The 67,218-nt window shown below is 54.6% G+C and overlaps 4 protein-coding genes across 11 annotated transcripts; 3 read left to right on the top strand and 1 right to left on the bottom strand.

Moving 5' to 3' along the window:
• The first annotated feature begins 8,011 nt into the window (after positions 1-8,011).
• On the top strand, positions 8,012-15,170 carry LOC111140627 (junctophilin 4). Its single transcript, XM_022492824.1, has 5 exons — positions 8,012-8,390; positions 9,172-9,943; positions 12,919-13,037; positions 13,355-13,887; positions 14,811-15,170. Exons 1-5 carry the CDS (start codon positions 8,012-8,014, stop codon positions 14,892-14,894), a joined length of 1,887 nt encoding a protein of 628 aa, XP_022348532.1. The 3' UTR covers positions 14,895-15,170.
• A 1,321-nt stretch (positions 15,171-16,491) lies between these two features.
• Positions 16,492-25,273, top strand: LOC111138893 (adaptor related protein complex 1 gamma 2 subunit). Of its 3 annotated transcripts, none has more exons than XM_022490873.1 (21): positions 16,492-16,832; positions 17,272-17,476; positions 17,904-18,028; positions 18,168-18,309; positions 18,421-18,517; positions 18,886-18,981; positions 19,400-19,480; positions 19,783-19,881; positions 20,055-20,110; positions 20,281-20,394; positions 20,580-20,720; positions 20,805-20,859; positions 20,946-21,068; positions 21,768-21,857; positions 21,943-22,070; positions 22,308-22,412; positions 22,755-22,872; positions 22,954-23,077; positions 24,401-24,564; positions 24,779-24,877; positions 24,972-25,273. In XM_022490873.1, the coding sequence occupies exons 5-21, from the start codon at positions 18,503-18,505 to the stop codon at positions 25,071-25,073; spliced, it is 1,710 nt and encodes a 569-aa protein (XP_022346581.1). In that variant the 5' UTR covers positions 16,492-16,832; positions 17,272-17,476; positions 17,904-18,028; positions 18,168-18,309; positions 18,421-18,502; the 3' UTR covers positions 25,074-25,273. The 3 variants fall into 3 exon arrangements, with proteins under 3 accessions (XP_022346581.1, XP_022346571.1, XP_022346561.1); XM_022490863.1 differs by lacking the exon at positions 17,904-18,028 and adding an exon at positions 18,692-18,768 and having other exon boundaries at positions 16,783-16,832; XM_022490853.1 differs by lacking the exon at positions 16,492-16,832 and adding an exon at positions 18,692-18,768 and having other exon boundaries at positions 17,040-17,476.
• A 381-nt stretch (positions 25,274-25,654) lies between these two features.
• Positions 25,655-28,687, bottom strand: LOC111160872 (thiamine triphosphatase). 3 transcript variants are annotated; one of them, XM_022524278.1, is made up of 4 exons: positions 28,357-28,687; positions 28,034-28,218; positions 27,399-27,947; positions 25,655-26,324 (listed from the first exon to the last, which is right to left on the bottom strand). In XM_022524278.1, the coding sequence occupies exons 3-4, from the start codon at positions 27,940-27,942 to the stop codon at positions 26,179-26,181; spliced, it is 690 nt and encodes a 229-aa protein (XP_022379986.1). In that variant the 5' UTR covers positions 27,943-27,947; positions 28,034-28,218; positions 28,357-28,687; the 3' UTR covers positions 25,655-26,178. The 3 variants fall into 3 exon arrangements, with proteins under 3 accessions (XP_022379986.1, XP_022379978.1, XP_022379972.1); XM_022524270.1 differs by lacking the exon at positions 28,034-28,218; XM_022524264.1 differs by lacking the exons at positions 25,655-26,324; positions 28,034-28,218 and having other exon boundaries at positions 26,331-27,947.
• Positions 28,688-31,496: 2,809 nt separating this feature from the next.
• On the top strand, positions 31,497-61,066 carry LOC111140625 (zinc finger homeobox 2). Of its 4 annotated transcripts, none has more exons than XM_022492820.1 (11): positions 31,497-31,579; positions 45,348-45,474; positions 47,914-50,003; positions 50,198-50,715; positions 51,242-51,482; positions 52,745-52,819; positions 53,267-53,325; positions 54,954-55,154; positions 55,608-55,734; positions 55,909-59,379; positions 59,644-61,066. In XM_022492820.1, exons 3-11 carry the CDS (start codon positions 47,963-47,965, stop codon positions 60,621-60,623), a joined length of 7,713 nt encoding a protein of 2,570 aa, XP_022348528.1. In that variant the 5' UTR covers positions 31,497-31,579; positions 45,348-45,474; positions 47,914-47,962; the 3' UTR covers positions 60,624-61,066. The 4 variants fall into 4 exon arrangements, with proteins under 4 accessions (XP_022348528.1, XP_022348529.1, XP_022348527.1 ...); XM_022492819.1 differs by lacking the exon at positions 31,497-31,579 and adding an exon at positions 44,554-44,716 and having other exon boundaries at positions 45,307-45,474; XM_022492821.1 differs by lacking the exon at positions 45,348-45,474.
• Positions 61,067-67,218: the final 6,152 nt, after the last annotated feature.

Here is a 67,218-nt window from a genome sequence, read left to right as displayed (position 1 = left end):
GTTGGGGTGTTTGCAAAGTCTTCATGACTTACTAAATCAGCAAATGTGTATTCAGCCCCTCTTATGTGCAAGGGACTGCTCTAGGTGCTGGGGATACAGCAGTGAGTTTAAAAAAAAAAAAATCTATTCCTATTCCTCGGGGCGCCTGGCTGGCTCAGTCAGGAGAGTGTGCAACACCTGATCTTTTTTTTTTTTTTTTTAAGATTTTATGTATTTATTTGACAGAGAGAGAGACAGCGAGAGAGGAACAGAACACAAGCAGGGGGAGTGAGAGAGGAAGAAGCAGGCTTCCTGTTGAGCAAGAAGGCCCTAGCGGGGCTCTATCCCAGGACCCCAGGATCATGACCTGAGCTGATGGCAGACGCTTAACGACTGAGCCACACAGGTGCCCCACAACTCTTGATCTTGGGGTTTTAAGTTTGAACTCCAGGTTGGGTGTAGAGAGGACTAAAAAATAAAATATTTAAATAAGTTAAATTAAAAAGCCTATTCCTGCGGCATCTGGGTGCGTCAGTGATTGAGCATCTGCCTTTGGCTGGGGTCATGATCCCAAAGTCCCAGGGTTGAGCCTGGGACTAGGAGCTAGGAGCTAGGGTGTTTTCTGTAGATCAGGAAACAGCAAGGAGACCAGTGAAGCTGGAGTGGATAGCCCCATGGGAAGGATCGGAATGAAGTCAGGGAGGGTTTGGCTTCCCGGCCTCGATAAGGACTTCAGCGGTTGCTCTGAGTGGAGAGTTTGAGCAGGGCAGTGATACAACTAATACATGCTGTAAAAGGCTACCTGTGACTACAGTGGGGAGAAGACACTGAACAGGGTCAAGATGATCCCTCCATTCTCAGAACAATGTTGCTATAGATAGGAATACAAAATTAGCAATGAAAAGGGGGCGCCTGGGTGGCTTAAGGGGTTAAGCCCCATGTTGGGCTCCTTGCTGGGGCATGGAGCCTACTTAAGATTCTCTCTCTCCCTGCCCCCTAGCTCTGCTCATGCTCTGTCTCTCAAAAAAAAAAAAAAAAAAAAAAGTCAAAAACCAAAAATACAGGCGGGGGCTCAACTGGCTGTGTACCAACAATATTAGAAGAAAAGTTGTGGGTCAGCGTTGGCTACACCCTAAACACGAATTAGTAGTGTCATGCCATGTGGCAAGCCAAGTGATCCCGGAATATGTGACATCTGACCTACAAAGAGTAGGACACCGACAGTGACATGTTCAGGGCATACCGGGCCCCGTACCATACAGTTGCCTTGCCTTTGAATATATCTCCCCCTCCCACCCACCCTGCAGCCCAGGCTGCATACGGGCCTGGTCTCTCCAGATGTGCTTTCTAACCCTATCCCTCCCCACCAACCCCCAGCAACCCTCAGTTTGGTTTGTGATATTAAGAATCTCTAATGTTTTTTCTCCCTCCCGATCCCAACTTGTTTCATTTTTTCCTTCCCTACACCCCAAACCCCCCACCCTGTCTCTCAAATTCCTCATATCAGGGAGATCATAATTGTCTTTCTCTGACTGACTTATTTCACTCAGCATAATACACTCTAGTTCCATCCATGTAGTTGCAAATGGCAAGATTTCATTTCTTTTATGGCTGCATGGTATTCCATTGTATATATACACCACATCTTCTTTATCCAATTATCTGCTGATGGACATCTAGGTTCTTTCCATAGTTTGGCTATTGTGGACATTGCTGCTATAAACATTCGGGTGCACGTGCTCCTTCGGATCCCTACATTTCTATCTTTAGGGTAAATACCCAGTAGTAATTTGCTTTATCTTAATATACAAATAGAAAGCATTTTTATGAGATAAAATGGAATACTGACGTGGGATTTAGGAATGCTCACGGTTTTTCTTTCATGTCTGCTGTGTTGGGTGATTCTAGCCTTGACTCTCAGCCTTTCCAAGCCCCCAGCTTCTCTGGCTACCGCGGGGTCAGCCTGCACTGCTATGAGAATCCCAGGGGCCCTAACCCCACCTCCCAGATGTGCATGCGCAGCAGCTGTCACTTAGAGCAAGCTGTGGGGAAGTAAGATCAGAGCAGCGCCCTGGCAGAAAGTAACCTGACAGGTTTCCTCTACCTCTTGTGCATCTTGCCCCAGCCATCACCCATGGCTCAGAGGTCCGGGTTCCAAGACGACTGGCCTGGGACCAGCCTTCCTTCCCCTGATCCTCTGCTCCTTGTGCCAGTCATTTAAAGCACATAAACATGTGTACCTCAGTGTGAGGCAGGATACCTCAGTGTGTAGCCAGATCCAGGGCAGCCCAGCTGACAGCTCAGGTGGTTAGAGTATACAGCTCAGCAACCCTCCCCGATCCCATCCCACCATAGGGAAAATTCAGGCTCATTCTCTCAGCTCCATTGGATGACACAGAAGGTCCAAACCCTTAGCAAAACCCCAGAGACCATCTTTGCCTCCTACACTAAGCTGCTCCCTCACACCACCCACAGAAAGCAAATGGGCTTAGGAGGGATGAGGGGTATCAGAAAATGCTGGACTCGGAGGGGCATGGATCCCCCTTTAAAAATTTCACCAAAAATATTGTCCTCTCCCCAGGGGAAGGGTGGGGATATCCATGCCTCCACTTGGCCATTTTCTTTGGGTGCCTCAGTCCATGGACCCTGGGTTCAAAATTCCTGCTTCATACTGAACTCAGTCCCACAGAAGGTGTGGAGAAAGAAGCAGAACCTAGTTCTCAAACACCTTTCCCTTTTCAGCAAGCCAAACCTAGGAGCAGCGAAAGGTGGGAGTGATCAGGCAGGGGACAGCCATCCAGATGATTCTGGAATCACGACCTGAGCAGCAGAGGGGAGCTGTGTGTGCAGCCAGCAGTGGCCAGACAGAGGAAATGCAGGGTCTGGCTGCTGTCCATTCTTCCTTACCCTGGCTCCCACCATCAGGATCTCTGGCCCCATCCTGACCCCTGGTGGCTGCCCATGGGATGAGGCTGGCACTCTTCCCAAGTTCCACCCTGCCTGGTCCCAGCATAGCAGGGAAAAGGAATCTCCCACACCACAGGTCCTGGCTAGGGTCCCCAGGAAGTACTGGCATGTTTCCTAGGGGTCCCTCAAGAGGGTTTACTCCACTGCAGTCCCCAGGTGCCTTCTCAGTGTAAGTCCAGCAACCAAACAAACGTATATAAAGAAAGCACCATCACCTGTCAATTTGGCAAAAGGTGTGTGTGTGTGTGTGTGTGTGTGTGTGTGTGTGTGTGTGTGTGTTATAAATAGAGGTCATCACAGCTCAGGGTGCGAAAGACCAGCACTCTCATGCACAATGGGTGAGTGTACAAATTTGCACAACCCTTCTGCAAGTGATTTGAGCAAAAGAAATCCAAAACCTTACAAAGTGTTTCTACCCTCTGTATCAGTAGTTCTACTGTTAGGATCCCAACTTCAAAAAATCAATACTCAAATAACATGATACCCAGAATTGGAATTAAATGGGAGAGGAAAAGACAAGATGAGCGAAGCATGATCATCTCTGAGGCTTGGTGATGGGTACATTGGACTTCTTTATTCTATTTTTTGGTTGTTTTGTTGTTGTTGTTGTTGTTCTTTTTGTTTTGTTTTGGTCTACTTTGGTGTATGTTTGAAATTTGTGATGATAAAACATTTTCCAAAAAAAGCATCAGAGATGCAAAGATTTGTATAAAAGATGTTAATTTTTAGTAGCAAAAAACTGTGCAAACAGTATAAAAGTGCTGTGCCGGAATGGCTCAACAGATCATAATGTGCCCAAACAGTGGAATATTATGCAGCCACTAAAAATTCCAGGCTGGGGGCACCTGAGTGGATCAGTTGGTTAAGCAACTGCCTTCGCTCAGGTCCTGGAGTCCGGGTATCAAGTCCCGCATCGGGCTCTCAGCCCCACGGGGAGCCTGCTTCTCCTTCTGACCTTCTCCCCTCTCGTGCTCTCTCTCATTGTCTCTCTCTCAAACAAAATCTTGAAAAAAAAAAAAGCCCGGGCTGTTTCAGTGTCATGGAAAAATGCCTACCGTCTTATGCAAAGCAAGTAAGTAGGATATAAAATTGCATATGCTGTATTTAACTAATTATGTGAAATAAACAGTGCATAGAAGGAAAACTATATGAAAATATTCCAACATGCTACTTGTACAGTGAGACTAGGGGTGATTTCTATTCTTGATATTGTCCTTTATTTTCTTAGTTCAATAATAAGCATGTTTTATAACTAAGCCCCCAAATTGCCTTTGTTGAAGTGTACCAACTTGGGAGTCTGAGCTACATTCAACTCTAAGGACTCCCATATATTAGCTGTGCAACGTTGAGCAAATTAACATCTGGGTCCCAGATTCCTCACCTATAAAACTGGCATAATGCCAGCTTATTATTCAAGCCTCCATTTACCGGGTATTTACCATGAGTTGGGTACTATGCCCAGAGGGTCTTCCCCTATATATAATCCTGAACACTATTCATACATGATTATTTCAATCCTCACAGTAAGCTCTGGAGTCTTCCCCTCGTAGAGCTATGCATACTGCAGCTCAGGAAAGTTAGAGAATGTGCTCAGATTTACCCAGTTCAGAAGCAGTACAGTCGGGATGGAGAGAGGTCTGTCCATCTGTGAAAGCCCAGATCTCGGCCTCCAGCCTTGGCTGCTAATGGTTACGGGTTTGTGGGAGGACTGAATGTAGTGATGTGGTCCACGTGCCTCACACAGTGCCTGGCTCCGAGAGCAGAGCAGTTCCACTCCTTGCCGGTTCCCTTTTCTAGGACCCCAGCATAATGACAAATTGTGACAAAAACCAGTACAGCCTCCAAAAGTGTCTTTGCCTTAAAAGAAGGGATTATAGGACCTGTAGGGACAGAAACAGATTGGGGCTGGAGGGCTGCCTCACGCAGGGAGGTGGCTGGGACCATGTGCCCAAGTTCCAGGGTACTCTTGTCAGTGACTTCTTCAGCCCTACTTGTTGGTTTGCAGCCTAGAATTCAGTACAGAGTCACTCTACCAACAAGGCATCGCTCCCTGTCTTCCATTACCCCTCCCACCCTGTCTTCCCAAAGAACAGGGCACAGGTCTCACCAGACCTAAAGGTTGCTTTTCCTTTCTTGTCCCTCTTTCTTGGAGAAAAAGAAGGTCTGAATAGCTACGGATAAACAATGAGATGGAGATTGGCCTGCTCCAGAATCCCTTCTGGATTCATCATAAATGCCTCTTTCCCTAGGGAGCCAGCCCAAGTTTGTTTCCATCCCTTCTCCCTACTTCTACCCCTTCGAACCGGAACTGGAACTCCCGAGTCTGAGGGAGGTTCCTAAGTACGTGGAATTCTGGGAGGAATTACAGAGCTCAGAGGTCTCAAGTCTAGTGTTCTGGGGGTGCCTGGGTGGCTCAGGTGGTTGGGCATTTGCCTTTGGCTCAGGTCATGATTCCAGGGTCCTGGGATGGAACCCCTGCTCAGTGGAAAGTCTGCTTCTCCCTCCGGCCCTGTTCTGCTCTCTTGCTCATTCTCTCTCAAATAAATAAAATCTAAAAAAAAAAAAAAAAAAAAGTCTGGTGTCCTAGCTTTGCCACCTCTGCTGTGTGACTCTAGTGACTTTCCCTTCTGGGCCTCAGTTCTTTTTGTAAAATGGAGTGGATCAGACTGCACAAAAATGAAAGCAATTGAGTACATCTATTTACCCCATTGTATGTAACTGGACAGGTTCTTCCTTCCTAAATGCTTAGGAGTGGGATAGATGCATCATCTCAGCAAGTAAGCTGAGGGGCAGGGAAGACAGTATGTGCCTACTTCTGTCTGTAAACAATAAGGCCCAGGGTGTGCTGCCCCTCTCATGAGTAGTTGGAGGGTGGTAGGCTAAAGGGGGCTTTGCTACAATAAGGGTCCGCCCCAACATGTCTATGTGTCTTAGCTTCTAGGTTTGCAAAAGGCTCCAAAGTCCCAGAGTCTTCATGGCCCTACCAAGCATGACCCCCTATTCTCCATTCAGAAACAATACACCCTTCATGCCACCCCTTCCCCTTCAGAGGGACAACCCAGGGAGAAATAGTTGGTGGGGGTTCTAGATCAGCACTAGTGGGGCCAGGCTTCTTGTAGGGCCCCATTTCAAGGTTCCTCAGAAAGCACAAGTAAGGGAGGCTTCTGATCTCCCTGCAGTGGTTACTTAGGGAGGACAGAGGACTTGGTGGACAGGTGCCCAAAGGCTTCCTGGCTTCAGTCCAAGCAGCTGGCAGGTTCATCCTTCTCCCTGGAGCCCCACGAACACCACTTCCGGCCGTCCTGCCTCTGTTTAGGCTCTTCCTGCCTGGATTTCTATGCCCATGCCAGCCCTTCCCTGTGCAGTGCTTTTTCTCTCTCCCTTACAACCCGTATTCACTCCCACTCTATCTACTTCTTTCCCCCTCCCCTCCTCCCCTGCTTCTCTCCTCCTTGCCAACCCTCAGAAGCCCTAGAATGGGTCTCCCCGCTCCCTCCTTCTCCGGAGGCATCTCCCCCTCCTTAGGTCTCGCCCTGCACCTCTTTCTTTGTATTCCTCTCACCCTTTCCCGGCCTCGCCTGCATCTCTCCTCCCCCGCCAAGCTTCGGCCTCCCCCAGCCTCCCCATCTTCAGCTCAGTCTCCTCCCTCTCGCTCTGCTCCCCTCCCCTCTCTCCCCCCCACCCTCGGTCTCACCCCACTCCCCGCCGGCATCCCAGGATTTCTTTCCACCCTGGGGGTCTCTGTGCTTCTCATTCTCCCCTATACCTGCCTCCTCCCTCACCTCAGATTTAGCCGGCACCCATCTTTTCCAGCCTGGGCACCCCCCCCCCAACTGCTAACATCGCCACTGTATCATCTTCCTCTCCTCCTCTCTCCACCCTCTCCTCCTCTCTCTTCTCCCTGCCCCTTTAAATCTGCCTGGCCCAGCCTCCCCCGTGATGCTGGGATGGAGCAAACATTGATTTGTGCTGGGATGGAATCGGAATTTTGATTTTTTTTTTCCTCTCCCAACCATAAGGAGGAAAAAAATAATAAAACACCCCCTTTTCATAGCCCCCTCTCCCTTCCCATCCAGTTCCCAGCTCCTCATCCCTTTCTCCATCCAAGGCAGATTTTTTCCCCTCCACTATTCTCATTCCCCCCCCACCCCTGCCACTACCTCGCCCCCCACCCCCACCGCCTGCTCCTCCAGCTGGGGAGAGAGGGGACTCGCGGCTCTCCCACCTTCGCTCCCTGGGTAGGAGCAGTCTCTCCGGAAGGGGAGGGGGCTTTGGCTTGTCGGGACGAGGTGGGAGTGGAGGTACCCGGCCATGGATGCTGTGCCTGGGAGGCAGCCTGAGCCCCAGCCCACATGGTGAGTAACCTGCCCCCTCCCTTCCGCCTGTCTGCCCATCCCCACCCTCGCCTTTTCCCTGCAGAGCCTCCTCCATCCCCATCCTTTCCCCCACCAAACCCACTGCCCACCTTGCTCCGATCCCCCCTTACATTTTCAACCCCCACCCCCTTGCCCGGGGTGAACCGGGCAGACAGGTCCTGACAGCAGCCAGAGGAACGGGTGGCCTACGACTCTGCCCAGCCCCCTCTCAGGACACCCCCCCCCGTGCTCCCCCACCCCGCGCCAGCAACTGCCATCCACACTCGACACTTTGGGGTTCTATGCTGGAGAAGCGGGACTACCGCTTGGGGTTGGGGACCCAAGTCCTGGGAGGGGCCCTCTACAAAGACGGAGGGGTGGGGGAGCCCCCATGCCTACAAAGCTTAGGAGCTGCTGGAAGACGCTGCCGAAGGGTGGGGGGTTGGGGGGCGGTGCTGATGCCCCAGAGCCACTGGGCCAGGGAGCGGCGGGCAAAGAGGAGGGGCATCGCTCGCCACTTCCCCCCTCTTTCTCTGCAGCCACTCAGGATGAGGGTCCGGCCCTGCCAGCCCGCGCTGGGGCCCCCCCGCCCGGCCCCGGTCTAACTGCCCCCGCCCCCAGGCCTCGCCCGGCTTGCAGGCCCCCAGCCGGCTCTCCAGCCCCAGGATGCGCTGAGCCGCCGGGGGGCTGAGGCCGCGCCAACTACATGCATGTCCCCCGGGGGCAAGTTCGACTTTGACGACGGGGGCTGCTACGTGGGGGGCTGGGAGGCGGGGCGGGCACATGGCTACGGCGTGTGCACGGGGCCCGGCGCCCAGGGCGAGTACAGCGGCTGCTGGGCGCACGGCTTCGAGTCACTGGGCGTCTTCACGGGGCCCGGCGGACACAGCTACCAGGGCCACTGGCAGCAGGGCAAGCGCGAAGGGCTGGGCGTGGAGCGCAAGAGCCGCTGGACGTACCGCGGCGAGTGGCTGGGCGGGCTGAAGGGGCGCAGCGGCGTGTGGGAGAGCGTGTCGGGCCTGCGCTACGCCGGGCTCTGGAAGGACGGCTTCCAGGACGGCTACGGCACCGAGACCTACTCCGACGGAGGTGCGCGGCCCGGCCCACTACTGTCTGTCTGCCTGCTCGTCCGCGTGCGCCTCCCCGTCCGCCTGTCCCGCGTCCGCCTTCCCGGCCATCTGCCCCTTTCCGCCTGCCCCGCTGTTCTGTACGCCTTCCCCCACCCATATGCGCCCCCTGCGCCCATCCTGCCGCCCTCTCCTCCCTTCGCACACGCCTTCCTCAGCGCTCTGGCCCCTGCCCGCTTCTCCCTCTCCCGGGTCTGCAGTCGGCCTGCCCTCATCCCCTCCCTATCTGCCTGTCCCTTACAACCCCCGTCTACCTGACGCTCACCCCCACATCTGCTTGTCCGTTCCACCCCTCCTCTCTGTCTGTCCCACACCACCCCTCTCCCCCCATCCGCCTGTCCCTAACACCTTTGCTTTGCTGTCGCCTCACATTTCCTCAGTCAGCTTGCCCCTCATCGCCCTGATTGTCACATGACTATCTTAAACACCCCGTCAGCCTGTCCCTCACACCCTCTGGACTATCTGTCCTTTACACACCCCAGCCTGCCTGTCCCTCCCCCTTTCCCTTGTCTACCTGCACGCCCCAAACCCACAGATCTCCTGCTATCTGTCGGCCTTCACTCCGCCCTTCCACATCTTCTGACCCAACCTGGCCCGTCCCGGCTCCTAGTGCTCTTCCTCAACCTCCACGCTAACTGCCCCACCTCTCCCTCCCGACACGTAGGCCTCCAGGGGTGCTTGGGGCCGAGGGTGCAGGAAGCAGCGGGTCCTGACCCTTTCTCCCCGTCCTACCCCGCCCGCAGGCACCTACCAGGGCCAGTGGCAGGCCGGGAAGCGCCACGGCTACGGGGTGCGCCAGAGTGTGCCCTACCATCAGGCCGCGCTGCTGCGCTCTCCCCGCCGCACCTCCCTGGACTCTGGCCACAGCGACCCCCCGACACCTCCCCCGCCCCTGCCCCTGCCGGGCGACGAGGGAGGCAGTCCGGCCTCGGGCTCCCGGGGAGGCTTCGTGCTGGCCGGGCCGGGGGACGCTGACGGCGCGTCCTCCCGAAAGCGCACCCCCGCGGCCGGCGGGTTCTTCCGCCGCTCGCTGCTGCTCAGCGGGCTCCGGGCGGGCGGGCGCCGCAGCTCCTTGGGCAGCAAGCGAGGCTCCCTGCGCAGCGAGGTGAGCAGCGAGGTGGGCAGCACAGGACCCCCGGGCTCCGAGGCCAGCGGGCCTCCGGCCCCAGTCCCGCCCGCCCTCATCGAGGGCTCTGCCACCGAGGTGTATGCGGGCGAATGGCGCGCCGACCGGCGCAGCGGCTTCGGCGTGAGCCAGCGCTCCAATGGGCTGCGCTATGAGGGCGAGTGGCTGGGCAACCGGCGGCACGGCTACGGACGCACCACCCGCCCGGACGGCTCCCGCGAGGAGGGCAAGTACAAGCGCAACCGGCTGGTGCACGGGGGGCGTGTGCGCAGCCTCCTGCCTCTGGCCCTTCGCCGGGGCAAAGTCAAGGAGAAGGTGGACAGGGCTGTCGAAGGCGCCCGTCGAGCCGTGAGTGCTGCCCGCCAGCGCCAGGAGATCGCCGCTGCCAGGTGGGCATCCGCTGCAGAGGCCAAAGCTGGGCTAAGTGGAGAAGGTACCCTGGGGACAGCTGGGGGGTGGGGGGCGTAGGTAGTGCCTACAGGAGGACCACGACCAAAGGCCTGGGGCCTAGTAGGGGAGAGCAGGCCCGAGGCCGAGCAGTTGTAGCCCTGGGTATTTGGAGTGTTTATATCTGAGGCTACAGGTGGATGTGGGTGTAACTGTGGGTGGCTGGGTATTTGAGGGAAGCCGTGTTAGACCATAAGTGTGTCTTAGTGTCTTTTGTGGGGATGTGTGTCATTGTTGTGTGTGGGAGTAGCAAGGAGCGCTGGCTTGTACAGGCTCAGAAACCTGTCCCCAGTGTTCCTCTTGCAGCTGGGAGCAGCAACCCTGGGCAGAGAGACAGGGAATGTGCGTTCCTAGCCACCTCCCTGCTTGCCCATGGACTGATGTTATCTCAGCCTCCAGCCTTGGGTAGATCTAATTTGTACAGCTGACCTATCCAACTGAGAGGAGAGCCTCTTAGATTTGCCTCCTCTGCCTCCCTTTACCCAACTAACTGAGAAAGGTTTGAGGGGAGGAGGCTCACCTGTAAATGAAATTTTCTCTCCGTAAATCAGATTACATGTCCATGCATTATCTTATTATGTAAAGCAGCACTGTGCAGTAGGAATATAATAGAAGCCGAATATGTAATTTTTAATCTAGTAGCCATGTGAAAAAATAAAAAAATAAATGATTTTAATTATTACATATTTTTAAAGTAAGCTCTAGGCCCAACATGGGGCTGGAACTCAAGCAACCCTGGGATCAAGAGTCCCACACTTCGCTGAGTGAGCCAGCCAGGTGCCCCATAAATAGTAACATCTTTATTTAAACCAAGTATATATCCAAAATTTGATCTTTTTAACCTATAACCAACATAAAATTACTAATGAGAGACTTTACATTCCCCCCTTTTTTACTAAGTCTTTGAAATTTAGTATACTTCATATTTATAGCGCATCATTTCAGATCAGACTAGCCACATTTTAAGTGCTGGATTAGATAGCACAGATCTAAAAGCCAAAAACCCATCTGTAATGAGGTTCTCAGACCTCTGATTTATACAACTCATACATGTGAATTTTTGTATGTTGCATTTTCTTTAAAAGGGAGGGTACAGTGGAAGCATTTTGTTTAAATTTGGAACTGTTTCACAGGATCAGAGGCCAAGATACGTCCACATATGCTTCAGGGAGTTTGTATAAGGGCTGACCAAGGTGTCCCTGTAGGAATGTGTCATACCCAAAGTAGATGCCTGAGCCAGGCGTGTCTATCTGTAGCTACATCTCGGTGTCTAGGTGGTTAGAGTCTGGGCCTTCAGCCAGGGAAGAGGGAGGGCAGGGCACCAGGGAGCCCTTTAGTCTAGATGAGGAACAGGCAGGGGCAGGAAAAACTGATCTCAGTAGCTGAAAGATCAGTCAGTGGGAGGAGGCTGGTTGGTCTCCCCAGCAACAGGCCTGGCAAACCTGATTGGTTGCCAGCTGCCATGGAAACAGCAGAGCCTCAGCAGCAGGTGCCCCTGCCAGGTAGCCTGAGCCTGGCCTGATGACTGGGTCTTCTGCCTAGGACTTGCTCATCTACACCCTCCAAACCCAAAAACACAGCCTCTTGTCAGTGTTGCAGTTTTTGGCTCCCGACAGAACTCCATGTAACCCAAGACTTTGATCGTCATCCTCCACCCTAAACCCTGAGACCAGTTTAGTTTCAGGGCAAGGCTAGTCATATACAGTCTGGCAGCACAAAGGGAGAAGAACAGGGTTATCTGAGGTCCCTGCAAACAGGCTCTAAAAGTCCTTCACCCAGCAGGTTTGAGGGGAGGTGGCTGACCATATCTCCCAAGGTACATAAAGAGGGGGTAGGCTTAAGACTACAGTGAACATCACCACCCTTCTCCCTCCCCCGGTACCCAGACTGCCTTCCTAAGCCAGATAAAACAAGCCTGGGGCCAGGAGTGGGGTCTTGATCCATTTAAGCCCAAGTGTAACTGATTACATTTACCTCTGCCTCTTTGTGCGTCACCTTCAGTCAGTATGACAGAACTCATTGAAAGACCATGGGACGTCTGCGATTAGCAGCAGAGGGTGAGACAGAAGGGAAACTGAGGAAGCATCTGACATTAGAGGGAGAACTGGGAAACCACTGTGGGGAAAGGACCAATAATGCTTCAAGGCTGCCTGTACCCAGGGAGCAGGGCACAATGGGAGGGACATGTGGAAGGGAAGGAAGCTAAGATTTTCCTTGGAAGAGATAATCACAACGGTGAGAAATTCACGGTGCCTTGGATAGGGAGTAGAAAGAGCAGAAAGGTGGGACTCATGCTTACCCCAAATCCAGAACTCAGAAAGGATGTGATGGTCCAGGGAGGCAGGGGCAGTGACCTAGGGGCGAGAACAGTGTGGCAACAGAAGAGGCTAAAGGAAAACAGCCTGTTAATCTGTCATGTCAGGTGCAGGGAAGGGGCAGGGTTACATTAGGAGGGTTAGCAGTGATGATGGGGAAGGAGGCAAAGCTCCAGGCACAGGGAGCCAGTGGCCCAGAACAAGGCGGGCAGGGAGGGGGAAGCTGCTGGGAAAACCCAAGCAGGTGCGACTGTAGAGAAGTGTGCTAAGAGCGTGAGGTCTCATCTATCCCTGGGAAGGAGTGGAGGGCAGCCGGTGGCTGTGGCTGGAGGAAGGGAAGTGTTACTACAGGACATGATGGTGGCAGGTGTGAGAGGAGCAGGGGAGTGTGATGAGAGCAGGCACAGCCCAGGTCTATGGGTGGAAAGCAGAGGCCTGCTGCCCTGCCAGGCCAGGGAGGGGAGCAGCAGGCAGTGCGTGAGCAAGACTGAGTACTCCAGAGATGAGCTCCCATCCAGAGGACATGATGTGGTGGGGACGTGGACCAGGGGGCTGGAGCATCTGAGCAGGTCTGCTAAGTTCCTGTCCCTGGACCCCGGCAGGGCGGCAGATGCCCTTCTAAAGGCAGTGGCAGCCAGCAGTGTCGCCGAGAAGGCTGTGGAGGCAGCTCGAATGGCCAAACTGATAGCCCAGGACCTGCAACCTATGTTAGAGGCCCCAGGTGAGGTGTGGGTGGCCCGGGGAGCTGGAGGGGCTCAGGGGCAGGGGAAGGGGAGGAAGTCCCTGCAGAGGACTGGGGATGGAAAAATCCAAGGTATGAAGATCCAAGGGGATGAGGGTGGGGGGCCAGACCCAGTTGTTTGGGGCAGTGGCACTGGGAATTTATAAAATAGGGTAATGAAGACTCAGGATCTGGGGCCTGGGGTCTGGCTATGAGAGGCCGTAAGCCTGGGAGGTGCCCAGGCAGTGGACTAAAGCTCTAGCTTTTGCTGCCCAAGGCCATTAGGCCCCTCTGATTCTTAGCTATCCCTGCCACAGGCCGCAGACCCAGGCAGGACTCAGAAGGCTCCGACACAGAACCCTTGGATGAGGACAGCCCTGGGGTATACGAGAATGGACTGACCCCCTCAGAGGGCTCCCCTGAACTGCCCAGCAGTCCTGCCTCCTCCCGCCAACCCTGGCGACCCCCTGCCCGCCGGAGCCCACTGCCTCCTGGAGGGGACCGGGGTCCCTTCTCCAGCCCCAAAGCTTGGCCTGAGGAGTGGGGGGGCCCCGGTGAACAGTCAGAGGAACTAGCTGGCTATGAGGCCGAGGACGAGGCTGGGATGCAGGGGCCCGGGCCCAGAGACGGTTCCCCACTTCTTGGAGGCTGCAGCGACAGCTCCGGAAGTCTTCGAGAGGAGGAAGGGGAAGACGAAGAGCCCTTGCCCCAGCTGAGAGCCCCAGGGGGCTCGGAGCCTGAGCCCATGGCCATGCCGGTCCTGAGGGACCCAGCCTCGAGGGGTCCCGAGGCCGGGTGCCTGACGGAAGAGCTTGAGGAGCCTGCTGCAACTGAGAGGCCCGCCCAGCCGGTGAGCTGCCCTCCGTTCCCGCTTTGTGGCCCCTTTTCTCCTCAAAGCCTTGCCTCTCATCATTTCCAGACCTCTCTGATCCCTTCAGGGGCTCTGATTTGGACTCCGCTTCCTTTCTTCCTGCACACTCTTGGACCATATCCCACCAAAAAAAAAAAAAAAAAAAATAGGGAACTTGTGAGCTGCAAGCAACCTTGGAGACCTTCATCTCCAGCTCCCTCATTTGACAGATGAGGGAACTGAGGCCCAGAGCACTTAAAGTAATTTGCCCAAGGTTACCAATAAGGAACGAGAGAGCCAAAACATCTTTCACTGTTCTCCTTCCATATAATTTCCAGCTCTTGGTTTCCTACTCCACCCCCACCCCCACCTCCACACTTTGTCTCTTTGGTGCCCAGAAATAAAAAAGGAAAAGCTTGTTCCCTCCCTACCCTGACTCCCCCTCCCTCTCCTGGGAAGAAGGGAAATGGGAAAGGAGGCAGAAAACTGGGAGGGGTGGAGTTTTCCCAGAACCCTGTATTCTGATTGGACTCCAGGCCTTCTCCTGTTTCCTAGCAACCACATCCTCACCCCTTCATCCCTCTCTGCTTTACTGCAGTACCAACTGCTGCTGCCAAAGTCTGCTACTAAGGCCAGGCACCTTCTGCCTGGGCCACGTGACATGCTAGTGGGAGGGGAGTGGAGGGAGGGGGAGAAAGGGCTGTTCCTGACTTGAGGGAGCCAGAGGGAAGGAGGGGCCCTGCCTGGGAGAAGAGAGGTGTTTTTGCAGTTCCAAAAAGGTTGGAGATGCCCCTGCTCTGACCTTTGAGGAGAGGTGCCTGGGACCCTTCAGATTTGCCATCTCTGCCAGGGCAGGAAGGTGGGACCTGTCGCTGGATATGGTCCTCAGGGACTGAGACTGTCTTTCCCCACTGTCTCTCTAGGGAGCTGCCAACCCCCTGGTGGTGGGAGCCGTGGCCCTCCTGGACCTCAGCCTGGCGTTCCTGTTCTCCCAGCTCCTCACCTAGCCCAGCCTAGTTCTGGCTTCGGTTGCTGCCTCTTCACTTCTTTGACCTGCCTTTTTCTCTTTTCCTCCTCCTGGTTGTTTTTATCTCCTATCTTTCTTTCTCTTCTTCCTTCCCTTTCTTTTCTGTCCCCCTTTGGTTTTGTCTTTGGCTTTTTCTTTCCAGCTTTCCTTTCCGATTCTCTCATTTATTCTGAATCTGTCTCTGTCTTCCTCACTCCCTCCCCCCCCCCCACCCCACCCCACCTCTCTCTCTAGATTGTTTACATATGAAGGGCTTTTCTTGCTCAGAGTCGCTCTCTTCTCTGAGACACACAAATCTAAGTCAGACCATTGCCCCGTGTCTTCCCTGCCTTTTCTTTAGACCTGAACTTCAATGAGGGTGGGGGTTTGGTGTCCCGAGGAGTCTCCTGGAAGCTGAGTGGAAAGGAAGAAGAAAATGGAGAAGGGATGACTGTATACTGGGCAAGGCACTGGCTGAGCTGCTGTGGCTCCCTGACCCAAGGGACCTGGTGTCCCTGCGAGGCCTAGTGAAGGAGCTGGAGAAGGTATAGCCTCCATCTCTGACCTTGGAGGAGCCTATCTCACCTCCAAGCGCTGAGCTAGGTTCTTGCCTAACTTTATCCTTCCCTGAAGGAGATAAGGGAGACAAAAAGTAGAATGACTCCCTAAGATCTCCCTCTTCCTTTCCTCAACCGCCAGCCCCTCATCCAACCCCCACCCCCACCCCCCGCCCCGGGTGGCATATCTTGTCAAGAGCAATGTGTAAAGGAAAGAAATCGTCCAATGCAGTCACGTCTACCCACTGACCTCTCCCACCCCCTTCTCTCCCCCTAAAAGTTTATTTGGTTGGTCTGGACTCACCTGTGGCCTTTGATTAGATTTCTAAGGGGCCTGAAGAAGATATTTCTGCCGCAGAGGGTTAGAGGCACTTGAGCTAGGACCCCACTCCCCAACTCTGGCAGTTGTGGAGCGGGGGTGGGAGGGGCATTTCGGGGAAACACAACCAGCCTAGATAACAGGAACTCACAGAGCGGCAGAAGCTGTAACAAGTTTAGTAGTCTCTAAGTGGGTTATATCCCTTCCCCCGTCACATCCGAATCTTGTGAAATGGGAAAACAACAGAAAGAGGGATCAAAGGAAGCCAATCTCTCACACACTTTCCAGGCAGGGCAGAGGTGGGAGTCAAAGCAGGGTGAGAGATGGGTGGAGAGCCCTGTTTGAGGTTGTGGCTGATCCCTGTTAATAGCTTTCCCCTGGGGGCAGGAAGCCCTAGGAAGAGGGGGACCCCTCTGTAGGGTCCCCAGGGGATCTTTCCTCCCTCCCCTGCATGAGGCAGACGAGAGCTGCCTGCCAATCCCCTCCCTCAAGGAATGGCCTTGCCTGGGAATGCCCATCACACATACCCTCTTCTTTTTTTCTAGTCAAACTCTGTTTACTCCTTGGCCTGCCTCCCTCCCTCCCCTCTAAACCTTTACTTCTGATTTCTATTTCATGGAATTTGGGATTGAAGTTAAACTACAACAGTGCCGCCAACACCAAGTCTTGCAGGAAAAAAAAATACAAAGAAATTTAACAAAAAAAAAAATATATTAATAAAAAAGTTCAAAAAAGGGGGGGGATTGTCATCTCCTTTGGGGTGCGATGGCTTCAAACCCAAGGTCTCCTGAGGCTCTTCGGGTGGTGAGAATGTACAAAGAGGCCTCTGGGAGAATCCCAAGTCTGCTATGCAGTCTTGCCGCCCGAAGAGCTCCTTGCCCTCAACTCCAAAGCCTGAGGCCTGAGGTCAGAGGATTCTAGACAGCTCAGCCGGGCAGCCCAGGAGGGGGCGGGGTCCCGTGACGGGGGCGGGAAGAGGGAAGGACCAGGAGAAGGACCAACCCCCGTCGGGCCCGGTACCAGGAAGCGCTGGGGGGAAAGGAGCTGAGTTGAGACCAGCCAGGTGAGGCTGTCGGTGGGGCTGGTGTCCTGGTGTGAAGCTGAGGCCGCCTGAGGTGTGACCTTGGGGGGGGGAATCCCGCGGAAGAGGTAGCGCAGGACCCCGGAAGGAAAGCAATGGACGAGCTAGGGATGGGAAACCAGGTAGTGCCGGAGGTTGGTGGGGTGTTGGGGAAATAGGCGGGGTTCTGGCGCATGCTCCGTCTGAACGGGCGCTAGGTGGGGCGGGGACGCATGCGTAGTGGGGCTCTCCTCCCGCGGTGACGAGGGGGCGGAATTTGGTAAACCCACATGGGGAAAGGTAAATGTGGGCTCGGTTTTAGGGTAGCTGCGGGTCCCAGTCCTTCAGGATCTTGGTACAGGGCGAGTCTGGGCTGGAAGGCCAGGCACTCCCAGCCCGAGAGGTTCAAAACCCTCTCCATTAACGGGCTCTGCCCCTTCAGGATGGTGGTGCCTTCCTTGAAGCTTCAAGATCTAATCGAGGAAATTCGTGGGGCCAAGACCCAGGCCCAGGAGCGGGAGGTGATCCAGAAGGAGTGCGCCCACATCCGCGCCTCCTTCCGCGATGGGGACCCTCTGCACAGGCACCGCCAGCTGGCCAAACTGCTCTACGTCCACATGTTGGGCTACCCCGCCCACTTTGGACAGGTACCGGGCCGGGACACCTCCCTTCTGAGTTTGATGAGGAAGGCTGAGGGGCAGGGTTTTGGACATCCTCACCTACCTGTGCCCTGATTTTTTTATTCTACAAAGTTTCTGAGCCCTTCCTTCTCACAGCATGCACCGCTAAACTCTTTCCCCATTATAACCCCTGTAGGTCATAAGCCGGACTGAACCCTTCATTCTCTGGCCAGCCCCATTCAAGCCACCTCCTTTTCTCTCCCATCCTCCTCGACTCCTGGTTCCTTGAAACTACCCACTAACTTTGAATTTCCTAAGCTTTTTCCTTGGTTGAAGGAGGATGATGGGAAATGGTGCTACAATAAATTAATCTGGGGATAAAGAAGATAGAGAAGGGATGTTAGTGCCTCGAATTTCACCCCTGCCCCTTCCTGGTCTGCCCCCTTCCCTGTAGATGGAGTGCCTGAAACTGATCGCCTCCCCCAGATTCACAGACAAGAGGGTGGGCTACCTGGGGGCCATGCTTCTGCTGGATGAGAGGCAGGATGCCCACCTGCTCATTACCAACAGCATCAAGAAGTGAGAGGGTTCTGGGAAGCACTTGGAATCAGGGAGCTGGGAGAGTGGGGAACTGGGAAATCCCAGGGGGCTGCCTGATGCAGGTACCGGAAAGGATGGATTTCTCCGACCTTGACTGACCACCCTCCCGACTCTGCAGTGACCTGAGCCAGGGGATTCATGCAGTACAAGGCCTGGCCCTGTGCACTCTGAGCACTGTGGGCTCTGCTGACATGTGCCGGGACCTGGCCACTGAGGTGGAGAAACTGCTCCTGCAGCCAGGCCCCTACGTGCGCAAGAAGGTAAGATGGCAGGACTCTAGGCACAGGAAACTGTTCTATTTGCCACATGTTAAAGGTGGGAGGTCCATCCTGGCACCCCCTGCCCCTTTCTGAGCCCCTTGATCTCTGCAGGCTGTTCTGACCGCCGTGCACATGATCCGGAAGGTCCCTGAGCTCTCTAACATCTTCCTCCCACCCTGTGCCCAACTGCTTCATGAACGCCACCACGGTAAGGCCATGGGGTTCCCCATCCCCTGCCTTACTTCTGGGTGTGGACAGAAGTGAAAAAATGGGACGGGAACACCAGCCCCCAGGGGCAGAGTAGCATGTGCACATGAACACACACACTCAGTAGACTCTCCTGTGACCCTGGCCCACCATTCACTACCCCCCTCAACACCAGGCGTCCTGCTGGGCACCATCACGCTGATCACGGAGCTCTGTGAACGAAGCCCTGCAGCCCTCAAGCACTTTCGAAAGGTGGGCTGGTGGAAGGGGCACCCCTGGGCCAGGAAAAGAGGGGCCATGGGGTTAGAATGGGGTTGAAGGTTGAGAGGATTAGGCAGAATGCCCAGTAAGGCTGTGCCCTCCCTCCAGGTGGTGCCCCAGCTGGTGCAGATCCTCTGGACTCTGGTGACGTCGGGATACTCCGCAGAGCACAGTATATCTGGAGTCAGCGACCCCTTTCTGCAGGTGGGCTGACCCTGTCCTGCTGTGTCCCTTGAACAAAGGGCTTAGCAGTAACCCAATGGCTCGCGGCCACCTCCCGGAGAACATTCTGGGTCAATGAATGTCTCAGGAGGGTGGCAAGCACAGGATTGCACAGGTTAATTCCAAGACCAGTCTGGGGAGTGGGGGATGCCTAAAGATCAGAAATCCAGTTGGGTAACAACAACAACAAAATGCCCATCTCCAAATCCCCTGGCTTTGTGTGCCTCTGATCTCCCAGGACCCAAGGGACCCGGGCAGGGGGAGGGAAAGGGGGAGGGGCAGGGAAGATCTAGGAAACCAGCCAGGCCCCTCACAATACTTTCTTCAGTGCTGGATTCTTCTCTTCAGCCCGACTCTACCCTTTGAACCCCTCCACCTTTCCATCTTTAACCCATCTCAGGTCCAGATACTTCGTCTGCTTCGGATCCTGGGCCGGAACCATGAAGAAAGCAGTGAGACCATGAATGACTTGCTGGCCCAGGTGGGAGTCTGGAGAGTGAGCATTGCTTAGGGGTGTGGCTCTAAGATCGTACTGGCCCCAGGCATCCCTCACATGATCATCCACCCCCATGGTAGCCATATAATCACGTTGCCATTTCCCTGCAGACTATGATCTCTGTGAGGATGGGGACACAGTCTGTCTCAGAGTGGTAGCCCCCAGCACATCGTGGGGGTTCGGGGAACTTTGTTAGATGATGAAGGGATGACATGGTGGGTACCTTCCAGAGACCTGAGGAGAGGACAGAGCCCCTTCTAGTTGCATTTTCTCTCTCATCTACTCAGGTGGCCACTAACACAGACACCAGCCGAAATGCGGGCAACGCAGTCCTATTTGAGACAGTGCTGACCATCATGGACATCCGCTCTGTAGCCGGCCTCCGGGTATCACCCCATATGCCTCTCCCACTGCGGCCCCACCCACCAACCCCAGCCAGGCAGACAGGTCCTAGTCACTGGTTTCTCCTCCCCACCCACGATCCTCTGCCCTACTGCCCACGCTCCTTCATGAGCACGTTGTTCCTTCCCTGACTGTCCTCAACCTTTGCCTCCCATAGGTCCTGGCTGTCAACATTCTCGGCCGCTTTCTGCTCAACAGTGACAGGAACATTAGGTAATCATCCTAGGTGTCTGGCCAGCCTGTGCCACTGAGCCCCTGGCCCTCAGCCCTCCTCCTTCCAGTGCCTCCTGATTTATGTGCCTCTTATTCCAGGACTCAGGGAAGGATGGGGCAGGGAGGGGGCTGAGGAGCATGGTATGATGGGTCCTCTCCCACTCTGGCAGGTATGTGGCGCTGATGTCGTTGCTGCATGTGGTACAGTCTGACCACAGTGCTGTGCAGCGGCACCGGCCCACTGTGGTGGAGTGTCTGCGGGAACCTGACGCCTCCCTTAGCCGGTGAGTAGGACAGAGCAACAAGAGGGCAGGGCAGAAGGCCCAGTCCCTGGTAGCCAAGACCTGGACCAGGTCAGAGCCACTGAAGTAGAGGGATTAAGGAGACAGGTGCCTGGGGAAGGGAGGGCCTGAGGTATAGCTCAGGGTGACCTGGCTACCCTGTATCAACAACCTCTTTCTCCTGCCAGGCGGGCCCTGCAACTGAGTCTGGCTCTGGTGAATAGCTCCAATGTGCGAGCCATGACGCAAGAGCTGCAGAGCTTTCTGGAATCCTGCCCCCCTGATCTGCGGGCCGACTGTGCCTCAGGCATCCTGCTGGCAGCAGAGAGGTGAGGAGACAGGTGCCCAGGAGGCAGAGATGATAGAATCTGGGGAGGGTCAATATGAGGGCTGAAGAGGCCTATGTCCCCTAGGTTTGCCCCAACCAAGCGGTGGCATATAGATACCATCCTGCGTGTGCTGACAACGGTGAGGCAGGGACTGATCTAAGAGAGCTGGGAGGGAGCAGGCAGGGTTCACTGCCCTGAACCCTGGGCCTCATTCATCCCCTCCAGGCAGGCACCCATGTACGGGATGATGCAGTGGCCAACCTGACCCAGCTGATTGGGGGTGCCCAGGAGCTCCATGCCTACTCCGTGCGCCGCCTCTACAGTGCCCTGGCAGAGGACATATCCCAAGTACTGTTCGCACCGCCAGACCCAGGGCTGCCCGAGCCTCCTGGCCCTTCCTGAGCCACCAGCTCCCTACAGCTGATGCCCAGCTGCTTTTCCCTGGAGGTCACAGCCACCTACTCAGCAGAGACATCCAAGGACAGAGCCCTGTTTTTAGTTAGAATACCTGAACTTCTGTCCTGGCTCTGCAGCCACAGATGACTGATTTAAGTCTCCTTAACGCTCTGTGTACTCAACTCTCTACCCTGCCTACCTCTCAGAGCTGTGTTGAGGATCAAATGAGATCGAGCTCGTTCGTGTGTATCAGGTTTCCACTGCCTTGAATGCTGAGTGGATTAACAGAAGCCAGCCACTATCCACTATCTATCTCCCATGTCCATATTACTCAAGTAGTATGGGCAGAAACCACGTATCTCTTCCTCAGAGCAGGGACCCTCTTGCTTGGCTCTTGGCTGAGCTCCTTTTGGTGAGGCCATGTAGTTCTGATGCTTGGCCACCAGAGGGCAGAAGACCTCCAAGAGCCAGGACAGAGCTGGGTTGCTCAGGAGAGTGGACAAACTCTTATGTAACTGTTTCGATGGGAGACATTTCCCTTCCCCACCTCTCCAAACCCCACAATCTCTGCACTGCATAAGGGCATGTCACCGTGGTGGGAGTGGGGAGGGGACCCAGAACCTGACTTAGCATCATTCTTCTCCCACGCAGCAACCACTGGTGCAAGTGGCAGCCTGGTGCATTGGAGAATATGGGGACCTCCTGCTGGAGGGGAGCTGTGAGGAAACCGAGCCCCTTCAGGTGAGGCCAATATCGGGGTTACACTGAGGAGGGCCTCAGCAGGAGAGACAAGATGCCCCACGGTTACGTCTGTGTTCCTGCGAAGGTGGAGGAAGAGGAGGTGTTGGCACTGTTGGAGAAGGTGCTGCAGTCCCATATGTCCCTGCCAGCCACCAGAGGCTATGCGCTGACAGCCCTCATGAAGCTCAGCACCCGGCTCCGTGGGGACAACAAGTAAGAAAGGGTCCTGGCCCCTCTTCTTGGTGCCTCCAGTAATAGATGTCCCTTCACCATGCCCAGCAGTTTCAGAGTTTCTCTCCAGGCACACACCCCAGGTCCCCTAGTCCATAGGTTCTTCCTTATGAGCCAGGTATTGCGGGGGTCCCCCTGCTCTGTGGGGCCTTTCCCTTCCATGTCACATCCTGGAGTTGGGGGGCAGGGCCGCCCACCCACACACACCCTGTGGCCCAGCCGCATCCGCCAGGTGGTGTCTGTCTACGGGAGCTGCCTGGATGTGGAGCTGCAGCAGCGGGCCATCGAGTACAACGCACTCTTCCAGAAGTACGACTACATGAGGTGCGACTGTCCCTGTGCCGCAGCGTAGGACCCAACCCCTGCCCTCTCCCCACGCCACTTTTCCCGGTACCCCTTTCTGGGTACAAGGGTTTTGTCGTCCCCTGCGGTCTTCCTCCTCCATAGTCAGAGCCTCCCACCCATAGTTCCTTGAAGCCAAGGTGGCTCCCAGCCCTCCATGCTCATCCGAAAACCAGCGGCAGTATGCCAGCTTAGGACATCAGTGAGGCGCTCTGACCCACCACGTGCCCGGGGCTCAGCACGGTCTTACCTGTCCTCCCACATGCTGCTTATGAAAAGCCCACGGTCCAGCCAGAGGGACACACCTATATTCCATCCTCTCAGGGCTGCCATCCTGGAAAAGATGCCTCTTGTGGAGCGAGGTGGTACCCAGGATGAGGAAGCAAAGGAAAACAAAGAAGCCCAGCATTCGGAAGCAGCCCTTGTGCCCACAGAGCCGCAGGTGGAGGCCGGAAGCCCCTGGGGGAAGAGGACTTGGTCAGGCTTCCACACCTAGCCCTGCTCCTTCTGCCCTTTCCCACAGGCCTCCAAGCTCTTGGATCTGTTAGATCTCCTGGATGGCACTTCTGGGGCTGCCCAGCCCCCACCCTCCTCAGAAGGCTCTTTAGTACACCTTCTTGACCTGCCCTATGTGTCTCCAGCCCCAGGTAAGCCTCAGTAAAGGGGAGACAGGAGACATCTTAAGAAAAGTAGGGGTATGGGGCTCCTGGGTGGCTCAGTGGATTAAGCCTCTGCCTTTGGCTCAGGTCTTGATCCCAGGGTCCTGGGATCGAGCCCCACATCGGGCTCTCTGCTCAGTGGGGAGCCTGCTTCCTCCTCTCTCTCTGCCTGACTCTCTGCCTATTTGTGATCTCTGTCACAAATCTTAAAAAAAATCTTAAAAAAAAAAAAAGAAAGAAAGAAAGAAAAGGAGGGGTGGAAATGGGCTGCTTCTCCTTTTTTGCCAAGGACTGAAGTCCACATGCCCTCCTCCGTGCTGTGAACCTCTCATCCCTTCCCCATCTTGATAGATAAAAGGCTTCATTAGCTCATGCCAGTTCCCTCCTGGATACCCCTCAATGCCTTCTCTTTGTTCGATACTTCATACCCTAGCCCGTGAGGCCCAGCTGCCTCCCAGTCCGTCTCCTATACTTCCCACTCCCGGCTCCATGGCCCTCTCAGCTCCTCAGACCCTCTTACCTGAAGCCCTTGGTAAACTTGTGCTCCTTTCACATGGAATGATCTTTTTTTTTTTTTTTTTTTTTTTTTTTTACTTTATTTGAGAGAGAGACCTAGAGAGCACTAGTGGGCTGAGGGGCAGAGGGAGAAGCAGACTCCCTGCTGAGAGCTTAATGCAGGGCTCGGTCCCAGGACCCTGGGATCATGACCTGAGCCAAAGGCAGATGCTTAACCAACTGAGCCACCCAGGCGTCCCTCCATGGAATGTTCTTGCCCAGCACGTCAGATGACTGGCTCATTCTCATTCTTCAGGCCTCAGCTAAAATGTCAGATGCCTTCCCCTGTTTATTTATTTATTTATTTATTTATTTATTTATTTGAGATGGAGAGCATGAACAGGAGAAGGGGCAGAGGGAGAGGGAGAAGCAGACTCCCTGCTGAGCAGGGAACCCGATATGGGGTTTGATCCCAGGACCCTGAGATCACAACCCGAGCTGTAGGCAATTTGCTTAACTGACTGAGCCACCCAGGTACCCTTATTTAAGTTATTCCTCCCAGTTACTCTGACGTCGTTTATTTTCTTCATAGCACCAAATAGTCTGTGATTATCTTGGTTGTTTTCTTGTTTATTGTTTTTCCTTGCCCACTAGACTATAAGCTCAGAATAGGGACTTCATCTTCTTGTCCACTTTGTACCTGGCTTCTCCAGCACTGCCTTGAACCCAGTGGGCACTCACTTAATTTCTGTTGAATGAATGAATGAGCTTGTTATCTTCCCCATACACTGAGCTGCTGCTTTTTCCACACTCCAGCTTCCATCCCAAATCTCAAAGTGTTTGAGCGTGAAGGACTGCAGCTGAATCTGTCTTTTGTTCGACCCCCTGGAACCCCTGCTTTGCTCTTAATCACAGTCACTGCCATCAACACCTCAGGGGCTGATGTCACCCACTTCGTCTGCCAGGCTGCTGTGCCCAAGGTTTGTAGAAGACCAGGATTTGAGGTGGCCTGGGCACCCCAGGAAAAAAGGCTAAGTAGGGGAGGTGGGTGGGAGGAAGAATGAGACAGGAAGGGAATGCAGAGACAAGCACTTGGGGAGTTATGGGAAGAGGGTTTGAAACTGTTGGGTGCAGAGGGGTTGCCTGAGCCCAGCTATCTGCCTTACTGTGCTCTTCCCAACCTCCTGTGTTCAGAGTTTCCAGCTGCAGCTCCAGGCCCCCAGTGGGGACACAGTTCCAGCTCAGGGTGGCCTTCCCGTGACCCAGCTTCTCAGAATCCTCAATCCTAACAAGGTGAGCTCAGGAGCACCCACCCCACCCCCTGTTGATAAGACCCTGGGACTGAAATCACAGATGCTAACCCTGGTCTCCACTCTCATATTCCTAGGCCCCCTTGAGGCTGAAGCTGCGCCTCACCTACAACCACTTTGGCCAGTCCGTGCAGGAGATCTTTGAGGTGAACAACTTGCCCGTGGACACGTGGCAGTAACACCCTCCATGCAGTCTGAAATCCTCCTGTGTCCCAACACCCCAGGGTCTCAGCCACTTGGCGCCTCTACCTGACAGCGACCAGCAGGTGGTGCTCTGGTCCTGCATTTGCCTCTGCAAAAAAGGGGGGGGGGTGGGGGGTGCTGTCCCCTTACTTCCCACAAATAATGAAAGTCCAATAAATCCTGAGGGGAAAAGCCATATTTGGGTACAGTTGAGATAGAACACATTTACAAATCATAGCAAGGGAAGAGTCTTCTTATCCAGGAAGTTTGTATCTTTCCTTGAGCCTTAGGAACCTGTTTCAACAAAGAAGGGCTCTTTCTACCCTCTCCAGGTCGGGGAGCAAATTTGCCCCTAAACTTCCACAGGAGGCACTCTACAATCTGGTCCAGAGTAGGGCACAGCAGCAAAATGAAACAGAACTTCCAGATTTTTTTTTTAAGATTTTATTTTTATTTGACAGAGACACAGTGAGAGAGGGAACACAAGTAGGGAGAGTGGGAGAGGGAGAAGCAGGCTTCCCAATGAGTAGGGAGCCCGATGCAGGACTCGATTCCAGAACCCCAGGATCATGACCTGAGCTGAAGGCAGACACTTAACGACTGAGCCACCCAGGTGCCCCAGAACTTCCAGATTTCTAACAGGGATTCCCACCTACTTCCCCAACCTGCTGCTCTTTGCCACACCCCAAGGCAGGGAAATCCCTGCTGCCTCCCCTCATCTCTAACTCAGCTGTAAGGCAGTTTAGGAGCCGCTGGCAGAATCAATGGCATCGACCAAGGGAGGGGGGGGTGGCAAGGGATTTTCCTGTGCTTAACTACTGATCACGGCTAAGTGGAAATCCTATAAACACGAGCGGAAATCAATGGAGGCTGCTTAGCGGCCAGGGGAGAGGGGCGGCCCACAGATTGCATCTGACGGATGAGGGAGAAGAGTCAGCCAGGGAGGGCTCATGGAAGGCTAGCTGAGGGTAAGGTAAAGAACAGGCTGAGCTAGAGAGAGAGGAGTCACTGTGGGAAGGAGGCCTGGGGAAGAGGCACAGGCTGCCCAGGAAAGAACCCTGTTAGACCCAGAGTTCTCTTCCTTGTTGAAGAAGTGACAGCCTAGTCCAAGCTGCTGTCAGGAGATTTAGTCCCCTGTGGCTTCTCTCTGGGGCTGTATACTTCCAGCAGGTGCTGATATTCCTGAGGCCGGAAGCGCTGGAGGTACACCATCACCTTAGGAGGTGCTGTCTCCTGTGCAGGCACACCTGCAGGCAAAAGGAGAAATGAGAGGAGAGAACCAGACAGAGCTATAAATGCTTTGATTCCACTCCCTGCCCTCCTAGCCAGACCTCAAAGTTGTTTCCAAGGCAGCAGTGGGATTCTGAAGGCCATCCAAGCAGTTTCCGTAACCCACCAGCGCACACCCTGACTGGCCTGTGCCCGTGGGGCCTACAGGGGCCACTTCGGGTCAGAGTGAAGCTGGGAAGCCAAGCGTGAGCCTCTCCCCCCGCAAGGAGAAATGAAGAGGTGCTCAGATGCCATGAAGACAGAGGGTGCCTCTGTATCTGCTCTTTTCAGTTACTGCTCCTGGCCCCCAGTCAAGGTGAACGCTCATGCAGGCAGGCCGAAGCTCGTTAGGTTGATAATGAAGCACAAGCAGAGATGCACACAGAGAAACAGGGATGTAGAAAGAGAAGCAGCAACAACCATGGGGTGAGATTCGCATAGTATTCTAGCCTCTGTGGTATGGAGCCGCCGTAAGTCAGTGTCTTATTGTTAGAGCCTGGCAGCATGCTGGGCTTATAGCAGGAAACTCAACTCAGTGTATGTTTGCTGAGAAAGCGAGAGCAGCATTCCACCACTTGCAGGCCTCATGGAATGCACAATCCCATACTTCTGTGGATGAACTGTCTACAGAAAAAGAAATCTGCCACGGCTTCTCCTGTTGTCTGTCACATAAGTACAGCGTTCTTGCCTTTTTACCCAAAGCCAATGGGACAAATTAAATGAGGATCTAGGTAGCTATAAAAAAGAAAAAAACAGGATTTGGGGGAAGAAAGGATGGATGGAAGGATTCAAGCAGAGGACGAATGCAAACTTGGAGCAGCCGGTGGTATGAGAACTAAATGAGGCAAGGATTGGGGGAGATTAGAGACAAGGAAGGATCCAATCCAGGTTAGACAGCTTCTGTAAAAGCAAACTGTCCTCCAAAAAATGGCCAAGACGATCCCTGTTACAGAAATAACCCCAAGACCCTCTCCTCTGGCTGATTTCAGTGGATACATCCAAAAGAGTGGTAGAGAAGGCAAGGAAATGACAGAAGGGCACATCTCCCTCACCAAGCATGCTGCTGAGGCTGTGGATCTTCTCTAGGGCAGCTGGGACCTCAGCCTTCTTGTGCACCAGGGCCTCTACCTCACCCACAGCATAGCCAAAGTCGGCTGTATCCAGATCCACCGTGAGCGAAGGCTCCTCTTCAGCTCGGGATAGCACCAGCTTCCAGACACTACGGTTGGTCACAAAACTAGCTACTTCCTGCAGTCCCAGTGGGCCCAGCACAGCAGCCACACTTCCAGACTCCAGGACGTCAGCTCCCAGCACCTCACAGAGCTGAGCCACAATTGCGGGCTCAACTGTGAGTTCCATAAACTCAGTGTGAGGTCCTGAGACAACAGCTGCTCCAGGATATTTGAGCTCCCACCCACTACCCTCTCTCTGTCGCAGCCAGTAGTCAGCCCGCATGAGGTTCAGCTCAGGGGTGTCATAGTAGCTGTCCCGGAAGGTGACCTGGTGCTCCAGGGTGCCCCCCAACTCCTGCAGCCGCTCCTCTGTGTCAGGGCCAGGAACAAACTTTCGCTCCACCTCAATCAATGGCTGGGCCATGCCACCTGCAATCAGTAAATCAATAAACATTTGCTGAGCTCCCAAGGGTGCTCAACCTTGCAGGGTGACAATTCAGCAAACCACCCTCTACCTGGGAAGAATTTATGAGGCACACGCTGTCACGGAGTTCTGTGTTGGGGCCACAGCTCTCTCTGCCTCAGAGATGGATGGCCCTGGTCTATCTCTGATGTCTTAAGGTTCTGCAACAGTGGCAGATCTCCAGGTAATCCCTTACACCTTCGGTGATGTCCTCAATCCAAAGGGCTCCCTAGAAAACTGTAGTGGGTGTCCTCCTTTCAATACTCGCCCTCTATACCTTGCTACCCCTACCCCGGGTGGTCAGTGGCTCACTTCCCGCAACGACCCCGCCCTTCGCCACAGCACCCGCCAGGCCAGCGGAGCCTCGGGTCTCACCTCAAAGCCCGAGGAGCTCCCACTCGCTGGACCTGGAGATGGGCGAGGGGAGCCCACGCCAAGCCCGCGAGGAATGCCGGGAGCAGTCCCTGGTCTCGGACCTGGGGCCGGATTTCGGTGCACCTAGCCGGTCCCAGCACGAGCGGCCATATTAGGCCCGATGTGGCGATGCCGAGGACAGGCCGGGCGAGAGACCTACTACGTAATAGGGGGTCCACGACCTCCGCGCAGGACCGGGAACGCAGAAGTACCCCCGCGCTCTGCTCCTCCTGCCCGACCCCTCCCGGCTCCCGGGGGTCTCCCGGTCTCAGGCCGCAGGCTGAGCCCTACACCCCGGGATCCGGGTGCATGATGGGAGTTGTAGTTCCAAAGGAAGATTTTGCTTCCTCGCCCCACCCGTCGCTATGGTGATAGCAAAGCTTCGGCTACTGCCCGCGGGACTCAACCTGAAGTTGAGCAGGGATGGTGCAGGCTGTCGTCGGATGGAAGAAGCTGAGCCTCAGTCCCGTCTCCAGGCCCCTCACTTCCTAGACAAATAGGCCTGAAATCCAAGCCACTAACCCAAACGCTATCCAAGAGAGATTTTATTGACTGTAATGGTGACCCACAAAATACAAGCCAGTGACAATGGGCTGAAAAGGGGGATAACTAAGACCAGTTTAACTACTCAGGAATTTTAGAGGGGATAATACGTTCTGCATTGAGTGTTTAGGGCAAGGTTGAAAACCTTCTGTCAGAGAAGGAACGAAATTTTGGATAGGAACTAAAGACATAACGGGATTTCAACAGAGACCCAGATGGAGACAGGAAAAGCATGAGCAAAGACCAAGAAGCTGGAGAGCACCTGGCCAGTGTGTAAGAAGGAGATGAGGCTAGAAATACAGTTGAAGGCCAGGTTGGAAATGGCCTTGAGTGCCAGCCTGAGGAATTTGTCCCTGAGTTGCCAGGGGCCCCTGAGCAGGCTTTGTCTGGAGTGGGAGAAACTCTCACATTCGCCTAAAATACAGGAAGATGTGGGGGTGGCCCTTTGAGTGCTTTGGGAGACAAAATAGAGAAGAGGCCCTTCTTACTCTCTCTGAGGACTATGATTACCTGGAGACCGTGTGTCTGACCCTCTGGGTGCGGTACCTTGCTGAGGAACAGTGCCTCTTTTCAACTCCCATGATGAGTGAGAAGTGCCAGGTTCTCAACATCTGTCATCTTCCCAGGATGTTTCTGGAAACAAATGACCTGTGGGAAGTACTGTGGGGCAGACACATCTTGAACTTGGGATGTCTTGGATGCATTCCCTCCTCCACCCCATAACAGGCACCAGTAGTCAGGGAGGGGAGGGCCCCCAGCCCCTAGTTCCAATCACTGGCATACTTTTCATCCATCCTTCAAGGATTTTCAGTTTTCTTTCCTAGGGGAAAAAGCCTCTTTCTCTGAATTATAAGGTCCTCTTCCCTGAGTTACAAGGTGCTATTCAGTGGGGCAGAGGCAGCAGATTAACTGAAAGGAAAGGCCAGACTCAGGAACTAGATAGACCTGGGGTTGACTTCAGCTTTGATTTCCAGGTGTTTGGTCTTGGGCACGCTACTCCACCTCACTAAACCTCTCAGAGCTCTCTTCTTGGTAAAAAGTGGATTGCCACAGTTATGGGTGGGGATTCAGTGATAAATGGTCACATCATAGAGACTCAAAATCTTCCTCTTTTCCTGTGAGCTCCAAGGTGGTTTTTTTTTTTCTTTTCTCTCCTTTCTTACTTTCCTTCCTTTTCTTTTCCTTTATTATTATTATTATTTTACTTTTTTAAAGATTTTTAAAATTTATTTGACAGAGATCACAAGTGGGCAGAGAGGCAGACAGAGAGAAAGAGAGGGAAGCAGGCTCTCCGCTGAGCCGAGAGCCCGATGCCAATGGGGGCTCAATCCCAGGACCCTAAGATCATCACCTGAGCCAAAGGCAGAAGCCTAACCCACTGAGCCACCCAGGCACCCCTATTATTTTACTTTTAAGAGAAATAGGCTATAGCAGCTATTGTGAGCCCTGGAGTCAGACCATCGAGGTTTGAATCCTGGCACTGTTACTTATTGGCCACGTGACTTTGGGCCACTTAATTAACTTCTTTGTGGCCTGATTTCCTCAACTGTAAAATGGGACTAGCTGTGAGGATTAAGTAAATTAATGAACACGAAAATGCTTGGAACTGTTCTGTGTACTCAATAAATCTGTACAGCTATTATTAGACTATAAGAGAGCTTAATAACCTGAGGATGAGGCCCAGGAGCCAGAAGCTCCGTTTCCGGACCCAACTCTGGGTGGAGGGAACAGAAGCTCTTGGGAGACTTCCGAGTAACTGCGGTGGAAGAGAAGGTTCTAGTACCCAACTGGAAAGGAGGGGGACTGGTAAGGCAGGAAGAAAGGAATGGAAAAGAAAGGTGGGCCTGGGGCGCTCTGGAAAGCTGGTAGAAGCCCATACTTATTCTACGGCCGCTTTAAAACAAACAACAAAACACATGCATAGTTTCTGTAGGCAGGAGGGAGAGAAAGAGAACACGAGAAGGAGTTTAAAAGCGCCTGCACCTTTGCAAGCACTAGCTTGGACCCGGCGCCACAGTGAGCAAGGTGGCCCCGCCCGCGGGCAGGCCTGCCCTCGGTCCTCGGTCCCGCGAGCTCACGCAGCGTGGGCTGGCAGGCGGGTGGGAGCAGGGACGGACTACAACTCCCGGCACGCACCGCGGCGGGCGGGACGCTGCACCTGCTCAGTGTGGCCGCCCCGGGCGCCTGGGTATTGATTATTCCATTGTGTAGGACGCCTCGGCTCCAGCCAGTGAATGAGGCGGAGGAGTGAGGGCGAGGAGGAGGAGGAGGAGGAGGAGGAGGAGGGCGAGGAGGAGGAGGAGGAGGAGGAGGAGGGCGAGGAGGAGGAGGCAGGGAGAGAGCGAGTGCCCAGGGTGAATCAATGGAAACCCCCTCACGAAGCCGGGAAAACACTTCAGCCGCAGCCAAATAGCATTGATTATTTTCCTTCACTTCCCTCACCGCCGTGAATTTATTTATTTATTTTTTCCATCTCCGTCCCTGACGCCCCGGAGTGAGCGCTGGAGGGAGGGAGGAGGAGGGGAAAAAAAAAGGAATCAACACATCGGAGAAGTCCCTTCCAAGAGCCGCCCCCTCCCCTCCCCGCCTCGCGCTGCTCGGCGGCCGCGGTTCGACTCCCGTCCCTGCTTCCAGCTGAGGTGTAAGTGCATCGATTTCCGATGCTGCTGGGTTGGTTTTTTTTTCTCCTCTCCCTCTCTCTCTTCTTCCTTTCCTTGCTCTTTGGAAGCTGGAGACGGAGGGGAGAGGAGGCGCTCGGAGACTGCCGCTGGAGGGCACGGAGAGGGACGGGGAAGGGGCTGGGGGAGGGGACATGGACGGAAGGACAGACAGACCGAGAGCCTGGGGAGAAGGAGGGGTAGGGGGGGGGGGGAGGGGGTGTGCGAGGGAGGATAGGGTGGGGGAGAAAGATGCAGGGGTGGAGGGAGAGATGGCGAAAGGAAGAGGCATCGAGGCTGGACCAGGAGCCAGCTGGACAGACGGAGGGTATCGAGAGCCTAGACGGACCGCGCCGAGCTGTGCGGGGAGCGGGGGTCCCGGAGGGAAGGGGAGGCAGGGTGAGTTGCGGGCTCGGAGCTGTCAGCCGGGAGGGGCCTGGGTCTCGGCTGCCCCCAGCCGGCTGCGGGATCGGAAACCTCGGCAGGGGGCGGACTGGCGGATGGGCTAGCATGCTAGGGGCGAGGGTGGGTGGAAGGGGACGTGGATACTCAATCTTCGATCTTCGTTTTGCCTGAAGTTGAGCTTTTTTTTTATTTTTTTTTTTTTTTTTTGGGAAAGGTGCGAGTAGGTGAGGGGAGGCCACTGCTCCACTCAAGGTGAAGTGTGTCTCTCCTGGCCCTCCAACTCTCCACCTGCTCTGCTCTTGTGTGTCCGCCTCTCAGTAGTCCTGTCATTTTTGAGCACTCGACCACGCGTGGTCTCGATGTGCTTGTAGCCCCGCTGATCTGTGTCCACGAGTCCTCTGCCTCTTGATTTTGCCATTCTTCCCCCTCGTTCATTCTCTGCACCCATCCATCTCTGGGTCTGTGTGTCACTGTCTCCGCATGTGACTCTTCCTATCCAAGTGATCCTCTTCCTGTGTGTCCCTGTCACTTTGTGTCACGCCTTGGCTGCCTGACTGGTCTGTCTGTCTGTCTAGGACTCCATGCCCTCTCCTTCAGAGTCCTTATGATATCCCTGGCCTTTTGAGGCTACTTTTTTCATGCTTATCAGTCATGATAGTGGCAGTCACTGGTCAGGGGCCTGGAAAGAGTCTGAAGGATGGGGCAGATGTGTCTCCTTAAAGGACTCAGGTACCCCTTCAGCACAGCCAGGACAGCATCCTCTTCCACCTTCACCCGCGAAGCTTTGGAACTTCTAGCATTGTTGACTGTCTCCTTTGCCATGTGCCTGTCTCCCCGACCAGGACCTCTGGTCTCTCGTGTGTCATTTGCCTCTCCAGAAGCTTCCCACCACAAACCTCTTCCTTGCTGACTTGATTTCCTCCCTTCCCTCATTTTGCCATTGTATATTTTTTCATTTTCCCATTTTGCTTCACCCCCCACCCCTTTTTTTGCGATCCTGTCTCCCATGGCCTCCCTTGCTTCTTCTTTACCTTTGTTCCCATAACCTGCCTTCTGCCTACCTTTTCTCCTTGGTCACCTTAATTTCCTTTTATCCCTTATCCTCTCACCCAGAATTTTAACCTCCGCACCAGAAGGTAACAAGAGAGCAAGGGGCTGGGAGAGGTGGGGAGTATGGTTTGTGAAGGCACATAAACAGGCCAAGAAATCAATTTAATGGGCTTCCAGGGGCATATAACCCCTTCATCAGTCAGGGCCATTATGTCCATTAACTGTCAACTTTGATTTTGTAAGGGGACGTTCTCTAGGACTTTGAGCTCCACCCTGCTTGGTTGCCTCTCATCCTTTAGTTCCTTTTAGGTATCAGTGGCTTTTTCTTCACCTTCTAGCTCATCTTCCCGGGCCCCTGTTATTATCATATTTGGATTCAGCATGATCTTTTACAGGACTGTTTTCATTCATATGACAGAAGCTATCTTATGCAAGAGGCCCGGTTCATTCAGCCTAAAGAATGGGAAAGGTGGATAAAGAGTCAGGAGAGTTTGCCTTGTTTTAAGCGCATCATTGTTTTCCAGCACTCGGGGCTTGAAAGGGTAAGAGAAGGAGGTAGATAGGGGCAGAAGATGGACGATTTCAGAGGTGAATAGTGTTCCAGAAAGGAAGGAGAGGCTGGGTATAATAAATGTATGGGGTAGAGAAATGCATGACATGTGGAATGTGCAAAAGGAAAGGAAGAAAATCCATGCGGAATGGGGGCAGGGAAGGAACTGAGGGGTGATTAATGAAAAATTGGGAGAATGAAATGAAACACGAGTTTAGAGCGTTACAGAAGATGGACAGAAATGATAGAGTATTCCTAAAGAGGAGGTCAACAGAAAAGGCAAAATGCAGTGAATACAACGGTAAAGTGGGGGAAGGGAGGAATTGGAAGAATAAGATGAGGTGGAAAAAGAATATGGTACAAAGAAGGTAAATGGAAGGCAAATGGAGGAGTGCTGAAGCAGATCAGAGCCGCACAGAGCTTGGGAGGGGGAAGAAAGGAGAGCATGAGGTATCAAAGGAAACAAATGCCTCTGGTGTGAGAGGGACACAGCGTGACCGGTGCAAAGAGAGCGCTGCAGGAGGGGTGATTCGGAAAAAGGCGTAGCAGAAATGCCACCGGGTGAAGCCCCGCAAGAGAGAGATGCCAAAGGAGAGGCAGAGAGCGTGCAGAGATACTGGTGAAGAGAGAGGGAAAGAGACCTCACAAGCATCCGTTCCACTGGCCACATCCCTCACTACCCCATCAGAGGCCTTTGCTTTTCATTTCCAAGCCAGGGGACACAAGCAAAGAGATGAAAAAGTAGAATTCCCATTTACTTAGGCTGACAGGAACTTGAATCTTTCTAGTCCCCTGAGAACCAAAGGCCTCAAGCTCTGATGTCATAAATTGCTGGTGTTGCCCTGGCAACCTGACAGGGTTCCTCCCTCCGTGATGTCAGAGCAGCTGGTGTTACCTTGAGACCCACAGAGGAACAAGTTGCTGCTTTGCTGGGAGCTGGGCACTACGGAGGCCAAGGCCTGAGTCTGATCTCTAGGATCCCTGGGTCGGTAGCTTGACCTTGCCTCCCCAGAGCTGTTCTGAGCTCAGAGTGAGATCTCCTATGTGAGTCCCTGACATTCACTGGAACCTGCCGGAGCAAGAGGAAGAGACCTTGGGAGATGGAGCATTGAGGACCGGGTGGTAGGACTGAAAGGCAGGCAAAGAAGGAAGAAAACTGGAGATGGCAGTTTGGGAACGTGAAAGGAGAAGGGCTTTGTGAGCAGGGAGGAGAGTTGAAAATGTAAGATGAACCTAGCTCTGGGTTTAGGAGTGGAGACTGAAGCTGGAAATGCAGAAGAGAGGAGATCAGGGCTGTGTGAGTGTAACCTGAGGCAGGGATAGAGAAAAGGGCTGGGTTCTGAAATGCCAGAGGGCACAGTGGACTTTGTCTGGGGTGGGGTGGGGTGACTGAGTTGAGAGAGGAAGCTGTTGGGTAAGAGACCCAGGGTTAGTCATGATGGCCCTAGGTGCGGGTGCCTTGTCCATCTACTTTCCGATTGTTTCCCAGCACATGGCGTAGCATCTGCCACATAGATGATGCTTAGTAAACATCTGTTGACCAAATTTTGAATTAATCAGAAGAAGCCAGGGAAAGGAGTTGCCTACCTTCCTCTCAGGCCTAAGTCTCCATAAATGGGCAAGTTGGGAAAGCAGAAACGGAAGGAAAGGGCTGGAGGGGAGTTCACTGAACAGCAGTGAGATCTGAGGTGGAGAGAGGAGAGACTCTCTAGGTTAGAGGCACACTTGGTGTCAGCCAGGTCAGCCACACTTGGAGGGCTGACTAGGGACTGATCTGGGGAGTCTTTGGAGAGATAATGGGAAGAAAACATGAATGAACAGTCTTAGAAGCCCAAGAGGAAGTTGAGGAGGAGGATAGAGAAAGGAGGTGGTTTCCAGAAAAGGTTGGGAGTTGTTTCCGGAGACAAGAGTTGGCGGATGTGAATTGGAAGTAGCATCCCCACTCTACCCCATTCCCAATCATGGAACCACAACTAAATCAGTCATACCCCTGCCCCGCCCCCCCAAGTCACCAAGAGTTCATGAATCAATACCAGGCCCGTCCTACACACCCTCTCCCAATCCAGGCAAACACAAGGAAGTCAGCACTGGCCAAGTGGGCCAGCAGGCAGTAGGCACAGACCTGGGTGTCAAGAACCCTGTGGGGATGGCCTTGATCCCTGACTGCCAATTGTTGAGAGTCCAGAGGCTCTAGAAAGGGATGGGGTGTGGCAAGAGATGTGGAGCTCATCACAACTCTGAGGGAAATCTGCAGAGAGGTGTCCCAGTACACAGAAGTCTTCGAGAAAGATGCACGGGTCAGGGATTATAATCTTCCTGTTTCTATGGTGGAGTCATAAAGACCCTGAATGGGTTGAGAACTCGAGGAGAGAAGACCTGGAAGGGAGCAAGCAAACAAGTGGGGAGCCCTAGGAGGGAAGGGGAAGTCTGGCTATAATAAGAAAGGCCAGGGCAACTGGAGAAGGGGCTGGGGGTAGGGGGGGAAGTACCCTGAAGGGAGGGCAGTGGCGGCTGGATGCACTGTCAGCCACCACCATGGACTTGGGCAGCTCATATTTTGCAGCAGGCGACAGGCTGTCGACACGGCGGTCCTTTACCTCACCGTTAGAAACTCATTTCATTGATTTTTCCATCTTTCTTCTCTGCCTTCTCAGTCATCCCACCACTCACTTTCCCAGAGCCCCTTGCCTCTCTGGGGAAAGCCCAGGGGCCTGCCTGCCCACCCCTCCTCCACCCCAGGCTCTTGAGACAGGGGTGAAAGATTAGAGGGCCGTCCCTCGGCATCCTGAGGTAATCCCATTGGCTCTCAGTAGCCCCCTCCTGTAGGAAAGTAGTCCTGAGACTAGGGCCTCTGGATGGTTGTTCGAGATGCCCAGTTCAAGGGGAGACTGGGCTAAGATCCGCCTGTTCCCCTGTCACCAAGCTGTACCACTAGAGTGCAGGCTGCACATACCTGGAGGGAGACATTTTTTTTCCTTTCTTTTTAAAAGATTTTTATTTATTTGACAGAGACAGGGAGAGAAGGAACACAAGCTGGGGGAGTGGGAGAGGGAGAAGCAAGCTTCCCGCTGAGCAGTGAGCCCTATGCAATGCGGGGGCTTCATCCCAGGACCCTGAGCTGAAAGCAGACAATTAACAACTGAGAGACATTTTTTTTTTTTTTTTTCTAATTCCTGCCGAGATAGCTGGGTATCCCTCAAAAATTTTCTTTCCAAGTCAAGTGAGAGAACAGGAGCTGCCTCTCTGTGTTTGGGCAGGAATAGGGGATTACATAAAAGCGAAGCTTCCAGTCTTGGAGTCACCGCAGGGCCATCCACCCACACGGCGGCCTGTGCAATTAGGAGGACATAGTATCAAGAGCTCTTTTCTGAGAGAAGGTAAATGCATGCAGGCTCGCGCTCAGTGTAGCGTGCTGACATGCAGTCAGTGGGGCAGGATGGGTGTGGGCCAGAAATTTTTACTTCAGTGTGGACATTTCCCTAGTGCCTCCTCTAGTCACAGCCAGCTACCCTCAGCCTCTCCCTTTGGGGCTGTGATCCGAGGAAAGGTTAAGAGTCAATTGCTAGTCATTTGGCTTCTCAGTGAAGGAAGGCAGAGGGTGGGACCGGAGTGTTAGACTGGGTTTCCCTGAGGAACTGATGGGGATACACGCCATTTCCATCCTCATATCTTTCCATCCTTGTTTTCTCCGTGATCACCCCCCCGCCCCCACCTCAGTCTCAAGCCCAAGGCAAGGCCATCTATCCTCCTTTTTCTCTGGTCTCCGAGGTGGTTTTTCAGGTCTGGGATGTCTGAGTCTAGATTCTGTGCTGCTTCTGACTCATGGGCCTCTTGCCCCCATGGCAGCTGTCTTCTTTCCTGTCCAAGTTCTGGACCTCTGGCATGCTTGGGCCAGAATGCCTTCTTCCATCTCCAGCTTCTTCTGGCTGCCCGATTTCCAAAATCCAGAGATAAATCCTGATGCTTCAGGGAAAGGAGTACACTTGAGGTTAGGAAGAGAGAAGGCCAGGGGAAGCCAAGAAGCGGGTGCAGGATGGATGGGGCAGGGACGGGAGAATCGGGGACCGTTAGAGTATGACTGAGAGAGGGAGTCCGAGGCAAAAACCATGTGACTTGGAGCTGGAGTGAAGACCACAATTTAAATGAAAAAGGAAGGAGGGCGGTAGGCTTGTGCGGCCGGGGAAAGAAATGGAGGAGCAAAACCGGGAGTCTGACCCCCTGCCGGGAAACGATGGCAGCGTTCGAAGGGGAGGGAGGGAGAGTGGTTGGGGACAGGCTTCAAGCCAAAAAGGCAGCCTCGGCTCGGCCTCCGTGGCAGCCCTGAGTTCAAGCCGTGCTGGCTTTGACCCTTGTGGGAGGAACTGAAGTGGCAAATTAACGACGATAATGAAGTCACTGCTCCTTGTTTGTCTTTGCTGGTTTCCCCTTGAGATTTGTCCTTTGGCCAGACGGGGCAACGTGGGGGAGGGGAGGGCCAGCGGCAGGGAAGGGCGGGGGAGGGGCGCGGAGGAGAGGACCGGCAGGCAGAGATGCGGAGGCCGAACCGAGAAGGAGGGAACCCAGGCACAGCGGAGGCCGAGGGAAGGGGACGCACCAGGAGTAGGGGAGAGGCGAGGGGAGCGGAAAGCTGGGACGAAAGAGAACAATGGGGAACAGGGCAGAGAAGCCTGGAAGGAGGAGCACAAGACCAGGCGGGAGAAGGAGAGGTGGCACCGGGAAATGGCGAGCCGGAGGGAAAGAACGTGGCCGGGCTGCTGGAGCTGCAGCTGGCGGGGCCAGTGGGCGGGGCCTCATCTCCATCTCTAATGGCTGTGAAATGAGGTTAGCTCCATTAGAGGCGGCGAGAGTGTAACGGGATCACACTCATTAGGGCTGGGCCATCCCAGTAATTACCACCACCCCAAACACGCCCGCGCCAGCCGGGCCGCCGAGCACAAACAGGCACGAGGCAACACACCCGCACCGGACACCCCGCCGCTCAGCGGCAGCCCCCGGCCCCCGCCGACAGAACCGGGGCGTCGGGGAGACCCAGCCGGAGGCTCGAGAACCAGCACCTTCACTAACCTCGAAACGGTGCTGGGACCGACAGCGCTACACCCAGGCCCTCGGCCACACACAGTCAGAAAACAGTAAACACACGCGTACACCCCAACTCAGGAAATAAGGCACGTGGATGAATAATTACCGTTTCCATTTATTGATCACAAAGTGCTGGCCTGGATAATGATCATCTCAATGGACACAACTCCATGAGGAGCCAGTCCCCATTATGTATATGAAGAAATCGTTTTTAAGCAACTCACCCGAAGTCATTTACATAATACAGACTAGAACTAAAATTGGATTCCAGTTTGACCCTAAAGGCCGCGTTCTAAATCATAACCATAACCATACTGTCTGTCTTGAAGTCCATCTGCTATTATGGATGCACATGTGTAGACTTCCAGCTTTAAGAGACATTATCCCAAACGAATACACATATCCTCAACTCCGCCTTTTGATATCTAGCTCTCCCCACACCCCAAACACAAACACAAACACAAAAGGAATGGCCAGGGCCCCTCATTGACTACAGTGTGAATAGCGCCCCCTGGAGTTGCACAAAGCCTTGGTCCTCTTTTGGCCCATCTTCTACTAAGAAATTGAGAGTGGCCATCACCTTCCAAGCTGAAAGAGGACCTGATATGTATCCTCGGGCTTATATGCTCAAGGCGGGACACACATAAGGGCAGAGTAACACACACAAAACTCAAAGACCTCGTTCAAAATACATGGCAGCCAGAGTTCAGAAGCTTACGAATTGTGCTGGGGTCAGGCTACCTGAGTCCAGTCTGGGCTCTACTTCTTCCCAAGTGTGAGACCTTAGAAATTCCTTAACCCATCTAAGTCTGTTTCCATGTTTGTAAAATGGGAATGAATAGCTGTAGTTTTCATCAGACTGCAGGTCAGAATCAGGTGATGCAGGGCTTGGGGGGGGCGCTCAGCATGGTGCTGGCATACAGGAAACATTTAATGACATTATTATTAGTTGTTGTTGTGACGCTATTTAAATGGAGTCGTTACCATCACAAGGGTTCACAGAGGCTCAAAGAATTAGAAGGGTTTGTTTATATACACAGTCACTTAGAATGGTATTCTTCCAAATGATTCTAAAGAATTGTGTGTAATTTCTTTCTGAGTGCAGGGAGATCAGCAGTCTTCTACAGAGGTCCCCCCTGCCAGAATCAGATAGGATCCTGAATTCAAGGGCACTACTTCCTGCCCTTCATAGAGAAGAAGGGTTCAGAGCTGGCTTTATGGGGTTGTCTGGCCCGAGTCTCCCCTATGATATCACACAGCTCCACTCTGCTGTCCTAACAACCGAGGTGTCACTAAGGGAGATGCATGGGCGAAAGGGTCCACTCCTCTCCAGGACATCCACCCTCCGGCAGCCCATTCAACATGCCATGCAAATGTGGGTGGATGTTCAACTAGCTAGCTGTGGTTTTAGTCCACAGTTTCCTTTAGACCCCTGCCTTCTGCTCCTAGCCTATCCCCCCAGCCCCTCAGTCTTCTTCCTCTCTGCCTCTCTTTTCCCCTCACACCTCATCCAGTTAGTTCCCTCATGCCCACCTTAAGCATCTTGCAAGATGTAAGACACAGCCCCCTTGCTCCATCTTTCCCAGTGAGGACAGGCCACCTGCCCAATCTGATGTCAAAGCTGGGAGGTCTTAGTGAGATTCAGTAATCACATGTGCGGATCAAGATCCAGCCCCTTCCCTGAGCTTCCCTACCTCTCCCTCTTTCTCCCGCCTCTTCTCTGCATTAGCTCTCTCTTTACCCCCTATGACACTCCTTCACCTGCCTGAGTATCTCATTCCCTGCCATTCTCATTTTCCATCCTGTGGACAAAACTTCTATTGCACAAAGTAAACACTGCCAGATATTTGGGGTAGAGGGAGATGGAGAGATCTAGAAGAGATAGGTAGGATGAAAATAGAGGAATAGGTACTCCTGAGACTAATATTACACTATATATTACTTGCTAGATTTTAAATAAAAACTTGAAATGTGAAAAATTTCAAGCGCCTGGGGTGCCTGGGTGGCTCAGTGGGTTAAGCCTCTGCCTTCGGCTCAGGTCAAGATCTCAAGGTCCTGGGATCGAGCCCCCAAGTCAGGCTCTCTGCTCAGCGGGGAGCCTGCTTCCTCCTCTCTCTCTGCCTGTCTCTCTGCCCACGTGTGATCTCTCTCTCTGTCAAATAAATAAATAAAATCTTAAAAAAAAAAAGAAATGTGAAAAATATATAAAATGGAGGAATAGGAGTACCTCCTTTTGTTTTCTTTTTAAATAAGAAGGTAAGATTTAGAGACAAAATTATCATTTTAAATGCAGGGAGAGTGGGGCGCCTGGGTGGCTCAGAGAGTTAGGCCTCTGCCTTCGGCTCGGGTCATGGTCTCAGGGTCTTGGGATTGAGCCCCGAGTCGGGCTCTCCGCTCGGCAGGGAGCCTGTTTCTCCCTCTCTCTCTGCCTGCTTGTGATCTCTCTCTCTCTCTCTCTGTCAAATGAATAAATAAAATCTTTTTAAAAAATTAAAAAAAAATTTAAATGCAGAGAGAGGCCATATAGTTTTGATCCAAGCATTAGCTGCTTCTGCACCCTGGCCAAGTGTGGGCCCAGGCAAGGCTTTCATTCTCTGCTCTGGGATGATGGGGTGTCTTGAGGCCTGGCAATCTAGAGGACAAAGTGAGAAGTGAACTCTGCTGCTGGGCACACTTAGATTTAAATCCTGTCCACTGAAGGCACTGCCCTCAGTTTTTGAAATGGGCAGAAATTAGAGGATGAGTCCTGGTCAAGAGGGACAAGGCAGGGGCACCTGCGTGGCTCAGTTGGTTGGGCACCTGCCTTCGGCTCAGGTTGTGATCCTGGGGTCCTGAGATGGAGCCCCACATGGGGCTCTCTGTTCAGCAGGGAGCCTGCTTCTCCCTCTCTCTCTGCCTGCCATTCCCCCTGCTTGTGCTCCTCGCCCCCCCCCCCCCCGCCGTCAATAAATAAAAACTTAAAAAAGAAAAAAAACAGAAAGAAGGGGCAAGGTGGAAGGAAAGTTGTCTCCTACCTGCAAACACCTTGCTCTACTCTGTGGGTGGAGCTAGCAAAGAGAGAAGGAAAAGAACTAACCTGACCATCCAGTGTCCACTGGACGTGCACACAGTCTTTACAGTGGCCAGAAAGGAAGGAATCCTTCTTCCCATTTTCCCAGATAAGGAAATAGACAAGTAACTTACCAAGGTGGCACAGCTGGTGAGTGGGGAAATCAGCACTGAACCTGGGTCTGCATGAATCCAAAGCCCATGTTCTTCCCCTACCCTAAAAAAAAAAGCTCATTAAGTCAGAGTTTATTTGCTCTTTATACCAAAGAGTCCCCCTGAGACAGGGCACTCACTCCATCTTTCCTTTTTCTCTTCGAGACCCTCTTCTCCATGTCTGAAGCCTCTTGAAAGCAACAGGTTGAGACAAAATGAGGAGATTGCCCAGGGCAAAGTGAGTGTGGAAGAGAGCAGTGCTGTAGGCAAGAATTTCAGAGAGGAAAAGAGAAAAAGCCAAAGTGTCTGGAGGGCTCTGATGGGGAAATCATTGTATGTAAATTTTAAGCAAAAGTGCTGGTGCTCTCAGGCAGACTTTTCAGGGAAAGCCTTTGCCTTGTCCTTGGGCTTGGAGAAAAGAAGGGAGTGGGGTTTTGCTTTCTGGTATAAGGACGGAGGCCGGGAAGAGAAAGGCGATCTGTTCCTCGCCTGCCCTGCCTGTCTTCTCTTTGGTGCTCTTCCTTTCGTAACCACTAGGGAGCAGTAGTGTTCCTTCCCCTCTCCTAGTCGGCTGGGGCCGGGAGGGGGCGCTACCCACGGATAGTCTCAGTCTCGCTGGGCTCTGAGGCAGCCCCCCTGGCCGGCTTTGCCTTGGCTTCCGCGGGCCAGCGTGACCTCACGTTCTAATTCCTCCTCGGTGAGGGGCAGATTGTCTCCTTCCTCGGGCCTCCTTTCTTTGGTCCTTCCTTTACCCTTGCTCCTTTAGCTCCTGTAGTTCTCGGGTCTTAAGTCTCACTATGCTCTGCCTGCCTTGCGTGGTCTTACAGCCCACCTCTTCAGACGGTCATAACGTCCCATTCAAGCCTTTTAGCCCATCTGTCTTTCTCCCCATAGCTTTCTGGGTCCCACTGTCTGTGTTGGAGCCTCCGGGCTCCCTCCTGTTCTAGGTACTGTGTGTCTGCCCCGAGAACAGGGAGCGCACATCAAGACGGAGGAATTCTTGCGCAGCTATTTACTGGGTGTCTTTCTGAGGGACAGGTCTGTGCAGTTCAGTGATGACGGCTGTGGGGCAGCCGCTCCCCAGCTCAGCTTTGACAGTAGCTCAGCCTTCTCTTCTCAGCCTGAGCAGCAGCCAGGAACAAAGCTCTGGAAAGAGGAAGAGGGCAACAGAAACAAACAAAAAAAAAAGAAAATCTCTTCTATTTCTCCATCTCTCCGTCTTCCCTTTTCTCCGCTCCTTGCCCCAGGAGGGAAGGAAGCATTAGAGAGGGAAATGGAATGAAGGGGCAGCAGGGGAGCTCTGGAGACTGAGGGCCATTTTGGAGCTGGAAGATTCCTCTCAGGGGATGGCTACACCCTCAGAACTCTCCACCCTCCCTTGGCTCCAGGCCTGCCTCCTCCCATCCCCCTCGGTGGCAGCAGCCTTGTAATTTAAAGCTCTCTCTGTCGCCTCTAATGTGATCCTCTCGTTTTATTGACTCTCTCTGCCGTCTGTGGCGCCCCTTCACATCAATCTCCGCTCTAATCACACCGCCGCCACTGCCTGCTGTCTCCCCTAACCCCTCTCCTCCTGGGCCCCAGCCCTTGCTGCCACCTTTCCTTTGACTGTCCCTCCACTTTCACCCTCTGCCTGGCCTGCCCTCTTCGCCCCCTCCCTCCCCCAGAGGCAGGAATGCCAGGGCCCTTGAGGGGCACCTTCTCCCCTTCCCCACCTCTTGGACGTGCACCAAGGGAGAGGAGACGCCCTTAAGGACAGCCCGGACCTACAGGAGGAATGGCAGCAGTCTGAGGGTGGACAGGACGCTTGGCCCGGGGCTGGGGGGTGGGTAGGTGGAGGGTGGCTTGGTTCGTCATCTGGTTTTGCACCATCTCCAGCGAGAGCTGCAGACTGAGTTCCAGGTAGGAAGCGCAAGGAGAGGGACACAGGCCCGGAGAGGGAAGGAAGAAAAGAGTGAGGAGGAGGGAAATGGAAGGAGGGGGGAAAGGTGAAAAACTAATTGCTACAGTTAAAGGTTTATAATAAATAGAGGGTGAGGGGGGAGACGTGCGTAGAAGTGGGGGGAGGAGTTGGGGGGCGCACTGAGGCAGAGATAAATTTGCAATTGAAATTCTTTCCTGTGGAGGGGGAGGTGGGGGAGAGATTTGCAATTTTAAACAGCCGCCGACCTCCCCTCAGCTGTCTGGGTCTCACCAGCAAGCTAGCCCAAAGCTAAAACTCCTTTGGTTTCTAGCTAGCAATCAGCTGGGTCTTTTTCCAGGCCTGGGAAATAAGAGCTTTGGAGAAAGGATCTGGGGCTTAGGTCTTCCTAGCACCTCCTCTGAAGTTGGAGCTGGAGTTGGGAGGCAGGAGGAAGCCGCTGAACGATGGGATGTAGGCGCGGTGGCCCCTCGGGGCCGGAGCACCACCCAGGTCAGCCTTCCGAGGCAGGGCCCGGGAGAAGACCCTCGGGCCCAGCCTCAGTCCTTCTCACCAGGTGGGGCGGCAGAAGGGTGGCAGGCCCCCACACCTACCCCCAAGGATTCTGCGGGGGGACACCTTTCTCAAACAGGATCGGGCTTCTGCTTTCTGGGTATCTAGGATAACCCCACCATCTAATTCCTTTACTTCCCTCTTGGTTTTCCAAAGACCTCCCCCTCCACCCCCACCCCTCCTCCCCTCGCCCAGGTGCTGATTTGCATTTTCATTAGCATGCTGCTCCAGCCCCACGCGGAGCTCCTTAATGGCTCCGACTTCACGCCTGGCTAGACCCCCAGGAGGAGGGGGGTAGTGGGAAAGGGGGCCTGCAGGCTAGGTGGGGCCAGACTGAAGACCAAGTCCTAATGGAAGAGTCTGAAGGTGAGGGTTAGAGGTGGCCCAGGGAAGGAGAGGCCACATCCCTTCTCGGCACTGGGCTGAGCTCGGAAGGTTAAGTTATTAGAGATTGGCTGATAGTAAAAACTGGAAAGGATGCAAGCCACTTGGGACATGGGGAGAAGTATGGGATGGTGATATCTGGGGAATTGGTGAGTTGGGTGGGGGCAGGGAGGTGTGGTCAACAAGGTAAAAAGGTTGGGAGCAACCTGGGAGGCCAGGTGCTTCTAGTCAGCTGGAGGGAGGCTGGGAATCCTGACTGCTAGGCGGTTGGAGTCGGTTTTGGTCTGTATTGGGTCTGAGAACCATCCAGGTAGTTGGAGGGGCCCAGATCTCTGGGCCCCGCCAGTCCTTTTCTCGTTTCACCTTCTTGGACCTGCGTGACAGTCAGCAGCTCGTTCAACCTCTCTGTGCCTTTGGCTACCTCATCTGTAAAGTAAGGTGGTTGGTTGTTAGATTAAATGAGATTATTGATGAAAGCATTTAACACAGTACCAGGACTGTGGTAGACGGACCTGGATAGCTTCTAATAATAATATTACTGTTACTTTTTTTTTAATCTCTTTGGGGAGGAGGAGGTTAATCACATTGCAGCTGTTATCTTCCGACTGGCCAGGGAAGCCTCTGCCTATTCTGCGTGCAGTGACCAGCGATGGATGATCTGGACGGCACCTGCAGGCCAGTGAAAGTTCACTGTGGCCTCCCTTGCCAGAGGACCTTGACTTAGGGCAACTACCCCTTCAGTGAGTGGAAAATCTGAGGGTCTTTCCTAGAGTTCATTCATTCAACAGATAATGTATTGACTACACGTGGCAGGCATGTTTGATGGTGCTAATGATAGAGTAATAAATAACACAAGAGTTCTTGCTCTCCTGGCATTGACCTTCTAGAATTCTAGGCAGAAATAAGTAAACCAGGAAATAGGAGGTAGTGGTAAAGCTCTGAAGAAAATAACCCCCCGGGGCATAGTAGCCTCTGTAGGGAGGGAAGGCCTGTTGGAAGGGGTAACAGGTAAGCAGAGACCTGAATAAGCAGGAGCCGCTAAACAGAGGTGTAGGCGGTTTACCTTAGGCAAGGCCCTAAGGTGGGAATGAACTTGACATGTTTGAGGAACGGAGTGAAGGCCAGTGGACCGCTGCTAGCCAGCCAGGCGGGGTGGAGGGTTTGAAGATGTGTCAGAAGTGGGTAGGCATTAGATGAGATAGATGCTTTTATAAATCAGGGACAGAGTTTGGATCTTATTCACAGTGCAGTGAGAAATCATGGACAGGCTCTAGGCACAAATTGAGTTTACGTTTTAAAAGATGCTTCTTTATAGTACAAGTTACTTTTTTTTTTTTTTTTTAAAGATTTTATTTATTTATGTGAGAGAGAGGGAACACAAGTAGGGGAAGTGGGAGAGAGAGAAGCAGGCTTCCTGCGAAGCAGGGAGCCTGATGTGGGGTTCAATCCCAGGACCCTGGGATCATGACCTGATCTGAAGGCAGCCGCTTAATGACTGTGCCATCCAGGTGCCCCTACAATTTACATTTTTAAAGATGCTTCTTTATGATAACTGAAATGTGCTTTAAAACAATATGGGAAGAGGGGAAATGGGTGAGGATATGGATGGAACAAGACCAACCATGTGTTGGTGGCTTTTGAAGCTGAGTGATGAGAACAAAAGGGTTCCTGGTATTACTTGGTCTTCTTTTATATAGGTCTGGCAGTTTTCTTTTCTTTTAAGATTTTATTTATTTAGGGGCACCTGGGTGACTCAGTGGGTTAAAGCCTCTGCCTTTGGCTCAGATCGTGATGCCAGGGTCCTGGGATCGAGCCCCACATCGGGCTCTCTGCTTAGCGGGGAGCCTGCTTCCTCCTCTCTCCCTTCCTGCCTCTCTGCCTACTTGTGATCTCTGTCAAATAAATAAATAAAATCTTAAAAAAATTTTTTATTTATTTGACACAGAAAGAGAGATCGCAGGCAGAGAGGCAGAGAAAGAGGGGGAAGCAGGCTCCCTGCCGAGCAGAGAGCCAAATGCGGGGCTCGATCCCAGGACCCTGAGATCATTACCTGAGCCAAAGGCAGAGGCTTAACCCACTGAGCCACCCAGGCACCCCTTCTTTTCTTTTTTTAAAGATTTTATTTATTTATTTGAGAGAGAGCACACGCGTGAGAGAGAGAAAGCATGAAGAGAGGGGGGACGGTCAGAGGGAGAGGCAGACTCCCTGCTGAGCCAGGAGCCTGATGATGCTGGGACTTGATCCCTGGATTCCACGATCATGACCTGAGCCAAAGGCAGACGCTTAACCCACTGAGCCACCCAGGCACCTTGGCATTTTTCATAATTGAGAATTAAATGAAAGATCATTCCTGCTGCTGGATGGAAGGAGACTGGGCTGTAGGGGCAGTAGTGGAAGTGGAGGCCACTATGTGGAGTCTGTTGCCCTGGTTCAGGAAGGGCAGTGGCTTGGGCCACGACGGTGCTAGTGGAGAGGACGCTGGTGGAGGGACAGGACAGGTGTCTGAGAGGTTGCTGTCCAGTTGCATATGAGTGGGAGCAAGAGGAACCTTATAGGTTTTTACTGATTTTTTTAAAAGAATTTATTTATTTGATAGATAGCACAAATAGGGGGAGGCAGGCAGAGAGAGAGAGAGGGAGAAGCAGGCTCCCTGCTGACCAGAACCCTGGGATCATGACCTGAGCTGAAGGTGGAGGCTTAAGCCACTGAGCCATCTTGTTGCCCTTGGTTTTTATTGATTTTTAAAGATTTTATTCATCTGAGAGAGACAGACAGATTGAGAGAACGAGTGGGAGGAAGGGCAGAGGAAGAAGTGGACTCCCCCTGGGATCATGACCTGAGCCGAAGGTAGACGCTCGACCGACTGAGCCACCCAGGTGCCTGCCCACTTTTTAGCTTTTTTGCCTAAGCAACCAGATCAATGGAGGTACCAATTTTTGAGAGAGGAAAGATGGGAGGACCAAATTCAGGGGAGAAATACAGAGTTCTGATTTTGAACACGGTAGGTTTGAAGACTTAGCACTAAGTGCTAAGGCGAAGCTTCATGTTGGCAAACAGGTACCTGAGTCTGGTGCTCGGGAAAGAAGCGAGTGGGGCTGGAGTATCTGGAGTGTCGACTGCCTGGCCAAGTGTCTCCTGCCACCTCATGGCCCCGCTCTCTCTCCACGTTTCCCCTGCAGGGTACTGGCTGTCACGCTGAGATGAGCCCCCAGCACCCCTCCGTCAGCAATGGCTACCCTTAACGCACCCTCTACTGCCGGCGCCACCCCCACCCCTGGGCACCATGCCCCGTCCCCGCCTCCGGACACCTTCCCCAGCACCCCTGCTGACCCTGTCACCAAAGATCCCCCTGCTGCCCCCTCCAGCTCTGAGAGCATGAGGCCCTCAGAGCCAGGGGGACAGGCCCTGGAGCCGGGCTGTGGCCTCGTCCCACCAAAGGAGACTGGGGAGCCCCAAGAAGAACCTGGCTATGGTGGCTTCTCACCAAAGGACCTAGGAGTTCGAGAGGACAAGGAGCAGGAGGAGGAAGGAGGTGGGCTCCCACCCGTGGACCTAAGCAACCATTTGTTCTTCATGGCTGGTGGTGAGGCCTACCTCGCAGCCAAGCTGTCCCTGACAGGTGGCAGTGAACTGTTACCAAAGGGCTTCCCTTGGGGTGAGGTGGGAATCAAAGAAGAGCCCAGCCTGCCCCTCCTTGCCCACTCGCCCCCTGCACTCCTCACTGCCCTTCACATCCAACATGGCTTTGACCCAATCCAAGGCTTTAGCTCTTCTGACCAAATTCTGTCCCGTGATACCTCAGCACCATCTCCGGCCACCTGTGAGGGAAGGGATGGAGCCTTCTGGAGCTACCAGCTGGCTCCAAACCCACCCGGAGATCCCAAAGATGGCCCTATGGAGAGCAGGGGAGGAGACCACAGGGCACTCTTCTGGCTCTGCCTCCTGTGCCGCCTGGGTTTCAGTGGGCCCCAGGCTTTTGTCGGTCACACACAGTCTCACGGGGTGAAGCTCACCCCTGCTCAACACCTGGGCCTGCCCAGTAACCCAGCTGTGCTCCAGGTGGGAGATGAGGGCTGCATGGCCCTCCTAAGCTTTCTGGAACCAAAACCACCTACTCAGCCCCCTCTAGAAGGGCCCCCCGACAACAGCAGCACAGCGAGCACAGAGGCAAATGGAGCCCCGCCCGAGGACAGCCCCACTGAGGCCAAAGCCCAGGCACCTGTCCTGCCTGCCAACGAAGTCATGGCCCTCAGCCCGCCCTCCCCGCCCGCAGCCCCCGCCACCTGGGACCCCAGCCCAGCCGAAGCCAAAGAATCGCCGATGGCAGCAGGTGAGGCAGGGCCGGATTGGCTCTCCGAGGGGCAAGAAGAGGATGGAGGGCTCTGCCCCCCACTCAACCAAAGCTCACCCGCCTCAAAGGAAGGGGGCACTCTCCCTGCCCTCGTCGGCTCCCCTGAAGACTCCAGTGACCCACCGCAGCCCTACCGCCTCGCTGACGACTATACCCCAGCCCCCGCGGCCTTCCAGGGCCTCAGCCTGTCCAGCCACATGTCTCTGTTACACTCCCGCAACTCCTGCAAGACGCTCAAGTGTCCCAAGTGCAACTGGCACTACAAGTACCAGCAGACCCTGGACGTCCACATGCGGGAGAAGCACCCCGAGAGCAACAGCCACTGCAGCTACTGCAGTGCGGGCGGCGCGCACCCCCGCCTGGCCCGGGGCGAGAGCTACAACTGCGGCTACAAGCCCTACCGCTGCGATGTGTGCAACTACTCCACCACCACCAAGGGCAACCTCAGCATCCACATGCAGTCGGATAAGCACCTGGCCAACCTGCAGGGCTTCCAGGCGGGCCCTGGGGGCCAGGGCAGCCCCCCAGAGGCGGCGCTCCCCGCCGTTGCTGGGGACAAGGAGCCCAAGACCAAATCGTCCTGGCAGTGCAAGGTGTGCAGCTATGAGACCAACATCTCCCGCAACCTGCGCATCCACATGACCTCTGAGAAACACATGCAGAATGTGTTGCTGCTGCACCAGGGCCTGCCGCTGGGCCTGCCGCCTGGGCTGGTGGGGCCAGGCCCCCCGCCGCCACCGGGAGCCGCCCCCACCCCCACCCCTGAACTCTTCCAGTACTTCGGGCCGCAGGCCCTGGGGCAGCCTCAGGCTCCCTTGCCAGGCTCTGGGCTGAGACCGGACAAGCCCTTGGAAGCCCAGCTGCTTCTCAACGGCTTCCACCACCTTGGAGCGTCTGCTCGCAAGTTCCCCACACCTGGTAAGCAGCCTGGACTCTGCACCCGATTCCCCTCCTCCCTTCCCCATGCCCAAACTCCAGTCCCTATGTGCTCCCAAGGGCCGGCACCCCCCCCAACCCCCCACCCCCGGTAACCCCAGATCCCTCTGCACTGCCCTCATTTGCCCACCCGCCCATTTCCTTCTTTGGGCCACTCATCTGTCTCTGTCCCCCAGCCCCTGGCAGCCTCTCCCCGGATACCCCCCTGCCTCCAAGTCAGCTCCTGGGCCCCTTGTCCGATGGCCTGCCCACCTCACCGCCCCCAGACGACAGCCCGGCCCTGAAGGTGTTCCACTGCCTGGTATGCCAGGCCTTCAGCACGGACAGCCTGGAGCTGCTGCTCTACCACTGCAGCGTGGGCCGGAGCCTCCCGGAGGCCGAGTGGAAGGAGGTGGCCGGGGACACCCACCGCTGCAAACTCTGCTGCTACGGCACCCAGCTGAAGGCCAACTTCCAACTCCACCTCAAGACTGACAAACATGCGCAGAAGTACCAGCTGGCTGCCCACCTGAGGGAGGGTGGTGGGGCCATGGGCTCCCCCGCCCCAGTGCCCCTGGGAGACGGGGCTCCCTACGGCTCCGTGCCCCCGCTGCACCTGCGCTGCAACATCTGTGACTTCGAGTCCAACAGCAAGGAGAAGATGCAGCTGCACACCCGGGCTGCAGCCCATGAGGAAAACAGCCAGATCTATAAGGTGAGGGAGGCAGGGAGGGTCTGGCCCTGGAGGGGCCTGGCACAGAGCCCCTGGGGACAGAGGAGAGGAGAGGGGCACGGGGATGGACCAGGGAGACACCCACGAGTGGGAGAGTGAGGGGAAAACCCGGGGCGGGCAAGATTGGGTAAAATGGCAAGTATGTACCAGGCTCATCGACTTTTTGGAGATGATTATGGAAAGGAGACCAAAGGATGATGGACACAGACAAAGTGAACCCAGTACTTTATTCAACTTTTCTGGTGTTTGGGACTAGAGAGGTGGGGTCTCTGTCTGCTTAGGCCATCTTGTCAGCAGTTCAAGGGGATGGAAGCAGACTCCATCCACCTACCAGGTGGGAGTCTAGGATTGGTAGGAGGAAGAGGAGATGGGGGAGGAAGAGCAATCCTGTCCAGGTGGCCAGAGGGAGTGGGCAGGGTGGGGGTGCTGCTGCTCATGCTCCCTTGAGGGAGGCAGAGGGGACCCTGAGATCGAGAGGGGCCTGAGCACCTTCTTTCCACACTTCCAGTTTCTGCTGGAGATGGAAGGGGCAGCAGCCAGGCCCGAGCTGGGGCTGTTCCGCTGCCTGCTGTGCGCATGGGAGACGCCGTCCCGCCTGGCTGTGCTACAGCACCTGCGTGCACCAGCCCACCGCGACGCCCAGGCCCAGCGGCGCCTGCAGCTGCTGCAGGGCGGCCCCGCGGCCGAGGATGGGCTGTCTGCGCTGCAGAGCATCCTGAGCTTCAGTCATGGGCAGCTGCGGACTCCCGGTGAGGAAGCGGGTGCTGGGCTTGGGAGAAGGCAACACCCGTGAGGAGAAAGGGGTCTGTGGACAGTCGAGAGCATGTGGAAAGGAGCCCCCGTGAAGGCGTGATGAAACCGGGTGTGGGGAACAGTGGGGCAGCCCGGGGGAGGCTCTTGGGAGGGAGGAGGCAGAGGAGGGCAGCAGCTTTGCTGGGTGGAGAGCAGAGAACAGGAGGGGAGGGCAAGGGAGGAGAGGAGGAGTCACCTGGCAATTGCAAATGGTAAGCAGGGTTCCAGCAACACTAGCTAGGTGTTGGGGGTGGCAGGAGCTGGTCGGAAAGGAGAGAGGAGGTGGAAGAACAGAAGAATGGAATCCGCTTCATGCTGGGCAGGAGATGGGAGCTGTGGGCCTGGCCCTAAGGCAGCAGGGAGCAGAAGCCCTTGTCAGGCTCCCCAGCCTCTTCCTGTCTCCTAGGAGGTCTTCAGCCCTAAGGCTGGGCTTAGGGTCCCCTTAGGCAGCTGAGGTTGTACCAACAGAGACCAGGAACAGCCAGCCAGGCACCATTGACCCAGAGGGTGCAGGAGAAGAGCCTGGAAGGGGCTGTCAGAGGTGGGCACGGGCATCCGGGCTGCAGGGGCCGGCGGCGGGCAAGGGTGAGGCGCGGGCAGCAGGAACCAGGAACAGGCCGCGTTGACTGGTGCTAATTGAATTGCCAATATGCTGGCTGGAGTTAAGTGCCGGAGGGGCCCAGATCAATAGCTAATGATCCTGGCGCAGGGCTGAACGGAGTTAAGGAACTTTAACACTTTAATTAGGCTGCCACCGAAAATAAATTCCTACACATCTGTCAATTCTTACTTGAGTGGTAATCTCCTCTCCCAGCTAGACCTGCTGCCTCCTGTTCACCGCACCTGCTTCCATTTTAGGCCTCAACTTCCTTCTTCGGTGCCCCTCCCTTTATGGTTCTGGGCTCCCTACTTCCAGGACCAGTCAAGATGGGGAGCCAAGTTGGGCCCCCTCTCTGCTGCCTAGGGCCAGACTTGCTTCCTCATCCTGAAATGACGGGGCCTGGGCTCACAGAGAGGATCTCTTATGCCCTCCTAGCTCTAACATCGTCATCTCCTTCATCCTGTATTTCTTTTTGCCAGCTTTTTGTCCTCTCCGGCCTGGTGGCTCATCCATCCATCTTCTCCTCCTGGCTGCTTGTCCTGCTTCCTCTGCCCTGTGTCTTCCCTTTCCTGATGCTTCACTCTTTTATTAAGCCGACTCTCCCCTCCTCCTACACAGGGAAGCCTCCTGTCACCCCCTTAGCTGAGCCACCCACCCCTGAAAAAGATGCTCAGAACAAAACAGAACAATTGGGTGAGTTGCTCGACTGGTCCCTTTTCCCTCCATCCCTGCCCCGTTTCCCGCCCCGCTCCCGCCCTGTTCCTCATACATTCTGAGATGCACAGGGGATGTGGCAGTAATCCAGACGCCCAGCAAGACCTCCTGGGCACAGGGAGCCAAATGATGCAAGAAAGGACTCACCAGAGGGAAATGAAGAGGGGGAGCCCCAAAAGGCTCAAAACTGGCCATCCCGCTAATCTGGAGTCAGCCCTGCTGGGCCTTCTCTCCCTGTATTGGGTACAGCTTTGTCCTTTCCTGCCTTTCCCCCTTTCCCCAGAGCCTACCCTCTACTCTGGAAGCTCTCTGCTACAAATCAGGTCATCTTAAGGGTCAGGGGTCAGCAGGGTGGGGGTGGGGATGGGCATCTGGAAAGGAAGAGGGAGGGCTGTCAGTCTCTTTAATCTCCTCTCTTTTTCAAAGCTTCTGAAGAGGCAGAGAACAAGACTGGTCCTCCAGGAGACAATGCCAACCAAACCATGGTCAGAACTGGGGTAACCGGGAAAAGCTGGGGTCGGGTCTGGTGTTACTGTGATCTGTTCATATTCTAAAGCCTAAAATTCTCCTTGGTAGAGCTTTACACACAGATTTCAGACTTAAAGGTAGATGGAATTTTGTCAGGTTTGTGACTTATCTCAGAACGCCACACTGAGAAATGCCACCTAGGGCCAGTGCAGCACCACAGAGGGACTGGAGGACAGAGGGAGAAGACAAGGGCGGGCAGGACTTGAGAGAGATGGGGAGACAGAAGCTGTATGGAGGTAGGAAATGCTGAAAGCAGGGGGACAGAGCGGGGAAGACACAAGTGAAGAAATGAAGAGAGAAAGCCCAAACCACAAAACTAGCTGCTGCCCAGCTCGCTCTTGTCATGACCAGAAAGACACAATGGTCATCTCCTGCAGAAGGCCCTGAGCCTGCAGGGAAGCATCTGGGCACCCCCTTCCTGAGGGTTGAGGCCCGAGCCCAGATGACTGACCCAAATAACAAACTCCGAAGCTCTCTTAAGTCTGGCTTCAGGGCTCGGCCTGGGGTAGGCAGGACCTGGGTGGTTTAGCTCTGTGGTTGCGAAGTGGTATCGTGAGGGGACTCCCAGCCTGGGTCCCAAGGCACCGCACTGCCCCTCAGCTCTCCAATGGGACTCAGTGCGCACCATTACTGCATTCTCACAGACGACAATGCTGGCTGGCCCTGCCTCCTCGCTCCTGTCCCCTCCTGCAGACCCACTGAAGATGTCTGCTCCTAGGGCAGAGGGCTTTAACATGAGCATCTGGATGCCCTTCCTTTCTGGCCATTCCCTCCCCCAGTATGTGGGCTTGGACCAGTGGCACCAGCCAGCAGGAGAAGATGTGAGCCGAGCTGGGCAGACCGGCTGCAGACTGGAGGTCAGGCAGTCAGGTGACTAAGGCGGTGGCAGGGCCTGCCCTTGGCCCCACCCCTCAGGAGGTGTGGGTGGGAATGCACCAGCAGAGCCAGGCCAGAATTTTCCTGGGCCGCTGGGGGAGCTGTGGTGTTTGTTTACATTAAGAAGGGAAAAAGGAAAAGAAAGTGGGAGCCGCTAAGCTGCTGGGAGAATGAGCCAGCTTCTGAGAAGACAGGTAGGGAGGAGCCCTCTTCAGGAGACACTCAGGTTAGGGACCTCGGAGGCGCAGAGTGAGCGGGGATGAAGGAGGAGCCTCTGGTTCCAGATGTGCAGAGGGCAGGGGAGCCATTTCCCAGAGATGACGCTGGCAGGGTGGGGGTGGGTAAGAAAACTCAATTCGGGGGAGCAGGTACAGGGCCATACTGTTAGCTGGAGAAGTGAGAGCAAGGCAGAAGAGATGGGAAAGACAGAGGCCAGAATGGAGGGAGAGGCCCGGACAAAGAAGGAAGGCAAGGGCAAGTCTAGCCCAGGCCTCTGTCCCAATCTAAGGGAAATGAGGGAGGAGCCAGCTTCTTGCCTCTGGCTGGATCCCTGTGATGCCTTGAAGCCTTCGTTTGGGGCTCACTCCTCCTAAATTGGGCGTGAGGGATCTTGCTGTGTTCAGGCATATAGGGGGCGGGGTGATAGTGGCCCCCCAATTCCCTGATGCCTCCTCCCTTGGCACCCCCTCCCCCCGCTGTGTGTCCCCAGGTGTTCTGCTGTCCGTACTGCAGCTTCCTGAGCCCAGAGCCCGACCAGGTGAGGGCTCACACACTCTCCCAGCATGCAGTGCAGCCCAAGTACAGGTGCCCGCTATGCCAGGAGCAGCTGGTGGGCCGGCCTGCCCTGCACTTCCACCTTAGCCACCTTCACAATGTGGTGCCCGAGTGCGTGGAGAAGCTGCTGCTTGTGGTGAGTACTGGCTGGGCAAGGACCTGACCCGAGGGGAAGAAAAGACAGGGGTGTCCAGGCAAGAGAGAGAGAGAGAGAGAGAGAGTGTGTGTGTGTGTGTGTGTGTGTTGGGGAGGGTAGTGATGAGGAAGCAGCATTTCACAGGTTTGAGGTGGTTTTACAGTTGGGGAACACTTAGCAGAGTTTGTCCAGCTGTCTCTGCTTGCCGGTGAGGGAGCTTGGCGTTTCCTTCATTTCCATGAAGTCATGACAAGAGCTGTTCAACAGCATGCCCTCGCTGCGGCATGGGAGAGGCAGCAGCCTAGGCCCTCTCCTCTGGGGAAGGGCAGAAGGTAGGGAGAGCGAGTCCAGGAGGAGCCCTGGGCTGGGGGTGGGCGCAGGTGCAGAGCAGGGCGGCAGGAGTAGCGGGGTGGGGGAGGCGCGGGTCAGTCACTGGGCTTTCTTCCGTTACAGGCCACAACTGTAGAGATGACCTTTATGACCAAAGTGCTGCCTGGGCCTGCTCTCTGCCCGCTGGGGGATGCCCCAGAGCCCCATGCTCTTGGGCCAGAGGCTGCACCCAGCAGAGAACAGGAAGCAGGTAAGAATGGGGACGGCAAACCTGTCAAGGTGGCAGGGAAAGGGGACCTGGGCTCCACAGACCAGGAGGGTCTGAAGTCAACCGAGGCAAGGATCGGTTGCCCTAGACATTGAGTAGGTGGGGTCTGACCTTAGACCAAGTTCCCTGCTTATGGCCCCCTTCTCTCTCCCTCAGAAGGCCCTCACCTGACCCCTGAAGCCAGTCCTGATCTTCTTCCTGAGCCTCCCCCACCCTCAGCCGAGGGCCCAGACAAGCCCCCAGGAAGCCCTGATCGATCCCCTTCTCCAGCCCCATCTCCAGCCCCTCGGCCGGAGGCCCCGGTGGAAGAAATGGCCCCTCCACCCACCATGGCTGAGGAGGAAGAGGGGAGTGTTGGGGAGCCACGCCCCACAGAGCCCCCTCCAGCTGACTCTCGCCACCCTCTGACCTATCGGAAGACCACCAACTTTGCCCTGGACAAGTTTCTTGACCCTGCCCGGCCCTATAAGTGCACTGTGTGTAAGGAGTCCTTCACACAGAAGAATATCCTCCTGGTCCATTACAACTCTGTCTCCCACCTGCACAAGATGAAGAAGGCTGCCATTGACCCATCCGGCCCTGCCCGAGGAGAGGCGGGTGCCACGCCTCCCACTGCGGCTGCCACAGACAAGCCCTTCAAGTGCACGGTCTGCCGGGTCTCCTACAACCAGAGCTCCACCCTGGAGATCCACATGCGCTCCGTTCTACACCAGACTCGCTCTCGAGGGACCAAGACTGATGCCAAGGTGGAGGGGCCAGAGCGAGGTCAGGAAGAGCCCAAAGAGGGCGAGACCGAGGGGGATGTGGGCACTGAAAAGAAGGGCCCTGACCCTGGTAGCTTCATATCTGGGTTGCCCTTCCTGTCGCCTCCCCCACCCCCCTTGGACCTGCACCGATTCCCAGCCCCACTCTTCACCCCGCCAGTCTTGCCCCCCTTCCCTCTGGTGCCCGAATCACTGCTGAAGCTCCAGCAGCAACAGCTGCTCCTGCCCTTCTACCTCCATGACCTCAAGGTGGGGCCCAAGCTGGCACTGGCGGGGCCTGCACCCCTGCTGTCCCTGCCAGCTGCCACTCCTCCTCCCCCACCCCCACCCCCCAAGGCTGAGCTGGCTGAACGGGAGTGGGAGCGGCCCCCTGTGGCAGAAGAGGGGAGTGAGGCAAGGCCCACCTCATCCCCCAACTCCACGCCCCCCGAAGCAGCCCGCACTGCAGCCAAAGCCCTTCTAGAAAACTTCGGCTTTGAGCTGGTGATCCAGTACAATGAAGGCAAGCAGGCTGTGCCCCCTCCCCCAACTCCACCCCCACCAGAGGCCCTGGGGGGTGGGGACAAGCTGGCCTGTGGGGCCTGTGGGAAACTCTTCTCCAATATGCTCATCCTCAAGACACACGAGGAGCATGTCCACCGCCGATTCCTGCCCTTTGAGGCCCTGAGCCGTTATGCTGCTCAGTTTCGAAAGAGCTATGACAGCCTGTATCCACCACCTGCAGAGCCCCCCAAACCTCCTGATGGGTCCCTGGATTCACCAGCTCCCCCACTGGGCCCTCCCTTCCTGGTCCCGGAGCCTGAGGCTGGGGGGACCCATCCCTCTGAGGAGCGGAGCCGGGCAGGACGTTGGCCCCCAGAGGAGGAAGAGAGCTCCAGAGGGAATCTGCCTCCCCTAGTGCCGGCAGGCCGTAGGTTTTCCAGAACCAAGTTCACAGAGTTCCAGACCCAGGCTCTGCAGTCTTTCTTTGAGACCAGTGCCTACCCCAAGGATGGAGAGGTGGAGCGGCTTGCAAGTCTCCTGGGCCTGGCTAGCCGTGTGGTGGTAGTGTGGTTCCAGAATGCCCGCCAGAAAGCACGCAAAAATGCCATTGAGGGTGGGCCTGTGCCAACCGGAGGTGGCAACGGGGGAGCCTCTGGCTGCAGGCGCTGCCATGCCACCTTCTCATGCGTTTTTGAGCTGGTGCGGCACCTCAAGAAATGCTATGACGACCAGCCCCCCGAAGAGGAGGAGGAAGAGGCAGAGCGAGGAGAAGAGGAGGAAGAGGTAGAGGAGGAGGAAGCGGAGGAGGAACAGAACCTGGAACCCCCCACAGGACCCGAGGGTCCCTCACCAGAGCCCCCGGACCGGGAAGAGCTGAGTCAAGCAGAGGCAACAAAGCCAGAAGGCAAAGAACCTGAAGGGAAGGCCCCTCCCTCACCTTCCCTGGCCCACACCTGTGACCAGTGCACCATGTCCTTCCCCAGCCAAGACCTCCTCGCCAGTCACCGGCGGCTGCACTTCTTGCCATCCGTGCAGCCTAGCACGGCCCCAAACCTCCTAGATCTGCCCTTGCTGGTGTTCGGGGAGCGGAGCCCCCTGGTGGCAGGCACTCCGCCCACGCCAGGGCCCCCGCTCAAACGGAAGCACGAGGAGGGCAGCCTGTCCCCGACAGGCAGTGAGGTGGGCGGGGGAGGGGAGAGTGATCCCCCCAGGGACAAGCGCCTGCGCACTACCATCCTGCCGGAACAGCTGGAGATCCTGTACCGCTGGTACATGCAAGACTCCAACCCGACTCGCAAGATGCTTGACTGCATCTCCGAGGAGGTGGGGCTCAAAAAGCGAGTGGTGCAGGTCTGGTTCCAGAACACCAGGGCCCGGGAGAGGAAAGGCCAGTTTCGAAGCACCCCTGGGGCAGTGCCCAACCCAGCAGTCAAGGCCGTCACGTCTGCCCCTGCAGCATTCCCCAAGTTCAACCTCTTGTTGGGCAAGGTAGATGACGGGACTGGGAGGGAGACCTCAAAGCGAGAAGCACCTGCTTTTCCCTACCCCCCGGTTACCCCTGCCACCGGGCCCCTGCCTTTTCTGCCACCGGGGAAAGAGGCCACCACCCCAACACCAGAGCCAGCGCTCCCCCTCCCACCTCCCCCTCCACCCAGTGAGGAAGAGGGTGCTGATGAACCTGCTAAAGCTTCTCCAGAAAGCGAGGCTTGCAGTCCATCTGCAGGCGATCTCAGCGATTCATCTGCTTCCAGTCTGGCCGAACCGGAGTCCCCTGGGGCTGGAGGAAGCAGTGGAGGAGCAGGAGGGGGGTCTGGGGTTCCAGATGGAATGGGGCAGCGGCGCTACAGGACCCAGATGAGCAGCCTGCAGTTGAAGATCATGAAAGCCTGCTACGAGGCCTATCGTACCCCGACCATGCAGGAGTGTGAGGTGCTGGGGGAGGAGATTGGTTTGCCCAAGAGAGTCATCCAGGTCTGGTTCCAGAATGCTCGTGCCAAGGAAAAGAAGGCTAAACTGCAGGTGGCAGCAGCTGGCGGAGCTGGGGGCAGCAGTGAAGGCCCCCTGGGAGCCCAGCGCACCGACTGTCCCTACTGTGACGTCAAGTATGATTTCTATGTCTCCTGCCGAGGCCATCTCTTCTCGCGCCAGCACCTCGCCAAACTCAAAGAGGCCGTCCGAGCCCAGCTGAAGAGTGAAAGCAAGTGCTACGACTTGGCCCCAGCACCTGAGGCACCCCCAGCTCCCAAGGCCACACCTGCCACCACATCTGCCTCTCTGCCCCTTGGGGCTGCCCCGGCCCTGCCTCGCCTGGCCCCGGTCCTCTTGTCCGGCCCAGCTCTGGCCCAGCCCCCGCTCGGCAGCTTAGCTCCTTTCAGTTCAGGTGAGTGGGCAGTTGGGAGGGGTTGGACTGCAGAGAGCACCTCTCTCTAGTGAAGGTCTCCTTTTTTTCCTCCTTGACTCTTCCCACTTCCAGCCTTCTGTGGCCTTCCTTAGTTTCAGGCTCTTCGCAGAGAGAAGGGAGGGAAGGGTGCATGGCAGCTAGGTGGCGGGAGTGGGCAAAGGGTGTGGCTGGAGGTGGCCTACAGAAGGAAGGATGACGGACCAGGAGGTGGCTAATCCTTCATCACTCCTTTCATCTTCCTAGGCCCTGCAGCCTCCTCTGGCCTCCTCAGCCTCGCCACTTCAGTCCTGCCTGCCACCACAGTGGTCCAGACTGCTGGCCCAGGCTGCCCCTTACCTCAGAGACCTGTGCCCGAGCAAACTAACACCTCCACAGCAGGCACCGCTGACCCGGCCCCAGGCCCCCCTACTGAGCCCTCTGGGGACAGAGTCTCTGGTGAGCGAAAGCCAGTGGCAGCCCCCACCAACTCCTCCACCGACGCCCTCAAGAACCTCAAAGCACTGAAGGCTACTGTCCCAGCTCTTTTGGGGGGCCAATTCCTGCCCTTCCCATTGCCCTCTGCTGGGGGGGCAACACCACCAGCTGTCTTTGGCCCCCAGTTGCAGGGGGCCTACTTCCAACAGCTCTATGGCATGAAGAAGGGGCTATTTCCCATGAACCCCGTGATACCTCAGACCCTCATCGGACTGCTCCCCAATGCCCTCCTCCAGCCACCACCCCAGCCCCCCGAGCCCACAGCCACAGCTCCTCCAAAGCCTCCTGAACTGGCTGCTGCAGGGGAGGGGGAGGCCGGGGAGGCCGAGGAGCTGCTGTCGGCCAGTACCGGCATCTCCACCGTGGATGTGACCCACCGTTATCTGTGCCGCCAGTGCAAGATGGCATTCGATGGGGAGGCCCCAGCCACTGCTCACCAGAGATCCTTCTGCTTCTTTGGGCGGGGCTCTGGGGGTTCTGTGCCCCCCCCACTGCGGGTGCCCATCTGCACCTACCACTGCCTGGCATGTGAGGTGCTGCTGAGTGGGCACGAAGCCCTGGCCTCCCACTTGCGCTCCTCTGCCCATAGGCGCAAGGCAGCCCCGCCCCCAGGGGGCCCAGCCATCACCATCACCAACGCCGCCACTGCTGCCACGGCTGCTGTGGCTTTTGCCAAAGAGGAAGCAAGATTACCTCACACGGACTCCAACCCAAAAACTACTACTACCTCTACACTTCTAGCTTTATAAACAGATAAACCAAGATGGGGAGAGAGGGGAAGGCCTCAGGGCCCCCTCCCCTTGCCCCAAGGGGTGTTTGGTGGGAGCTCAAATCCCACACCCCCAACCCTTGGCTCCGCCCACCTCCTGGGAATCTTTAAATTCCCACCCTCAGTGGGCTTCACACACCCCACCTCCAGCAGAGTCCTGCCTCCTCCCCCTGCCCAAGCCCCCAAACACACTGATCCTCTGCGGCTCCTTGCCCCACATCTTCACAGACACATGCCCATTTGTCATCCTGATGGTCTGCTCATCTCTCCCCTGCCCACCACACACGAGATCTATCCTAGAATCCATCCTCCTACAACCTTATCCCCACTGGATTCACCCCCCGCAACACAGTCAACCTCTGCAAATACACACACGTATGTCAGCCCATGCTGTTCCACTGACTGAGAAAACACCAAAAGAAAAAAAAAAAAGAAAAAAAAAGAAAGAAAGAAAAGAAGAAAGGAAAAAGAAAACCCAAGACAAAGAAGGGGGAAGGAAAACAAACTTTGCTACTCCCCCTTCTCTCTCCCTACCCCCTTGTCTAGAGCGCCACACAGCTCACAAACTTTCCAAATACCCAGTTGGCTCCCAAGGTTGGAGCCTGGGATGGGCAGGGAGCCCACAAAACTCTAACCAAACTGGAGGTTGGCAGGGGGGAGAAGTGCTCACAGCTCACTCTCCCCACATTCCTCCTTCCTGACCCTCTCCTTGCCTGATAGGAGCCCCTGCGGCCTGGACTCTAGGGGAAGCCATGGCCAGGAACCCCTCTGCCAAACCCCACCCTGCACCCTGGGAACTGCAGTAACTTATTCTCAAAGGCTTTAAACACAAAGATCCTCTCAGCAGCCGTGGGCCCGCCCCTTGTCCCAGCCCTGCCATGTGGGGGGCCCAGCCTCCGGGACCAGCGCTGCCCACGAATGGCAAATCCAAAGTTCTTTTAAAAAAACTGAAACACACACACAACCAAAAAAAAAAAAAAAAAAAGCAAGAGAGAGAGAGCACGCGTGCGAATGTGCACAGGAGAGAGATGGAGACAGAGGAATGAACTAAAGTAAAACATAAACTTGGAAAATACAGAAAAAAACTGCAAACTCTCCCATCAAACAAGTGTTTCCCCCCCCCCATTTGTGTCCATTTTCCTCCATGTTAAGGGTTTCTTTAAACTACTAGTCTTGGGAAGAGCAAATGGCTTTTAAGTCCTTGCATGGGTATGGTGATCCTTGGGACAGAAAGCTGTGCAGCCTGACCCTAGCCAGCCCAGGTTCCAAGGCCAGGGCTGGCCATGGGGAGAAGAGCCCGGAGACTGGGAGAGACCTACCTTTGCCCTCTGAACTGAATATCAGGACTGCTAACACCTCTTTATTCCCAGGCACTAGTTAGGAAAGTCAGTGTTGCCAAACATATCTTGGCAGTCTCAGGAAGAAAGAGGTGGGTGGACAGGATATTATGGTTTCTGAATCTCAGGTATGCCTCCCTTTCCTACAGCTAACCACTGCTCCCTCTCATTCGCTTCTTTCATGAACCCCAACTTCTATTTCCATGTCCAGTGTCCCCTTCACATTCCTGGTCACTTGAGATCCTTGCCTTTGCGGGGACCTTTATTTCCCACCTATGTTCTTCCTTCCTCCTTTGCCCTTGCCCTTCCTCCCACCAGCAAGCAGCAGCTGCTGGGAGGACCACCCAGTCAAGAGGCTGTCCCAGGAGGCTCAGGGGGTGGGTGGGCTAGGCAATGACCAAAGCACAAGGCGAATCTGACAGAATGCTATCACCAAGGGAAACCAATGAAAAAGGAATGGGCTAGAAGAGGGTTCCCCACCTCTAACATTGTTTCTGCCAGCATCAGATGGGAACCGGTGATCCCAAAGCCCAGCTACAGTGGCACAAGGTCTAAAAGCAGGCGTTTTATTTTGGCAAAGAAAAGCCTGCAAAAGTTCCCAGTCCTCCAGACAGTTTCTGCTACCACCCTTGTCCAGGAGACCTCCCCTCTCAAGGTATTGCAAACTTTCTCCCTTGGGGCTTCTTCCACTACCCTCGTCCACTTAATATGTGTGCACACAGTTCAGTCAGCCCTGGGATTTCCACTTCCTGGCCTGTTGCTCCGCCATGTGAACATGTTAATACCAAAGCAGAGGCTTATGTGCCAAAAAGATGGGAGAAAGGGGGAGGGAAAATCAGCCAAGTCCCTAGTGCCCACATGTTCTGTGAACCTCACTTCCCAATGCATTTCTAAAGTTAAGAGCTCCAACTCTAGCAAACCGGGGTAGGATACAAAGAGTCCTTCCAGTGACACCAGTTACAAATGCAGGCCCCACCACACTCTCGTTCTTGCCGCCACCCTTCCCACCTCTCACCTCTCCTGTGTCCGTCCCTCCCTATCCTTTTCTTTTCCCACTGAAACTGTGTATAAAATTATTTTCTTAGCAGCATGTATAGGTGGAAAGAAGCTTTTTCACTCTGTGCTTTCAGGGAATGTGACTTGTGTGTAAAAGTTGAAAACAAACACAAAATTAGAAGAAAAGATAGGAGGGAAAGAAGAAACGTTTTAAAAGAAAACTGGGGCAAATGCCTGGTACAGGATGATTAGAGGTGAGGTGTCGTGCATTTTTAGGAGTTTACAACTAGGACAGGTTGCTGTCATTTGAATTGTGAATATTTTTACCAGGAATTAACATAGCCAGAAATCCCTCTTGTGCCTCCTCTTGCCCTCTGGCACGTTTTCTTACATGGGGACACCCTGGTCTAGAGACTAGGGGATGGGAGCTGACACTAAGCCACTGTCCTTACCAGGAGCCCTGTAATTTGAGAGACAAGAGCCTGCCTGAAGGTAGAGTTAGGTATGCCATTCCCAGTGGCTGGAAGCCTTCCTCCCCAACCCAATTCTCAGACCAAAAGTCCCCGGCAGCCACGCTCCTGCTTCAGAGATGCTCAGCGGGCCGTTCTGGTGGAAGGAAGGCCAGGTCATCAGGCCCCATGCAGAATACTAGAGGCAAACACCAGGTCACCCTGGGTAAACCCTGCTGCTTCTCCTGGGGAGCAGCAGACCCAACTTAAATGCCTAGCATATCCACACCTATTCTGTAACACAGGCCCCACCCCAACAACCCTAAAGTAAGCTTGAATCCTTGGCTTCTACCATTGGTCTTCCACAGCCTGGGGCAAAGAACTACGGTTTCTAACATACATGGGCCCTAAGGTGTCCAAATTCTGGTCCAGCCTACTTACTGTTAGGATCAGTACCAGGAGACAGGAGGTGGATGGGAGCTTGGCTGTAGTTACTCTAAACCAGAATCATGTGGGGATGGGTTCAGGTACCCCATTCTCCACTAGAATATGAGAAAAATCTAAAGCTACAGCAGCCAAATGGGGCAGAATCTGCAGTAGGGCCAGAAAAAAGAAACCCCTCTTCCCTCAACCCCCTAGTCCTTGGGAGTGTCCTTACAGAAACATGCACAGGAACCAAGAAAGCCAGTATTCCACACCCAATAGCACCCATCTGCTTAATTCCATCTATTTGTTCCTTAGCCACGTAGAGGGCTTATAGGTCAGATCGCCAATTTCCCAAACCTCCACCAGCCTGGTTGTTTTAATGCACATCTTCTCATCTAATCATTCATCCCTGTATAGAAAATCACATCTGAAATACAGAGCTCTGTGTATATGACTGCACCAATGAAACAAGCATGCATGCCATCAGAAGCTAGCAGAGCCACACGGAGAGTGCCGTGGGGGTACACACATGCCAGCAAGGATGGGCTCCATGGGCACAGAGGCCCGTGTAGGGACCTACACTTCCCGTAAGTACAACCAGCCTCCAGGACATATTCATTTCCTTCAATCCAACAGTAGGTGAGAATAAAATATGAACAGGGGAAATGTAACCAGAGTCAGGGAGGGTGACCCAATGCTGCAATCCACGGGGAAAGGACCTTCCATTCCTCTGCACTGTGACACTGGGGAGAGGAGAGGTAGAAGAGAAACCAGAAGGAAACTTTAAGGAAAACCCCTAGAAACAGAATTAAACTGGGCTGGGACCCTGTGTTATAGGAAGGGTAGTCACGAGGAGCCCTTCTCTCTAGGCTGCACTGGGAAGCTAAAACACCAGTTGGGAACAACTAGTGAGCAACTTGTAAGCCCCAAGGATGTCCTTGAGGACTAAGGAAGAACTGCTCCAATGCCAAGGAACGCTTGCTACAAGAAGGGCTACAGACCCAGTCTGCAGAACAGCCTGGATACATTGTGAAAAGGGCAGATGAAAGAAAATTCTGACAGAGGACATTCAGAGAAGATCTAGACTGCGGCTCGTCAAGTCTGGGGAGAGATGGGACGCGATCCCAGGGAAAGCTTCCAGGGTGAGACCACACGTTATGGGCAGAGTGTATAACTGGGTGAGGACCCACCCTGTCATTCTCCGTCATACAGAGGGCCCAGCCAACCTTCCACACAAAGGACAGACAAGAAGTAAATGGCATTATTCCCGGTCGGTAGTCTGGGCCTGGTGTTTCCTACAGCTCTCCAGCCACAGAACAGTGTCCAGCTAGAAGCTAGTGGGGAAGCAGGCTGATTATAAGTGTACTAGAAGGAAGGTGATGGGGAAAGGTGACCTGGGATGGACATTTTTTTTCTTTTTTTTTAAAGAAATCGCTATACCCAATGTGGGGCTCAAACTCATGACCCCAAGTTCAAATGTCAGATGCTCCACCAGCTAAGCCAGCCAGGAGCCCCCACCCCTGGGGTTGACTCTTAATCTTACCAACCACCACACACACACTTTTACAAACAAACAATGGCTAAAACACTGAAAGAGGTCATCAGTAGGAGCTCGGGATGCCCCACATCCACAGTCCTTCCCTGATATCCAACCTTATACCATGTCTTCTCCAGTGGACTTGAGTGACCCACACTGTGCTCATTCCCACCAAGTGCCCAAACAACAGCTTCGTTTGCGTCTTGCTAGGTATCTACAGTAGGCGAGGCCCTGTACTCTGTCCATCCAGGACACAGACCTGTCTCCAAAAAGCAGTGTAATTAGGACTCAGGCTGTTCTGAGCCACAGAAGCCACACAAATTTTACCGGACCAAAGACAGTCATCCTCCTGGCCGTGCTCCTAACCTAGTGGTTCTCAGTGGTGAGGTTTCAAAAACACAGGGCAGCTGCCCACCAGAATTCAGAAGTGTTCCCTAAGGGATTCTTCTGTGATAACTACTGCCAGTGAGAAGCACGGTTCTGTCAGGCTAAATCTGCCTGGTTTGACCTCATGATCTGTACTATTCGTCCTGCTGCTTCTACTCACAACACACTGACACACATCCCACAACACATGTATCACAGGTATGACAGCATAAAGACATGCCTGTGGTTGGGGAGGAAGAAGAAAGATGCCAAAGGCCTAGAGAAGCCCAGACTAGGGTTAACGGTCTACAGGTGACTGCCGCATCTCAGAAAAGTCTCTCCAAGTTCTGTCTACCTGCAGCGTGGTTGCCCGAGCGCTGCCTTAAAATGCACATTTCTGAACCACACTTCAGATTTGCTGAGTTGGAAACTCCTAAGGTGATCCCATGCTCTCTGGAGTACAGGAAGCCCTGATATGGGCTGCTCAGCCCATTCACACCTGTGACCTGCCCCTCACTCTCCAGCACCCAGACCCAACCCTGCTCCACCAGGGATACCACCAGGGGCCTAACATCACCTCAGCTTTGTCTTCTCCAATACCCTGCCGTCACCCCCACCACCACCACCTGGGAAATCTGACCCTGTCTTGTGCTTACGTTGGCTATTCTTGAACAGGAGAAAAGAAACATTGTCCACTCACCCATTTGGCTGAGTGTCTCCCTGCTTTTTCCTCTGCTGTGGAAACCATCTCCCTTCTTCTGAAGCTGGCATCCACTTCCAGAAATGCTGGAACCAGAGCTCCCCCAACCCTAAGCAGTTCAGTCCAGCATGGCAATGGCTTGACTTCCCTCTGGGCAGGTCCCATCCTCTGTCAGAGCCACCCAGCCTCCCTCAGTATCACCCAGAGCCAAAGCTTCTACCCACGTATCTTCCTAGTTACTAATCCATGGCTTCTGGCTACCCAGAAAGCCCAACCTACTAGAAGTTCTTCCAGATGGAGGCCCAAGGTCCAGTTTTGTGGCCCTGCCAAGGGAACTGCCCCTGGAGGCACAGGGGTGGTCTGTGTCACCACAGATGCTGGGGCCTCCCCTCCTAAGAGCCTTCATTTCTACGAGGGCTCACTGCTGATCTGTGGTTTCCTTTCCAGGAGTGGATTTCAAAGACATGGACACTTATCCAAATTCAACCTAACTGGGGTGCCATTGAGAAATTCCTAAACACTAAATCTCCCCAAACAGTGTTTCTGGAAGGATGAGTCCCAGGTGCCTTTGTCTTCCTTATACCTGCCTACCTCTCTCGGCCAAGAGCACCTCTTCATTTTTCTAGGACTGTTATTGAATATGGGCCTTTTAACCAGGGAGGAAGAACTGATTCATCTCAACCACAGCTCAGCCAATCACAAGAGAGACGAAATACGCACAGGCACAAACCACCCTACTACCTGGCAGCAAGGCCTGAGGGTCC

This window comes from Enhydra lutris, unplaced genomic scaffold, assembly GCF_002288905.1.
Source record: "Enhydra lutris kenyoni isolate GAN:26980312 unplaced genomic scaffold, ASM228890v2 scaffoldscaffold4, whole genome shotgun sequence".
Classification (NCBI taxonomy): Eukaryota; Metazoa; Chordata; class Mammalia; order Carnivora; family Mustelidae; genus Enhydra; species Enhydra lutris.
This window is presented reverse-complemented; position numbering and strand designations above follow the sequence as displayed.

Bases quoted from the DNA above. Each gene is read 5' to 3' on its own strand.
- LOC111140627 (XM_022492824.1), top strand. From the start codon at position 8,012: ATGTCCCCCGGGGGCAAGTTCGACTTTGACGACGGGGGCTGCTACGTG. The intron at 13,038-13,354 runs GTGAGGTGTGGG...TCCCTGCCACAG, and splicing joins ACCTATGTTAGAGGCCCCAG to GCCGCAGACCCAGGCAGGAC. The intron at 13,888-14,810 runs GTGAGCTGCCCT...CTGTCTCTCTAG, and splicing joins CTGAGAGGCCCGCCCAGCCG to GGAGCTGCCAACCCCCTGGT.
- LOC111138893 (XM_022490853.1), top strand. From the start codon at position 17,120: ATGGGGAAAGGTAAATGTGGGCTCGGTTTTAGGGTAGCTGCGGGTCCC. The intron at 22,413-22,754 runs GTGCGACTGTCC...CCATCCTCTCAG, and splicing joins CAGAAGTACGACTACATGAG to GGCTGCCATCCTGGAAAAGA. The intron at 23,078-24,400 runs GTAAGCCTCAGT...TCCACACTCCAG, and splicing joins CTATGTGTCTCCAGCCCCAG to CTTCCATCCCAAATCTCAAA.
- LOC111160872 (XM_022524264.1), bottom strand. From the start codon at position 27,942: ATGGCCCAGCCATTGATTGAGGTGGAGCGAAAGTTTGTTCCTGGCCCT.
- LOC111140625 (XM_022492821.1), top strand. From the start codon at position 47,963: ATGGCTACCCTTAACGCACCCTCTACTGCCGGCGCCACCCCCACCCCT. The intron at 50,716-51,241 runs GTGAGGGAGGCA...CCACACTTCCAG, and splicing joins AAAACAGCCAGATCTATAAG to TTTCTGCTGGAGATGGAAGG. The intron at 55,155-55,607 runs GTGAGTACTGGC...CTTCCGTTACAG, and splicing joins TGGAGAAGCTGCTGCTTGTG to GCCACAACTGTAGAGATGAC.